The 54814-nt window shown below is 54.1% G+C and overlaps 2 protein-coding genes across 7 annotated transcripts; both read right to left on the reverse strand.

Moving 5' to 3' along the window:
- Positions 1-2760: 2760 nt before the first annotated feature.
- STK40 (serine/threonine kinase 40) lies at positions 2761-41029 on the reverse strand. Of its 5 annotated transcripts, XR_009520442.1 has the most exons (12): positions 40599-40773; positions 22027-22146; positions 20083-20168; positions 19624-19767; positions 17302-17529; positions 16460-16512; positions 10147-10262; positions 7338-7482; positions 7081-7200; positions 6523-6607; positions 4754-5129; positions 2761-4326 (listed from the first exon to the last, which is right to left on the reverse strand). XR_009520442.1 is itself a non-coding variant. In XM_060019439.1 (11 exons), exons 2-11 carry the CDS (start codon positions 22136-22138, stop codon positions 4911-4913), a joined length of 1308 nt encoding a protein of 435 aa, XP_059875422.1. In that variant the 5' UTR covers positions 22139-22146; positions 41010-41029; the 3' UTR covers positions 2761-4910. The 5 variants fall into 5 exon arrangements, 4 of the variants coding, with proteins under 4 accessions (XP_059875422.1, XP_059875405.1, XP_059875413.1 ...); XM_060019439.1 differs by lacking the exon at positions 40599-40773 and adding an exon at positions 41010-41029 and having other exon boundaries at positions 2761-5129; XM_060019422.1 differs by having other exon boundaries at positions 2761-5129.
- Positions 41030-45266: 4237 nt separating this feature from the next.
- LSM10 (LSM10, U7 small nuclear RNA associated) lies at positions 45267-49912 on the reverse strand. Of its 2 annotated transcripts, none has more exons than XM_060019464.1 (2): positions 49749-49912; positions 45267-48180 (listed from the first exon to the last, which is right to left on the reverse strand). In XM_060019464.1, the coding sequence occupies exon 2, from the start codon at positions 48155-48157 to the stop codon at positions 47786-47788; it is 372 nt and encodes a 123-aa protein (XP_059875447.1). In that variant the 5' UTR covers positions 48158-48180; positions 49749-49912; the 3' UTR covers positions 45267-47785. The 2 variants fall into 2 exon arrangements, with proteins under 2 accessions (XP_059875447.1, XP_059875455.1); XM_060019472.1 differs by having other exon boundaries at positions 49624-49764.
- Between the last annotated feature and the right edge of the window lie 4902 nt (positions 49913-54814).

Here is a 54814-nt window from a genome sequence, read left to right on the forward strand (position 1 = left end):
CCCCCGGAAGTGGAAGCACGGAGTCCTAACCACTGGACTGCCAGGGAATTCCCTTCATGATATTTTCTAATTGCTTCTTGTATGCTCCTGAAATGAAATTTATGGCCAATAGACCCACCTCTAATTAAAATTAATATATAATTAAATCGAACAATTATATAATTGAATATAGATAATATAATTTTAAAATGTACATATCTTTCTGTCCTGTAATATAAAAGAAATACAGGGCAATGCTGTGTGTTTGTGAAGTCATTAATTGTCAGGAAGGTGACAGCGACAAGTGCAGACCGATGCTGGGATATATTATGTCAGCGTCTGAAACTGTGAACTCTTGGTAAAGTTCTGAACAAAACAAAGTACAAATTTCCTTCGCTTTACACAGTAGTTGCCTTCCCAGAAAATTCAGTGTACGTTATGTGTATACACAAGTGTATACACAAGTCCTCTGTGTTTATGTATAAGATGGAGTTAGAGTCTTGGCTCTGGTAATTATAAACACGTTTTTCACTCATGTCGAGCAGGATGTAGAATCTGTCCTCCTTCTGGGGTTGTCTGGAGCCTTGGCCCGCGCCCCCAAATGCCAGCAGCACCCCCCGACCTCTGTCATTGTGACGACCAGCCCCCAATTCCCCCCCACCCCACCCCACCATGGACACACAGAAAATCCTCCTGCCCTCGTGGAGCTCAACATGCGAGTAGGGGAGACGGATATAATCGATAATCACACATGCCTTATAGTGTCAGGCTGTGATCAGCACAATGAAGGGAAATAAAGCAGGGGAAGGGGCTAGGGAAGACCCAGTGGACGTGGCCAGGGACAGCCTCTCCGAGGAGGTGAGATTTTGAGCCGAGGGAAGTGAGCCATGCACATATCTGGGGGAAGAGCCTCCCAGAAGGAAAAGCTAATGCAAAGGCTTTGAGGTAGAAGCTGCTTGGCTCCTTTGGGGTCAGCAAGGAGGCTGCGTGGCTGGGGACAGTGAGGGAGGGGAGGGCTGGGAAGTCAGACGGGGCCTGGTGGAGAGTGCCTTCTAAGCCACACACAGGCCTCTGGCTGTTACACTGTGTGTACAGAAGCCATGCGGCGGGGGGTGTTAAGCAGGAGAGGGACAACATTGGACTTTTAAAAGGCTCGCTCTGGCTGACCTGTGGCCCCTGGGCTGCTGCAGGGGAAGAGTGGGAGCAGGGAGAAGAGGGGGCTCAGACAGGGTGGTCGCAGGAGCTGTGAGGAGTGGTCAGGTTTTGCCTGGCTGGCCAGCAGGCTCAACAGAGGGTTGGACATGGGGTACGAGAGGGAAAGAGGCAAGAAGTCAAGGCTAACCTGGCTTTGGAGGTTGCACAGCTCAGCCTCCGAGCCTCTGTCTCCTCATTTCCTTTCCCACGTGAGACAGCGCCACAGCTCCAGGCTGGCTTCTCTCTGAAGCTGTTCTGCCTGAGGACACTGGGGACAAGGCGGTGGCTAACACTGGTGGAAACATCTCGGTTCTTGTTTGACTCCTCAGGACCAAAGGAGGCTGTTGATCACACCCGCCTTTCTGGTACTTTCCCCTTGCTTTGCTTCCAGGGCTCACAAGAAAAACTGGTAAAGGGCAATCTGAGAAGTTTAGATCAATGAAGCAACAGTTCTGGCGCGACAGCTGCGCATCCAGCCAGTTCTAGGTGCTGAGGACACAATGAGCAAAACAAAGTCCCTGGCCGCACGCGACTTGCTGTCTTGGCTGTTGCTCAAGTTAAGCCCGACACGTAGGTGCCCAGGTGATACCTGTGTGCAGAACAGAGGCTGATCGGGTCGGGGGCACAAGAGGGAGGCCGAGATGGAGATGAGGCCCAGGGGGCGTGGCTGGTGGAGCAGAGTGTGGCCCGGGTGGGCTGGGAGTGGGGCAGTGCCACAGATAAGGTAACAGGCAACATTTGTACAGGCTCGGGAGTGGCCAGGAAGATAGGGGCCACCTGGCTGCTGGGGTAGCTGTGGGAACAGGGAGGGATGGTGGCCCCGGGGCCCGCCCTGAAGAATTTGCAAAGAATCAGGGCCTTCCCACACCTTGGGGAGGCGCCACCCCCTCGTGCTGTGTGGACACCTGCCAGGGAAGGGGGTTCTCTGGCACGGATCTCTGCTCCTTCCGTGACCTGGGCCTGTGTGGGTTCCAGCACAAAAGTGGGTCTGCCTGTGTGCCGTGGTGTGCTGCGGACAGGGCCAGCCCACCTCTAGCTTCACTGCTCCAGTGCTCAATCTGCAAAGTCTAAATTTAGGCGAAGGAAGGAAGGAAAGAAGGAAGGAAGGAAGCCCCCTTGGTTTCCTCTGGAGAGGAGGGCGGTGCAGGAAAGGGCCTGGGCTGGCGCTTCTTACCCCAGCTGCCCTGGATGGGCACGTGGGCACACGGGCAGTCTGTCTGGCTAGGGTTCCCCCATCCCAGATGGCTGTTTGGAGGGGAGAGAGGATCCATACCCTGATAGTGGCAGCTGCTCTGGGACGCCTCCTTCCTGCGCAAGTCTGCAGGTCTGGGCTGAGCCAAGCAAGCGAGGAGTTCCCCCTTGGGCACTTGGCGGGAGGCTGGACCAATGGGGCCGGGAGACTGCTGGGAGGTTCCGGCCCCCTCCCCCATTCAAGACAGTGACGGCTGCCAGGGTGAGGGAGCGCCCGTCCAGGGCAGCTGGTGGCAGAGCCAAGAGCTACAGGAATCCTGCGTGGCCTGGCTGGGTGGGAGAGATGGAGACGCGGCGAGGAGGGTAAGAGACGACACAGGCCACGCTGGCTCCAGATCAGGAAGTTTTATTGCTGACATGCAGGAAGAGTCCCCATGTAGTACAAAAATATGACTTTATACAAACTTTTTTGTGACTTTTCCCGTTTTGCTTTTTTACAATAGGACTTCTCTCAGCGTGTGACCCCCAGTGAGGGCAGACCCAAACTCCTCTCATTTGCTTTGCCAGAAATTAACCAGACACGTGGGCTGACCTTGGAAGGGACCAGTCTGTCTGACAGGCTTTGCAGACCTGGAGGATATTGCTTTGAAAAGGAGAAAGACCACCAGGCAAGCAGGCCCGGAGGGTCTGGGCAGGCTGCCGGACAAGGGGCTCGGGTGAGGCCCTCACGGGAGGACAGTCACAGGGGCTGGGAGCCCTGGGCCGGACTGCATTTCTACTCCTTCAGGAGACTTCTTTTTGAAATAAATATAGAAAAGAGGGCATCCCGCCCCCCGCCCCCGCCCCTCCCCACCCCAGCACGAGACCCTGGCTCTCAGCAGCTGGACGGCTGAGGCAGGCTGAGCCGGTGCTCAGGGGAGTAAGTGCTGGGCTCAGGCGGGCTCCCACGGACCCACTGAGGCAGAGGCACGAAGCGCCCACGTGCTGGGATGGGGGCATAGGGAGGAAGGGGCGTGGGCGGCCCTGCTACTGCTGGCAAGAGGTGGCCCCATTTTTTCCAGATGGGGAAACTGAGGCACAAGGAGGTTTGGGACCTTGCCCAAGCCACTCACAGTGAGTCAGCTTTTGGGGAGGGGGCAGCTCACACCCTGGGAAACAAGGTCACACAGGCCTCTGTCACCTCCCCACTGGGGAGAAGGCAGGCAGGAAGGGCCCGAGGGCCCAGGGCTGCCTGAAGGGGAACGCTCAGCTGCTCTGAGGGGTCTGGGGAGGGCAGGCCAGGGGAAGGTCTTTGCTTGGCACTGGGCAGGGCCAAGTCCAGTGTGGGAGAGCAGGAAGGAGGGCATTCTGGTGAGAACAGCGTTTCTGGCAAGACGGGCATCCACTTCAAAATCTCGGCTCAAAAAGGGCAGCAGGGCTGTTCTCAAGCCAGGCTGGGCCCCCCAGTCCCTACGATTCTCCCCACGAGCCCTGCAGCCCCCAGGAAGGACCCTGGCGCCCCTGGTGGTCTGCTGGGAGAGACACCACCTCTATTACGAGGCAGGGGCGGGAGAGGAGATGCCCCCACGGTTCTCTGAACACAGAGGAGTGAGGGGAGCGAGACGGCGTGCAAACAGGGCCGCCTGTTCACAGCTGGACCAGAGCACCCCTCACCAGCCCCCCACCAGGCACCCTTCCCATCCATGTCGGCATCACCTCAGTACCACGGTGAGGGGTGGAAGAGGAAACCAGGGCTGATGCGGGTGTACAGCACCTCAGAGAAGCTGAGATGGGAGAGAAAGAACCAAGTGTAGAAAGGCCTCCGCATCACCAGAAACAAGGAGGGACTGGTGGGCTGGAGGTGGAAGGGGACCGGCCAGAAGGGGCTTCTGAGCCTGGGGGCGAGGAGGGGGCCCATCGGGGGCTGTGGACTCCCTGCTGTCCAGCCAGGCTGGGGGCAGGGAGTGGCATGGGCCGAGCCACCTAGAGATGGGAGAGAAGTTGGTTTCAGTACAAAAATAAATACATTTGAATTCTGCTTAAGATGAGGTGACAGTTTTCCAAAACTTGGACCGAGGGGCCTGGGGTCAGAAGGGGAGGGAGGAAAACAGACTGCGAGGGGCCTGGGAGGGCGGTGGGGAGCGGGCATTCATGTTGGGAGCCAGCAGCGAGCTGCACTTTCAGCTTATGTGGACTGTGGGGGGCAGCTGCCCCCGGGGGTCAGTGGGTCGGTCGGGCCCCGGGCGGGCAGGCTCCCTCCTCCTCCCTCTCACTCAGTCCAGAGACAGCATGGTTAAAGAGACAGAGGTAGATTAAAACGTCATGATTAAAAGCAGATTAGTTATCTAGGCTTCTCAGATTAAAAAACCAACCAATCAAGCAATCATTCCAAAAGGTAGCTTCGTGGTACCTCTGCTGACCCCATGTGTGACCTGGGCTGTCCCTGCCCCGTCCCCGGTGCGGTCCAGGAGAGAGTTCAGCACTACGGGGCCCAGCCGGGCAGCCAGGCTGTCGGCTGGGGGCCGGGAAGAGGTGGTGGGTGGTGCCGGTGCCCCTGCCCGAGGCTGCTATTTCCGCAGGTAGCGCTGCGCCAGGATGGCTGCGTCCAAGGGGTTCACGGGCTGCGCGTCGTGGCCCAGCCGTCGCACGGGCGGCACGCTGCCCAGCTGCCGCCTGGGCCCCCAGCTGCGGGCCTCGTGCACGGAGCTCTTCTCCTCGGCCAGCAGCAGCTGCTGCCGCATGTAGTTCTCAAACTCGTACTGGGAGCACTCCTCTGTCACCTTCGCCTGCGCAGCAGAGAGAGACCCACAGAGCCCGGCAGAGAGAGAGAGCGAGCGAGAGAGGCGGAAATGCAAGAGGGAAGAGCGGGGCAGTGTCAGCTGGCCGCCTCAAGGGCCTCCCTCCCTAGGCACCACACCCTTGGGCCGGATCTAGTGGCCCAGAGTGTGGGTCCCGGGAGCCCTCCAGCCAACCTGGACCTCGCCTTGCTGGCCACCCTGGGCGTCACTCAGACCTGTGATCTCCCGTAACTCACTGACCTTGGAAGAGGTCCCTCAGAAGGCTTAGTGTCCCACCCACCTCCGTGAAATGGGGCAGCAGTCTCCCCTCACAGAGGCTCTCGAGGGACCGGGGCAGGTATAGTGTTAAGAGAGCGGCCTGGGGCTGGGGTGCTAGCACCTGGGCAGCCCTGTTTCTCCGTCTTGTCCCAGGCTGAGCCCCCTGGGACAGCCCAGGCACAGTCACAAACTGAAGTGGGCGGTGCCTGTGCTCATCATCAGGGGGAGAGCAGGGCTGTGGACTCAGACTTGGGTTCAAGGCTCAGCCACTGCTTCCAAGCTGTGCGACTTGGGGACAATTACCTCTCTGAACCCGTTTCCTCTTTAGTGAAATGAGATAAGAACACAGGACACATAGGCCTGTAGTGTGGATTGAATGAGGCGTACTGGGGGGGCACTCACTACATGCTAGTGATGATTATTTTTAGCTGCTGAACAGCCGTGGGAGGGGGTGGGAGCTGGGGGGCAGGGCCTGGAACTCTCTCTTCGAGGGCCAAGAGGCTCTGCTGTAGTCCCAGGCTGGCTCCATCCGGTCCTTCCTGCCCAGTGCTTGCTGTGGGACTCCAGGGTGGCCCAGAGAGGGAGGGTCCTTACAGTTGCCCTCCCCAGGCTCGGCCAAGCCCTGCCCTCCAGGACGCACCCTAAGATCACCCGCTAGCTGCTGCCTTGCGCCCTGGTCTCCGCCCTGACCCCGGGCCCAGCACTTTCTCCAGTGCAGGCAACAGGGGAGGAGAGAAAACTGGGAGAAAATGAATCATCTGAAAAACTAAAAGCAGGAAGGGCAAGAGAGAACGCTGTGAGTCAGATGGGCAGACCAGTGTGACCGTTTAAAGGGCCGGCATATGGCAGACCCAGGGCCTGGGCAGGAAGAGGAAACCGAGGGAGGGCCAGGCTGAGCTGCCGTGAGGCCTCCCCACCGTGGGGCCTCCTCCTCGACCGCCTCACAGCCCTTCTCTCAGGCCACGGAACTGCCAGCTGAGCCAGACCCAAGGCAGGCCCCAGGCAGCTCAGGCTGAGGACTTAGGCCTGTCTTTCCCAGCTCCAAGGGCTGGGGAGAGGCCAAGGAGGCCCTGGCTGGGAAAGGGGCCGAGGGGGCCCTGCAGCCCTGCCCTCCCCAACTCACCTCCTGGGAGCTGTCTGCGTTGCTCATTTGGTCATCGATGTCAGGAACCACCTGCAAAGGCCCGCTCAGAGAGGACAGGGACTGCCTGCAGGGGAGGCAGGTAAGTCAGGCTGGCTCCAGGTATATAGATACATATATATATATACACACACACACACACACACACACACACACACACACATATTGGCCACGAGGCTTGTGGGATATTAGTTCCCTGACGAGGGCTTGAACCCAGGCCCTTGGCAGTGAAAGCGCAGAGTCCTAACCACTGGACTGCCTGGGAATTCCCTCACCCAATAAATGGGGGACAATTTCCACCTCGCAGGCTGTGGTGAGAACTCAGTGAGATAACACCCATCCCATAGTTGGCATGGACTGGCACGCAGGAGATGCTCAACGCTGAGTTCTGCCTGCACCCTCCCAACCCTGCCTATCAGGAGAATCTGGAGATCTGACTCTGACTGGAGGAGAAACGGGCCCAACCTCAGGCTACTTTTCTGGGGGGGCAGGACAGTTCCTACAGGTGGGCAGAACCCGGCCTTGCCCCTGCCCACTCACCAAGACGCAATGATGGCACTGAGGGCCTCCAGGACATCGGCAGCAGCCAGGCGCTGCTGGGGGTCGAGGACCAGCAGTTTCCGGATGAGACACACGGTGTTCTCAGAAACCCGTCCGTCCCTGATGCAGGAGAGAAAGAGGGAGAGGCTCAGGCGGGGTGGGCTGGTGCTGGGTCTTGGACCCAGGACTCTAAGCCTCACTGTGTTGTTTCCAGCCCTCAAGCCTGAAGGGCTGGACTCCAGGGAGGGAGGACTCACTCGGGGATGGTGTACTCGGCGGCCTTGATCTTGCGGAAGAGCTCCTGCGGGATGCTGTCGTAGAAGGGGAACTGGCCGTAGAGCATGGTGAAGAGCACCACGCCCAGGGCCCACATGTCGCTCGGCTTGCCCCGGTACGGCCGGCCTGCAGGGCACACGGACACACGCACACTCAGCCCAGGGCTGGTGGAGAACGGCCCTGGCACTCCCTCGGCTAACTGGCTTCGCGCCTGAAGTCCCACCCACAGGACCCCTCCGCCTTGGCACCCTCACTTCCAGTCAACCCCCGCCCCATGCGTCCTCCCAGAGCAAAGCTGCACGGGCCCAGTCCTTGAGCTTCCGCCATGCTCGTTCCTCCTCCGCTCCTCAGGCTGGTTCCCGCTCGTGCTCTGGAGACCCAGCTCCACAGGGGGATGCCCCGCCTTGGCGTGACCCCTGAGGGGAAGGGGTCACACCTGGCCTTGTGCAGCCCACCCTCCTGGGCACATTTCACGCCTCCTCCTCACAGCACCAGCCCTGCTCTACTGACTGCCAGCTCTCGGGCGCTGGTCCGGCCTCTGCGGCAGACGAGCTCTCCCAGGAGCTCTAACTCTCCCAGGAGCTTTCCCTGAGCTTTGACTTTTGAGGGAACAGTGAACTTCAAGCTTTCCTTTTGGTAATGACGATGCCAGCTACGGTTTATTGAGCCAGACACTGGGTTATGGCCTTATTTAATCCCACAGGGACCTAGTGAAGTAGGGGCTATTATCATCCCGATTTTATAGATCAGAAAATAGAGGCCCAGAGAGGTCAGTGCCTCTCCCGAGGTCACACAGGTATTAACAGACTATGAACTGTGAGGGCAAGGCCATGGCTGCCGTTTCACAGCTCCATGCCCGGTGCTGAGGCCTGAGCTTGGCACACAGTCAATGAAAGGCAGACCTGGGATCAAAACCCGCTTGAGCCCCCCCACGTCATCCTCTTAACAATGTAGGGAGGCAGGACTGTTTTCAGCTTTTAACCCACAAGGAGACTGAGGCTCAGAGAGGGGCGGTGAGGGCCAAAGTCACACAGCTGGGTATTAACAAGGCCAGTCCCAGAGCCCGGGTCTCTGGTCTCCCAGTCCAGGTCTCTTTCTGATGCAGGGGGTTCCTCTGTTTCATCCTTCAAGACTGGCATGAGTCTGGACGAGCCAGAGAGAGAGGCCGAGGGCAGCAGGTGGGAGCGACTGCACGTGGAGGCCACCCCAGCCTGGTACTGCTGAGGAGGCCTGACCAGAGGCAGCCCATCCACCCCCAGGCCTGCATACAGTCACAGACCGCACCTCTGACACAGCTCTGGCTCTGTCAACTACAGGGATGCTTTCGGGACTCTCAGGGAGGGTATCCAGGCTGGGCTGGGCTGGTGGGGGAGGGGTGCTCAGGGAGTTGGGATGCACCCCTGGCACCCAGATCCTTCTAGCGGAGGCCACAGGGACTCCACCCAAAATCCCCAGGCCTGGAGAGTGGCACCACTGCCCTCTGCAGAGGTAGCCCTGGGAGAGGCCTGATGCTCCAGCAGAACCCTCAGCTGGGAGAAGGCCTCCAAGGAGATCGCAAATGCTCGTGGCAAGTTAGAGCAGCCTGCTCCACAGGAAGACACGTGACAACTCGGGAAGAGGCTGCTTCTGCCCCTGTGAAGAGGGAGGCACACGTGTGAGTGCTGGGGTAATGGGCCCTGTAGACAACCCTGAAACCTTCGCATCGCAGGGATGGGAGCGGATGAGAGCCCTTGGTCCCTGGAGGGATCGGGACAGAGAGACGGACCCCAATGTGGCAGAGGACAAGCAAGAAAGGAAAGAAAGCCTACGGTGAGACAGAAGCGTGGGCTCGGGCCGGAGGCAGCCCTGGGATCGAGCCTCCTGCTTTTCTGGTTACTGTCAGCTGTGACTTTGAACAAGGGGTCTGATCTCTCTGAGCCTCAATTTTCCCATCTGTAAAAATTGTCCCTCACAGGGCAGCTCTGTGGTTTTATACAGATGATGCCTGTCACACGCTCAGTACAGCACCCAGCACTAACAGCTCATCAGAAGGTGAGAGCTGCATAATTGACTTATTTGTGCATTACCTGTCTCAGCCCCACTAGAAAGTCAGCTCACCATCCATGGAGGCAGGATGTTTGTCTGACTGTTCACTGCTGTATCCAAAGTGTCTAGAACAGAGCCCCGTACGTGGCAGGCCCTCGGCAAATACCAGCAGAATGAATGAAGGAATGAACAAACGAAGGGAGTGATATCTTTGAAATGCAAGTCTCATCACGGTAGCCTCAGTGAAGACCTTTTCAGCGGCGTCCTCTCGCGCTTGAATTAAAGGATGGCGTTTCTCGACAGGGCCTCCATTAGGCCTTGCGCGGCTGGACCCCCACCCACCTCTCTGGCCTCCCCTGAACTCTCTGAGCGGCAGCCTCAGGGGCCTTCTGTGGTTCCTCAGCGTGTGGCGCCACCGTCGCCCAGTCACACCCCTCGTGGGCTCCTATCTATTCTCACCACCTCAGCTCGGACGCCGCTTCCCTGGGGAGGGGCTTCAAGCGCCCATTCTTCATGCTCACAAAAATCACGTTTCTTTCCTTCCGAGCACTAATCTCAGAGAGTAACGAGTGTAATGATTACCATCTTCTTCCTCCACGGGACCCCACATTTTGTACCTGGAGGGACAGTACTGGTTTGGGCCACCACTGAAGCCCCAGCACCTAGCCCGGGGCACACCCATAGATAGTTTGTTGACTGAATGAACGGCTGCAGAGCCCGGCTGTGTGAGGCCCCGGGGCCTGCTGCCTGGCGGCCTGCACATACCGCTGAGCACGTCTGGACTGATGTAGGCGGGGCTCCCCCTCTGGTCCTTCAGCAGGTCCCCCTCGCTCACGAGATGCTTCCCGAGGCAGAAGTTGGTAATGGTTATCCGATGAGTTCTGGGGGCGGGGGGCAGAGAGTGAACAAACCTCGGTGTCTGTACCCACGGGCGCCCCAGCTGTCCCCACCTCTCTTCCAAGGAGCAGAGGAATCACACCCACGTCCTTTTCTTCTCCATTGGCCCTCCCGGCCTCCCCACAGCCACGTGGGGAGTGCCACTGGGGGTGCTGACACAGGCCAGTCACCCTTAGTTGCCACCTGCTGAGCTGTCCCCACAGGGATCTGAGTCACTCTGACCAGGGGGCCCCAGGGTGCTCCCCTGACCCTGCGCCCTGGCTGAGTCTTGGGGCTACAGCTTAGGGCTTGGAAGAACTGCAGAGATTTCCTCAATCTCCACACACATAGTATCTACCAGTAGACTGGAAGGACCTGGAGACCAAGTCTGGTTCCCTCATTTACACAGGAGGAAGAGGAAGCCCAGCAGAGTCTTGGAGGCCTTCCTTGAGTGCCTCCCTTCAGTCCCCCAGTGCTGATGCCTTTGGTCATCACTTTTATTACTATCGCAGCAGCACCAACAGTACTAAAAACTAATGCTGGGTCTTCCCTGGTGGCGCAGTGGTTAAGAATCCACCTGCCAATGCAGGGGACACGGGTTCGAGCCCTGGTCTGGGAAGATCCCACATGCCGTGCGGCAACTAAGCCCGTGCACCACAACTACTGAGCCTGAACTCTAGAGCCCGCGAACCACAGCTATGGAGCCTGCGCCCAACTACTGAGCCTGCGCTCTAGAGCCCGCGAGCCACCACTACTGAAGCCCGCGTGCTTAGAGCCCATGCTCCGCACCAAGAGAAGCCACTGCAGTGAGAAGCCCGTGCACCACAGTGAAGAGGAGTCCCCACTCGCCGCAACTAGAGAAAGCCTACGTGCAGCAACGAAGACCCAATGAAGCCGAAAAAATAAATAAAATAAAAATAAATTAAAAAAAAAAAAGGAAAAGGAAAGAAAGTTTAAAAACACCCCGAGGGGCTTCCCTGGTGGCGCAGTGGTTGAGAGTCCGCCTGCCGATGCAGGGGACACGGGTTCGTGCCACGGTCCGGGAAGATCCCACATGCCACGGAGTGGCTGGGCCTGCGCATCCGGAGCCTGTGCTCCGCAACGAGAGAGGCCACGGTAGTGAGAGGCCCGCGTACCGCAAAAAAAAAAAACAAAACCCGAAAAACCTAATGCTTAGTAAGTGCAGACCCTGGCTTCAGTGCCCGACGGGGACTGTTTTCATTCACCCCTCACAACGGCCTACAAGGGAGACTTTCTCATGGCCCACTTCACAGATGATGCAATTAGGACACAGAGAAGTGGACAGACTTGCCCAGGGTCACGCAGCTAGTGAGGAGTGGAGCAGGATCCCACCCAGGTCTGTCTGACCTTGGACTCCGCACTCTGAGTGACACCAGTGGGGTGCCCACTGGGTCCCGGGACAATGCCCAGCACCTGGCTTTCCCTTCCGTTCCACCCAAGCTGACTCCCCCCTTGTCTTGTACAGCAGACTCTGCACTGGCTAGAAAACCACAGACCCCCCATCTGAGAGAGCCGTGGTGAGAGCAGCTTTGGGCTCCAGTCCTTTCTAGGAGGCTCACAATGAGAACAAAAACCGGCCCAGAGAGGACGCCGTATGCCACCCCTGGGGACGTGGGGTGAGGGTGCAGAGCCTCCTCGGCCTGTGCTGGGGGGCACAGGGAGGAAGGGCCCCTCTGCCGTGTCAGCCGGCTGGCTGGGCGGAGAAGCCTGGGAGGACGGCAGGAAGGGAAGCGCCACGAGGGGCCTCGGACGGCCTCTCCGTAGAAGGGCCTCCAGGGGGAGAAGAGGTTGGCTCAGAGGCACAGGTGTGTGCGGCTGCGCTCACGAGGCGCCGAGAGCCCTTCAGCTTTCTTGGGGAATTCTGCGGGCAAGGGCTTGGTGCAAAACAAAGGCCAGTCTGTCCCCGGCGTTCCAAATGGAAACGCTGGCCCTTGCCTTCCGTACAGGCCTGCCCTGGCAGATGCCACGGAAACCTGCCTGGTGGCCCCCAGGGCAGTTAGAGTCTGAGAGGGCAGGCGAAGGGTCTCGGGCAAGGATCACGTCAAGAAGTGGGCTGCTCCCACTCAGAACCGCCCATGTCGCTGAATACGGCCTGCTCAGGCCTCCTGTCCACGAGGGCCCCACAGAGCAGACGCACTGCATTTTCTCGCCTGGTCAGAGCTGGCCACGGCAGCTGGAGGCCTGAGACGCTGGGAGGAGGACCGCTCAGGGGAGAGTCTGGTGGGCTTGGGAGTCAGATCCCCGGGTTCTAGTCCTGGCTCTGTCACTTCCTGGCTGTGTGTGTGATCTTGGTCATGTTATTTAATCTCTGTTAAACCTCAATTTCCTCATCTGTAAAACGGAAAACATTAGCACCTAACTCCCAGGGCTGTGTTAGGATTTAACAAGATAAGAAGATAATCCCAGGGAAAGCACTGAATCCAGGGCTTGGCAAGCAGTGACTGATTACTACGGGCCAGCTCGGATTATATCTCCTCCTCAGACGGTGGGCACAGCTGCTGGGGGTTACCAGTGGACACCCCAGGGAAGACAGCGTGCTGAGGTCGCGGGTGAGAGGAGCCACCCTGTGACGACAGGCCCTGGAGCACACGTGCCCGCGCGCTGGCCTTCCACTCCACTCTGCCAGCAGGACCTGCCAGCCCTCTGCCCGTGGGGCTCGAGTAAAGCTCGGCCGAGACTCTGCAGGGTGGGCGGCAGGACCGGGTTGGAGCCTCTCCCACAGGAAACCGCACGGTCAGCTGCCAGCCCTCCCGAAGCCTGGCGATGCTCCCTGCCCACCACCATTGCCCCAGTCGGCGCGGTGCACAGATCCCCGGGAGTCCAGACCCCCCAAGCTGGTCCTGGCAGGAGGGGCAAGGGCAGCAGGGGTGCAAGGAGAGAGCTCCGCGTCAGGAGGGCCCGCTCAGTGAGTCACTCTTCAGCTACGGCCCTCTGGGCTACCACAGTGTGTCTGCTTTTCTAGGAACTGGGCATGCAACGTGCCCAGGCGGAAAGAAAGGAGGACGGAGAAAGAGCCCACAGCCAACCTCAAAAGGGGATTTCAGATGGCAACCCTTGCTCTTTATCCACAGCAGGGGGACTTGCTGTAGCAGCTGCCTTGCAAACCCTTCTCCCTGTTTCCCTCCCTGGGAGCGCTCTGTCCTGCTGGGAGCCTCCAGCTCATCTGCTGCCTCTCCAGCTGGACTCAGGGCCTGGCCTGATGGGCAGGAAGGGGCTGGAGCTCCTCCAGGTCCACCCTTGACTTCGCAAGGATGAAAGCGAGGCCCCAGAGGGGAGGGGTGCGTGCGTGGACACATGGGAGCAGGCACTGGGTGGCCAGCGTGGGTCCCTGCAGCACACCCGGCGCCTTCCTAGCACCCGTGACTCAAGTGAGAGGCGGCCAGAACCTCTGTCTGCCCGAGACAGACAGGGGATGATATGGTTAAAGGATGTGCAGCCAAGACCCAGGGTCTGAATGAGGTGTGGGTGCTCTGCGATCCCAGGGAAACACACCCATGCGTGCACACGCATGCACACAGACACAGACACACACACGCACGGACACTCACGGAAGAGCTGCTATAGCTACACTGGCGTTACTCAAGAGACGTGTCATCCTCGGACTACATTCCCAGAATCTAGGGGGGCCTGGGGAAGTGGGAGCCAGAAGCTAAGCCGCCACAGAGACAAGGAGGCCTGGGGTGCTGGCCTGGGTAGCAGCACAGGAGCCCCTGATGGTGCATGCCCACAAGCACCCTCGGGATGCTCGCTCAGGGCCAGTGAACGGCTGCATGGAAGCCCGGAGACCATGGGCTCTGCAGCCAGACGGACTTTGTGAACCGTGAGCCTGCAGCCCAGAGTGGGATGGTGACTGGCCCAACATCCCACGGAAGGCCAGGACCTGAGTCTCCCGACATGAAGACAATACGCTCTCAGGGCCAGGATGGTCTGCACTTTCCGACACCTCCTCTCCTTGTGCAGTTCAGAGCTGGGGCCGGGGTGCCTCGGGACCTGGCCACTGGCATCCTCGTCGGCCACTCACCACACAGCAGGCCTCATCTCCCGAGGGAGCGAGCAGACAGGCCCTGCAGGCCCGGCTGGCTAGCACAGGGTGCGCTTATGAGGGGCAGTCTCTGCAGGAAGGCATAATCATCTCTGCTTTCACAGATGAGGACACGGAAGCTCAGAGGAGTGCTTGGTACCACGGCAGCTTCTCAACACATGAATGGCTTAATCAACAGGTGAATAATCAGAGGAACGAGTGCTCACGGTCTCAAGGGTAATTAAGAGGCAGTGCTGTGCTGTGAGCCAGGTCTGACCCCCAGGGCCCACTCTTCCCTGGCTTTCTTAACTCTCTCTCGGCTGGTCAAGGGTTCAAGCAGCCCTGGAACTCCTGTTTCTTTCCCTCCTCCCCATGTAGCACGACAGGACCAGGTTTTAACCACTTCACTTTTCTCAAGCAGGCAAATCTTTTTTTTTTTTTCTTTTTTTTTTGCGGTACGTGGGCCTCTCACCACTGCAGCCCCTCCCGCCGCAGAGCACAGGCTCCGGACGCGCAGGCCCAGTGGCCACGGCTCACGGGCCCAGCGGCTCCGCGGCACGTGGGATCCTCCTGGACCGGGGCACGAACCCACGCCCCCCGCATCGGTAGGTGAACTCCCAACCACTGCGCCACCAGGGAAGCCCCAAGCAGGCAAATCTTTACTCATCCTTCACGAACTGACTGAGATGGCCAGAGTCTCTGCCCCCTCCGTCCTCTGCACATTGGCCCTCATACAGTGATAGCTGCCCTCCAGTCGCCCCCAGGTGGCAAGCTCTGGGAGACTGTCTGCAGCATCTTCCCAGTGGCATCTTGGGCTGGCACTGCAGGGTCGGGTGCCCCATGCCCCTCCCCAGAGCTCCTTCTCAGGGATGGTGGGCCCAGGCCCCTCCAGGGCGGCAACCGCATTATGGAACAAATCCCCACCACACCACTCCTGCCACGAGGCGTGTGCTGCCTGCCATTTGCAAGCCCTCCGACCCACTTTCACACCGGGAGGTGAGAGAGGTGAGGGTGAGAGGCCCAGGGACAGCGGGTGGGAGGTGTGCCCTCCCCGGCCCTGCATTGCTAGGATCTTGGTGACACACAGGGTGGGCTCTCCTCCCATCGGTCCTGGGACCCTGCATGGTTGGTGTCCCTCTACCACTGCCCCAGATCACTCAGAAGGGGCCCAGACCCTCTGCCTGAGTGGGGTGACAGCCTGAGGCAGGAGCCTCATGTGATCTCCCTCTGCCACTGGCTCACCGAGGATGCTGGGGTGAGCTGCCCAGATCCCCTCCAATATCGAGGTGCTCTCTCCCTGCTGCTGGGAATGTTGGCTTCTGACCACTCACAGCTGTGTCCTTTTCCAGGAAGTCCTCTCAGCCAAAGGAAGCTGCCTTGCCCAAAGCTATGCCCCCGGGAGCAGCCTGCATTCAGTGGCTGGTCACAGTCGGGATACAGGGCCACACGGACTTGATTTGGGGCATCTGAAGGGCCACCTGGCTTTCCAGGCTGAGGCCCCGTCGTGACTGCCCAGAGTTTAGCTTCTCCCTCAGCCCAATCCTGCCCCCTTCTCCCTGAGAACGCGCCTCAGTAAACTTCCTGCACGCACATCTCAGAGTCCATTTCCTGGGAACCTGACCCACAACAAAGCCTGTTTTGCTCATCTGCCATTCTGTCACCTATTGGTCTATTTTTTTTTTTTTTTTTTGCTGTACGCGGGCCTCTCACTGTTGTGGCCTCTCCCGTTGCGGAGCACAGGCTCCAGACGCGCAGGCTCAGCGGCCATGGCTCACGGGCCCAGCCGCCCCGCGGCATGTGGGATCTTCCCGGACCGGGGCACGAACCCGTGTCCCCTGCATCGGCAGGCGGACTCTCAACCACTGCACCACCAGGGAAGCCCTATTGGTCTATTTTTTACAGTCATTTACTGTGCACCCACTGGGTATGACAAATGAATGGACCAGGGGGACTGCTGAAGTCCTTCCCAGAGCTCCCTTTCTGTGGCCTTTAAGGCTCCCCTTCTTAGCAATCACCATATTAAGAGAGAAGCAAGCACCCCGTCCCCTGGCCCCATGAGTCAGAATCCCCATGGGGACGCTGCAGGGCTCTGGGCAGCTGCAGCACGTAGCCTGTCCCAACCCCGAGGTTACATCATGAAAGAAGAAAAGCGAAGCTTACCTCTTATTGAGCACCATGTTCCCAAGCTTCAGGTCTCTGTGCACAATGTTTTTCTGGAAAACAACAGGCACATGGTCTGCACTGTGAAGATGAGAGCCAGGGTCGGCCCAGCCTGTAAGAGGTGGGCTCTCCAGGTGTTGGGGAAGACATGTCTCTAGGGCTTGGGCCTTGACTTGCAAGCCACAGACAGATCCGGACCACTTAGGGCCTCGTTAACCACGCGGACGAACTGGGTAACGTGCGAGCCCAGGCAGTCTCTGCCCCACACAGGGTGTTTACCCCAGCTCTTTCTCCCCTTAGGGCAGCAGCCAATGGAGAAAACCACTCCTCTCTCTGCCTCTACCAAACATCCCACCAAAAAACGAAGAACCAAAAAAGCAACCAAAAAATCCCAAGCACCTGCCTAGATCTGGGGTCAGAGATGAATTCTCATGGTTCTGATGACCAAGTACTGCAGGCTCGGCCCACAGAAGCTGTGTGTCTGGAGGAGGCCCAGGCTCTCCTAACCTGTGCCTCGGGGTTCCCGACACCCCCAGCGCTAGGAAGAGCTCAGAGACAGGCTGTGGCTGCACCCAGTGGGTAGCTCCCACTTAGCCTCTCGACTGCTGGGGCATTTCTGCGCGGGGCTCTGCTGGGCTGCCCGCACCTCCCCAGGGCTGTGGGCTGAGGTCTGCAGCACCGTGTCCTCAGGTGTGCGTGTCATCCGGCCACTTTCCTTCTGGATGTTCCCAGCTGCAAAGCACACCTGGGTGAGGGTGGGACAGAGCTGCTTCCGCTGAGCAGCAGCAAGAAGGGCGGCTTTCCATGGAGAGAAGGTGGGAGCCGCAGGGGCGGAGCCTCACCTGGTGCAGGGCCTCCACCACGCGCACCACGTCGTAGAAGATGACCACGGTCTCCCGCTCGCTGAGCCTCTTCTCCTTGATGACGTAGTGCTGCAGGTTGATCAGGTCAGCGGTCTTGTCGCTGAAGTCGTGTGCGCAGAGGCAGTCGAGGACGAGGCAGATGCGCTTCTTCATTTTCTTAACCATTCGGCTGGATTCTGCGTCCTCAACGATTTCACAGGTGCGGTCCTGGGAGGAAGGGGGCAGACCAGGGCTTGGCTGGGGGCCCGCCAGGGCCAGGGCCAGGGGCTTGGGGTTCTCTTCTGGAGCCTGGAACAAGACTGCATGTGTGAGAGCGGCGGAGGCCTGAGATCTGGGGAGCATGGCCCATGGGCCGCTCAGCACTGCCCTGCTTCCCCCGTGCCAGGCCCAGCCAGTGGCTCAGGTTGAAGCAGCTCAGGTTCAGACTTCATGCTCTGATCCTACTGCAAAGCGTGTGGATCAGGGCTGGGCACTGAAAGCAAAGGGCCCCCTGAGCTCAGTGTGCAGGCAGCACGCTCAGGGCTCTGGGGCCTCCTCCCCTCCTGGCACTCCCAGGGATTCTGGCAATGACCGATGTAAACTTCCTTCCAGTGTCCAAGATGGGGGAAGCTAAGTGTTGTGCGCGTCCAAGACAACTGCTGCGTCCCGTGCACGCAGGACTTCTGGGCAGCTGTGTAACGGTGGTTAAGAGCACGGCTCTGGCCCCTGACGGCTGAGTTCAGGCCCTGGCTCCACCTTGTCCTAGCTGCGGGACCTGGGGCGGCTCACCTAAGCCCTCCAACCCGGGTTCCTTGTGTGTGAAAGGGAGCCAGCAACCCCTACCTCACCGGTTGCTGAGAGAAAAGACAACCATGCCAATGCTTAGTAAGCACCTGGACTCGGTATCGGTAAGCCAGGGCTCGGTAAGTGGGCACCACTACCAACCCCAAGGTTGGCAGTTCCGGACCCATTTTCCTTGCTGAAAAGGTATTTCGAGTAAGAGAAAACACAGGTGCAACATGAGGACTTTGATCCTCCCAGCTTGAGGGGGCCCTTGGTGCCAGCCCCAGCAGACTGGGGGACTCCTGGGGACTGAACGCCACATTTCTCCTCAAGAGCAGGGTCAGACCTCTCATCCTCTCTTCCCCAGAGGCCCAGCACAGTGTCTGGCACACAGAGGACTCTAGAAACACCTCTAATCGCTCCGGTTCTCTTATCCAAAATGATATACACTAGGGCCAAGCTCTGGAAGCTACCAGAGATGAAATACTAAGAAATCATAATCACCCCAGATTTGATTTCATGTTTAAGGGACACTCTAAATTTCAGAGGTGCCTCTCATTGCACATCTAAGAATAAAGACCTCGGTGGGATCTGTGTGTGGGGCTGGGAGGCATTTTCCCCTTATTTTCCCTCAAGAAACCAAGCTGACAAGGAGTTCTTATTGCCTGATATAACAACGGTGATGAGCACGTGTGTCCCGGGACAGCTCGGTGCTTTATACCCTCTCATTCATCTTCCCACCACCATACATGGTAGGCACGGTTATCATTGCTCTCATTTTGCACATGAGGAATCTGAGGCTTAGGAATTGACTTGTTCGAGGTCACACCACCTGAATCCAGGACTGCCCGCTCCAAAACCTGTGTGCCCTCCCTGACACCAGGCTGCCCTCTAGCGTACCAGGTCCATCCAAGCATGAGTGGGCCTGGCCAGCGCATCTGGCTGAGGGCGGTGCAGAAGCTCCACGGGGGCCTCAGCAGGAACCCTCCCCCACCCTCCAGCATTCTGAACCTGGTTCTTCATTTCTGGAGACGCAATTTCAGTTCTGTCCCGGGCATGGCTCTTTTCAGAGTACCAGTCGCCAATCAGCACCTTTCCTAACGGACCTGGAACATCTGAGTATGGGGTTCAGGGACCCTTGCCAGAGAAGCTGAAATGCCTGGGCAGGCAGAAGGACTGGTACCAAAGGCAACTGTGGAGATCCGCAGTGCCCCGGCGCCCATCCTTCCTCATTGCCCTCCCTTCCACCCTGGCCTGGCTGATTCCTGACAACACAGCTAGAAAGAGCCCGTGTCTTTAAATAACTTCATACTTTCCTCTTTTCTTGGAAAAGCGGCTCTTCAGAGAAAGCCTGCAAGCTGCAAACCGGGTGCATTCCCGCTAGGCTGCCACCATCAGAGCAGGAGCTCGCTGGCCCAGCCAGACCTCCAGGCCACCCGCCAGGAAGTCCCGCTGCTCCGCATGCAGGAAGACTGGGGGGTCCTGTGATGTGGCCCCAGCAGTGCCAGCCGGGGTGGGGACGGGAGAGCTGCCACTCACCTGGAAGAGCCCGTGGTGGTGAACCACCCCATCCTGCGTGTGGAGGAGGGAGAGCAGGGAGTACTCGGTGTGCAACAGCATCTTGCCTTGCCTCTCCTCTTGGCTTTCTATTCCTTGGTCGCCCCTCTCCTCAAGTGTAAGGATCTTTAGGAAGGCACACACACAAAAACAAAACCCCACAACCCTTACTTTTCCAAGCAGACTGACTAGAACAGGAGGAGCAGGGTTTCACATCCTCCCACGCAACCCTGGCACACGCACACCCACACGTGCGTGGACGAAGTGAAACGGTCTTTCCCAATGTGACAGCAAAATGACATAAGCACAGACAGAGCTCCCCGGGAAGAAGTGCACTGCTCTTGTTCACAAGTGGTGCAGAAGAAGGTGGGAGGAGGGAGAAGCCGGGCTGGTAGAATGTCCCGGGGGCCCCCAGCCCCTCACGCCTGGTGCCTCACTTACCTTCAGCTGATAGAAGTCATCCGTGCCATCTTTCCTCGCCAAACACTGCACGATGCTTGGCACTGGTGAGTTGCCCAGACGGGGACCTATGGCACAGACAGCCGCTGGCTTACTTCTCAGTAGCCTTGTCTACCATGGCACCGTGGGGCGCCGTGCCACCACGTGGGCTTTTGGCTGGATCTTCTCTCCTGGAGGGCACCGAACTCAGGGTCTCCCCTCCAAAACTGGAGCAGTGTGTGTGCATCTGCCTGAGTACACCTGGCTTTTCCAGGCACACTTCTCAAGAGGGGCTCTCAACACGGGGCGCATGCTGGAATCTCCGAGGAGTATGTGTTAAAGCAGAGATCCCAGCTGCACCCTGGGCCCTCTGAATCAGCAACTCCAGGGTGAGGAGCCAGGAAACTGTCCCTTTAACAGGTTCCCCTGGCGGTCTGATACAGCCACGTATCAGCTTTGGGGAACTTCTGTACTCTTAGAGATGCACGCGGCTTGATGTCCTGTGACAGCACCCAGAGCTTTCAGAGCATAAATCAGGTAATGTCACGGTGTCAATGCACTAAAAACCCTTAACAGCACTCCACTGCTTTTCATGTGCAATCAAAATTCCTCTTTTTGGCCTCCAAGGTCTTGCATGATTTGGTTCCTGTCCAGCTTTCAACTGATCACGTTTCCTCACCCCTCCTCACCATACTCCAGCTATGCTGGACTCTTCATTCCTGAGATGTTAAGCCCTTCCCTGCTTCTGGGCCTTTGCACCTGCTGTTCCTTCTGTCTGGAATGCTTTTCCCCTGCTTTTCACATGGCTGCTCCTTCTTATCCTTGGCTATCAGAGCAACTGTCACTTCCTCATACAGAACCTTCCTTGTCTACACTCTCTCTAGACCCTTCTTCCTCTCACACCATCTTGTTTACTTCCTTCAAGGCCCTTACCCCTCCCCCCCACCCCCATGATGATCTCGTATGTTGTTTACTCTCGGTTTCTTTTTCTAACTAGAATGTTAAGTTCTGTGAGGGCAGGAACTTGTCTTTTTTTTTTTTTTAACTTAATGGTCTTTATTTTTAGCTTTAGAGTGTGTTTCTCTGTGTCTCCAACCAACTGTCCTGCCCAATGCCCAATTCTTTTTTTTGGCCGCACCCTGCAGCATGCAGGGTTTTAGTAGTTCCTCAACCAGGGATCAAACCCGCGCCCCCTGAAGTGGAAGCGTGGAGCCCCAACCACTGGACCGCCACGAAACTCCCCAGGAACTTGTCTGTCTTAATCACTGCTGCGTCCCTGACAAATAGCACAGGCCCAGCAGGTAGCAGGCTCCATGAACTGTTTGCTGAGTGACTGGAACTGGAACTATCCTGTACTCGTAAGTCCAAGATGCTGTCCCAAAGCAAAAGTCACACCCAGTCTCTGGCTGCTAGGAGAGCTGGGGTCCTCAGAGCCCAAATCACCTGCAACCCTACACATGCAGTCTAGACTTGCTGGGCTTCGAACTTCATGCAGAAAGGCCCCGCTGCTCCTCCAGACCACTGGGAACACCCAGTTCTACAGGATTTCGGGGCCAAATCTGTAAGAAGTTTGCAGCTGTACCAAGCACTTTGTGAACTTAGCTGTGCCCTCCAAGAATGGTCCAAGAAGTGCCCTGGACGATGTACCCTGGGTTCTACGGCAGCTTGTCTGCTTCCTGTGGGTGATGTCCTGGGGCCACACATAGGATTCTCTGGGGGAAGAGGCAGTCTATCTCTCAGCTGACATTAATCTAAGGCTGGCGCGGCTACAACAGAAACAACTCTTGGTGCAGAGCGACCTTCCCCTCTCATCAACAGACTCCATTTAAAGTGGCCGAGGGTTGGTCAGGCTCCCACGCTGGGGTGTTCGAGGCGCTGCACCCTGCGTGTCTGCAGGTCACACTGTGCTGCCCCGGCACCCCACTCACCCGGCCGTCAGAGGCTTACCCAGGATGAACGGTCCAGCTCTCTTTGCATTATTTCCAGAAATCCCACTTCCTAGAGCCTTCGCCCTGGCCGACGTTTCCCCAGCTCCTCTGTCTGATGCTCTCCGCTTCATTCTCAGCTCTAGACGAGACAGAAAAGAGCCTTCTCACTGAGCAAGTCAGCGAGTTTCCTTACGCTAACCCAGCCTGCGAGTCTGACTTGAGGACGCATCACACAGCTGCCGCTGCCACCTCCTCCCCCTCCCAGAGGAGCGTGGAAGGTTCTCGATAACAAAGGACCACGGCTCCTTTACTGGGGATTAATTAGGGGCTCAAGCGGGATGCACTGGCTACAGAGGTGGGCAGCTGGCCCACCTCAAAGGGACCAGTCAAATGCAGACAGAAGGACACAGAGTTTTGTGCAGGTGCCAACTGGGGTCCCCTGAGACAGACAGCTGGCCCTGGAGCGACTGTTCCCAAAGTGAGGCCTTCTCCCCAAATACCCCTTTCCCCTAAAAGGGAAGGGGACACAGGAGCCAGATTCTAGAAGACGTTAACCTCTAGACCTGGATTTAAACAAAACAAAAAGGAGTTGCTCCTTTCAGCTCTCTACAGTTCACACCTCGGGAAGGCAGTGTGCTGGAGGTGGGGCGAGGAAAGACACGTACACAGAGGAGCTCCACACACGGAGGGCAGAGGGTCATAGGGATGCCCGGGGAAGGCCAGCTGCCCAATCCCAAGGCCTCTGGCCCACAGTGGGTGCAGGGGCTCAGGGAAAACTTCCCTGAGGAGGTGATACTGGAGTGGGCCAGGCAACAGGCAAGGTCATTCCAGGCAGAGGGGCCTGGGTGAGCAAACGTATGTAGTAAGAAACGGCATGTAAGCAACTAACTCCAAGTAGTCTGTGTCGCTGGAGTGTACAGGGAGTGGTGATAGGTGACCCACAGAGGGGAGCAAAGGCCAGATCTAGGGGACCTGATGGCCACGTCAGGAGTGTAGACTTTACCCTTGCACAGGGGGCTTGGGAAACACTGAACCCTAAGCTTCTATATTTTTTTCTTTTTATAAAAGTAATTGGCATTTCCTGCAGAAACATTAGAAAATACAGACATGCAAAAGTAAGCAAATAAGGTACCCATAATCTTAATATTCAAGCAGACTTTCCTGTGTGTGTGTGTGTGTGTGTGTGTGTGTGTGTGTGTGTGTGTGTGCTTAGTTCTCGTTGTTACAAAAATTCAGACCACGCTATGATACCATTTCCAAGCCTCCTTTCCTCCCACCTAAAATATATTATGAGGGTGAATTTTATGGTATGTGAAACATATCTCAATAAAGCCGTAAAAAAACAAAACAAAAAAACATTATTAATGTCCTTGCACGGCAATATTCTTTTGTAGCAAGAATTTGTAGCGTCACTTGAAATAGCTACAGTCTCCTTGGTAAGAAGATAGCATGATTTATCAGACCACACCCCTATTCATGGACATCGAGATTCTTCCCACTTTTTATATTTTTTATTAGCAGTTATGCACACACATCTTGGCACACTTGCCTCTCTCCCTCAGGATAAACTCCAAGAAATGGAACTACAGGGTCAAATGGGGCACACATTTTTAAAGGTGTGTGACATACACTGCCAGGTTGCTCTCAGGAAGGCTGTGCCAATTTATATATTGATACCATCAGCAGTGTGAGAGAGTAAGTCCCAGAACCTGCACCAGGAATGAGTATTTTTAAAAGCTGCTGATTTGATGAGTAATAAAAAGTATATCATTGGTTAATTTCATAATTCCTTAATTATTCATGAAGTTGGACTTGTTTTACATGCTTACTAGCTATATGTATTATTTCTTTTATGAATTTCCAGTTCACATTCTTTTTCTATTTTTTTTACTGCTTTGTGTGTATTAGTCTTAGTGATTTTTTAGGAGCTCTTTATATATTAAGGCTATAACTGACAGAGGATGTAGCTTTTCTTAATCTTTTAACTTTTTTTTTAATTAAAAACGACTAAATGTCTATGTAGTCAAATAGTCTTCTTTTCCTTTAGTTTGTTTTTGCTCTTATGCCTAGAAGGTGTCCCTACTATGATAACAGGTGTGTATTCGCTAGTTAGCTTATAACTTCATATGCTGCCATTCTGGCCCTTATTCTAAACCCCAGGAGACTGACTCCATGCAGTGAACTCGAAAGTAGGAGAGATGGCCTGATGCCCTTCTAGTCCAATCTACCAGGTTTGACTCCCATCAAGCCCTAATTTGTCTTCAGAGCTGTGCCACCGAGGAGCAGACCCATGATTTCATCCTGAGAGTAACTAGGATCAGGTACCTCTGTAGGCCCTGACAGTCCCCAGACAGAGCAGAAGCCATGGTTAGGCTCAGCTGTGACTTCTGCCAAAGAGGCTCATGCCGGAAGTAGATTCAGTCATTCACACAAAAGCAGGGAAGAACACAACTGTTTCTAGAAAAATCCTAAAAAGCTCAGCAGTAATGTGTCTAGAACAGTGTTTCCACTCTTTGCCTGGCTAACTTCTACGCATCCTTCTCAATGTGAATGTCACTTCCTCAGAGAAGCCTTCTTGACATTCCCAACACCAATGGGTCATAGTCTCACTCGGTATCCTGTAATTTTCATTCACAGCACTTTCCATATTTTGTGATTATGTATTTATTTGTGTGCTTATATGCTTAATGTCCTTTCCCCACTAGTAGACTAAAAATCCCTCAGAACTAGAAAAAAAGAAAAAAAATTACATAAAACCATTACCCCCAGTGCCTGGCCCAGCAGATACTCTATGAATGGCTGGACGCCTTCCCTCCAGTTGCTGATGGTTCCTATTGGGTCAGCAGCCCTGTGCTGCAGCTGCCCTGCCCTGGTAGATGGGTTGATTTCATTACCATTCTGGTGCTGTTCTCTGCCTTCCCTGGAGCGCTAAGACTCCTCTCTCTTCCCAGTTCCTAGGAGAGCACCACGTGGTGTCACCGTACCTGTGTAGACGCTGCCTAGGTGCCCACGCACAGGCATGGTCTAGACAGCAGTTTGCCGGGAGCAGCTGCAGCACAGACAGTGAGGGGGCTCAGCCTGACCCCACCCACCCCACTAAGGATTCAACTCAAGCAAATGGCATGGGAGTTGCTCCAAAATGTAGGCAGACAGAAGGATGAGAGCAGATGGGCAGGGAGAGGGAAAAGATGCTGGCAGGTGAAGTGGCAGCAAGGCTGTTTCCCTTCCTGAACATCCCTTCACGCCGCCAGAGCTGGTGAAGGCGATGCAAGCAGTGTGAGGAGGCAGTTCTGGGCAACTGGAAGTTGCTGCGGGCTCGCGGGTGGGATGAGCAAAGACAAGCCCCTCCTGTCCCCCCAAATCATCCTGATGTGTCCCCCTCCAGAGACACACCTTCAAATGGCCCATAGATGCTCCCACGGGGACTGCTCTGAGGGATCCTGGCTTCCCAGTGAGATCTGTGATGTGGAAGCTCTGGCTACCCTGGTTTCAGAAGGGCTTGGGGCCAGGCCCCTCCAGAGATGCTGGTCCTCAGGCTGGGGTGAAGGGCCCTGGCCCAGCCTGGCTAAGGGGAAGCCATCTGCCTGGTGTCTCCTGGGCCCACAGCTCAGCTTGCCAGGAACTCAGCAAGCCTGGTTTACAAGTCTCTGGAAATTTAAATCTGGCTACTATTCCACGTGCTGTCCTCCCAAGTCAACGCCAGTTTCTTTAGAACCTGGATTCAACAGGAGGCTCAGTGAGGCAACAGTGGGTGTGAGGGGTGAGGCCAGGAGGGAGGCATCCCCGCCCGCAGGCTGCGCTCCTCCACCCTGCAAGCAGGAGATTCCCTTTGCTTGGCCCAACCTGGGGAGCAAGTCGTGGGCCTCTGCTCTGTGTCTGCCATCACAGCATGCCCAGAGGAGAGGATGCTGGCCCTACCCTGTCAGTTTGCTGTTAAGGTCATCCTGCCCCAAAGCGGCTGGGCGATGTGAGCCCAGCTCTCCCAGAAGGAAACGAAGGCGGGGCCATCAGCACCACATAAGGTTCTAAGGCCCATCGTGCCCAGTCCGGTGCTGTAGTGTGACAGGGTACAGGACAGTTGGGCAGGGCAGAGCTAGGCAGGGCACCCTATAGCAGGGTATGGTTCAACACGGTAGACATATCACCAACCCCCAAAGGAGGTGGGCTGCAAAGAGAGAGGGTACTGAGGCATTCCCGGCTCAGTCTGAAAGCCTGGCTGTAGCCTGACTGAAGGCTCAGTCTGAAGCCTGGTCAAGGCAAGGAGGGGCCCACTACTCGCACCCAGAAGCATGCCCACAGGCCTCCACACAGGAGGAGATGTGCGGGCCCAGGCGGCAGACACTCACAAGCGCAGAGCCAGCGTGAGCCCCCAGCCCCCAAACACGAGGGGCAGCATGGGGCCTGCACACACGCGCAGAGAGTTCTGCACTCATTCTCGCTGTAGGCTTCCTGCTGCAACCTCGGGGTTCCTGGAGAGATGGGTGACCTTGCAAAGCGAACAAGTGCAGGCAGAGTGCAAGGGCGGTCCCCGCAAGGAGCAAGCAGCAGACCCTGGCCCGGTGCGCTACGTCTGTGTATGTGTGTGATGACACCACAGCTGGTAGCCACGATTTGTCAGCAGCTTCCAATGCCTGCTAGGAGCCTAAGGACTTGTCCACACTGCAGGGTCAGGCTGAGCTGATGGTGTCAGGATTCAAGCTGTCCCTGTCAGCAGTCCCTATCCCCACCCCCATGTTTCCTGGCTCTGTGAAAACAAAACAAGTAAAAAGGTCCTGAGCTGTGTAGGCCTCTGTCTTCTGGACTTTATCTCTGGTAGTGTCTACCGAAGGCAGGGACCTCGCCCCTCTGTCCAGCCCACCCGGCACGCGGAAATGAGCACAGATGCTCCCACCCATCCCTGGCCTCAGTCCTATCTGCCACACAGGAGTTAAGGGTCTGTGTGGCCAGACCCGCACCAGGCCCCAGGAGGGAGGTAGAAAGGGGTCTCTGTCCATAGGACACTCAGGCAGCAGAACGATGTGGTCAGAACAATGCGTCTCGGTCTTTCCCATGCCACAGTACAGACAGAAACATCTGTACAGCACTTGGGGGTGAAAGGCCTGGGGACACCAGCTGTCCTCTGCTTAGCCCAGTCACTCTTGGGCTAAAGGGATCACCATCTTGACCTGCATAACCCATACTGGCTGGGAAGCTCGGAGTCAGAGCAAGGGCTCTGGAGTAAGCCAAACCTGGTTGCAAGCCCAGCACCATGCCATCACTTAACAATGATGAGATCTCAGATGAGATACTTATTCTGTACCTACACAACCCAGAGTACAGCATCCACCTTACAAGGCTGGTCTAAGGATTAAGTGAGATAACCCATGCGAAAGAGCTAGCAAGAGTACCTACTGGCATATCATAGGCCACAATGTGATAAACTGTGCTTTTATTAGCCTAAACACAGTAGCTTTGAATTTTTCTTCCTGCCCAAGGAGAAAGGGATAGTTAGGCACTGACTCGGGGTGGGGGGCAGAAGGAGGACGGTAACCAGACTAAAGGCTTAAGAGATCTTGAACCTGCCATCTGTCTGCTGGCCTGAGACTACAGGCGGGGTGGGGGTGGGGGTGGGTGGCCTGATGGCCAGCCTGAGTAACATGTTCAACTGGGCGTGGGGAGGACAGGAGGCCTGGGGGTTGGCTGAGCTGCTGAGGAGGAAGAGGGGTGCTGGGCAGTACCAGGTATAATTCTGTAGTGGAGGGCAGAGTACAGTTGTTTTGCGGGTCAAGGGGAGGGCCTGTTCTTTCAGGCAGAGGCACGCAGCATCTCATCCTCTTGTTCTGTTCACTGGTTTATGGGGGAGCAGAGGCTGGAGCACCAGCTGGCAACTATCAACTCAAGGCGCAGTAAGGGACGGTCCAGGATGATGGGGCCAGACCAAAAGGGTCCTTCATCATGATCAAGTTGGGGGGCAGCGAGGAGTCTGCAACTAAGACCTAGTGCCTCTAGTCCAGGATCTCTTGCAGAGGATTGTGGGAGGGGGACAGAGCACACATACCGGGCTGTAAAACTTCTACTATCAAAGGATACAACTCTGGGTATGTGCATTTGTCAAAATGACTGAACTGTTAAAGGACCTGTGAAATTCACCATGTGTAAATATACCTCAATTAAAAAAAAAAACAAGCTGCAACCTTAACCAAATAATCAAAGTTATATCACTAATAACAGAACAAACTGACATCATGTCACTCCTGATATGATGCAACCTCAGTTAAGTTATTTATTTGTTTTTTGCCAAAAATGCATAACCTCAATCTGATCATGAGACAAACTAAAATTGAGGGACATTCAACAGAACAGGCCTGTATGCTTCAAAAACATCAATGTCAGATAGTTAAAGAAAGGCTGAAGAACTAGTCTCACTTAATGGAGATTGAAGACGGGACGAGTAAATGAAATGGGTGATCCTGGGAGGAAGAAGTTATACAGAACATGCCTGGACAATTGGCAGAATCTGAATATGGACTGTATATTAGATAATACGATCTTAAATTTCCTGAATTTGAAAACTGCATTGTGGTTATACAGAAGAATGTCCTTGTTCTTAGGTGACAGATGCTAAAGTGCTTAGAGGTGAAGGGTCATGATGTTTGCAATTTACTCTCAGGTGCCCGGAGACAGAAGAGAAAGTGCAACCTGCTGGAACCACTCCCAAGACCCTGGAGGAATCTGTTGTCCGGATTTACAGGTTCATAGGGATTTCTTGTGGGTACACAGCTCACAGTGGCAAAATCTGGAATCTCATACTTGTTGGGCGGAGCCAGCCTGGCGCGAACAGGAGTTCAGTTTTGAACGCCCCCCTTTCTCCAGGCCGAACACTGCGCTAAAGGAATGCGGGGAAAAAGAAATGAGGTCTTTGTGCAATCTCCAGGTCTGCCACCTGGTGGCGTCTTTCTATAGCGCGTCTTCTTCACAGGGTTTCTCTCTGCACGCGCTGCAAGATGGTGGGGCACTGCTCTTCACCAGGCTGGTCAGGAAGGATGCAGGAGCAACTCCATCAGAAGACCCCCACCTCAGCTGCCTGTGGAACTGGGGCTGGACAAACATGCCAGCAGGCTACTCTTTCTCCTCTGCTCGGGGACCTGGGCCTGCAGTACCTCCATCTGTCTCTGCTGTGGGGGTCCTCCACTGCTTCCTGTGGTCTTTAAGAAGAAACCCAAACTCCTCAGTGAGCCTGGCCAGACCCAGGCTACCTATCCAGCTTCACTGCCCTTATATGCCCCATAAATCCAGCCACACCAAACGACTCACAGTTCCCTGAGTGCGCCATAAACACGCTTGCCCTGACCTCCTCTCCCTGGTTGGCTGGTCCTTCTCCCTCGGTCCTCACTGGTGTCACCTTCTGCAGCAGGTCCTTTTCTCCTCCGGCTCCCAGAGCACATTCTGTCCACTCCTACCGTGCCGTAGCCATTGTCTGACTCCCCTGTCCCCACCACTCTCCAGGCTGAGCAACCCCAGTTCATCTCTGCTTCCCTGCACCCACCCAGTGCCTGGCAAACTGCTGAATGAGAAAACAGAGAGTGTAGAACTGTCTGTTCTGCACCCAGAAGGCACTAAAGCCCACATTGGGGCAGGGGACACAGAGGACCCATCGAGAAGCCAGGCGCTGGATCGGGACCCAGAAGAAAGTACGGATGGTCCACCAGCCTGTGACAGGAGCCAGACTCCAAGACCAGAGAGACAGGGGGTCACAGCTGTAGGTAACTGGGCTGCAGTGGTGCTGGGAATAGTCTGTCCAGGAAAAGTCCCAGGTCAGAAATGCCTGGATGCCCGGGGCGGGGCGGTTCTGGGCTGATAGCCAGGGGTTGTGCTTAGACAGTGTTGGCTGCGGGAGGGCAACCTCCCCGAGGAATGAAACCCATTCGCAGCATGCCTGCAGCCTCGGACCAACCCCTCACTCACTGGCGAGGGGACAGACCAGCCCCCTTTCTGCTGAGTCCAGCAAAAAAATCTGCTTTCCTGCAGCAAAGTGTGGGAGTGTGTGAGTGACAGCCTGGCCTGCCCCTCACACCAGGGACAGGTCCTCTGGGCCATTCTAGGTTTGTAGTGTGAAGGTCCTTCTGCTGGTCAGAAAAATTCCTGCCACTCGTTTCCCTCAGACCTTCTGGCCCAGCTATGCATTTAGCTGACTACACCTGGAAAGAAACAGCGGGACTGGGGGCGTGAGATCTCAACACACGATGCAGCCAAGACGATCTGTGGTGCCGCAGAGGCTGGGTTACTGAGACCCCCTCCCACCAGACCACAAGGCAGTGTACCCCACCCCTCCCTGACGCAAGCACTCGGGGAGCCACCCTCACTGCACCTCAATACTCACATGTATGTGCTGCCACTAGTGGCTCAGCTTCCCTACAGGCTTGCTCTTCATCCACAAAGTCAACCCGGGGAACCAAGAGAAATTCGCAGCCCATGGAACCAGGCGTTTCAAACCATGGACCAGCTACCCAAATGCCAGTTGGGAGCGCAAGATGGATTCTGGGGTCAGGTAGGCCTGGGTTCAAACTTCAGCTTCCATCACTCACTAGCTTTACGACCCAGAACTGGTCACCTACCCTCTGTGAGAGTCGTTTACTCTCCATGGGCCTCAGTTTCATCATCTGTAAAAGAGGGGTGTCTCGAGGTCTCTGCTGGATGAAAGGCGAGCGTTCCCCACTCCTTGCTGAGGTAACCTCCCTGGTGACAAGTCTCTCCAGGTGTATACCTTTTAAACTAGCATTTGATGGACACCTACTGCTTGCCAGGAACCGTTCATTCTTAGTGTTTCCTAGATTTTCTTTAATTCTCACAACTTTATAAAGTAAAGATTTCCCCCTTTTTTTGGTCTGCTGACAAGCCAAAGCCTAGAGGCCCTGGCCCAGCTGACTGGGCCAGAGGAGGCTGCCTGTGGCCTGTTCTCTTCTACTCCTGCTGGCTGGCTAGAAGGCGGCTCTGTTTAAGGGCTTTTCCTTTGAGTTTGAATGACAGCCATCCCTGAAGCAGGCATGGACCCTCTCCCTGGGAGCCTGAAGGCCGCAAGCAATCTCCCTAGGAACCCACTGGAAGCCATGTGCTTCCGTGCTCAGGATGGATGCTGGGGGGATGGGGAGGTGGATTCGTAAACCCTCAGCTTTAGCCAGGACTCCCTGATGACAAAGATTCATGCATGTGCTGTCATCTCCACTGTTCCAAAACAGAGTGATGATTTTGTTCATTTTAAAATGCAGGATATGTATAGCTCCAATCTGTCAGGAATACATACCATCACATCCTTCTCTAAACGCTTGCCTTGGGGGTGACAGGTGAACTGGCTGCTACTAACCGGAGCTCCTCTCTTGCCCGGGATGAACCTCACCCCCGGAAGGCTGCTGTGCTGGGTGTGTGGGAGAGTACCTGCAGCGCCAGAGAGGAAGTGACTCAGCCCAGTGGGAAGTGGGAGGGGCGGCCAGACTGAGGGCCCAGTGGCCAGCCTGCTCCCCCTCAGCACATCCGCACCAGACCCATCTAGAGCTCGGAGGTCCAACTCTAGTCTCCTCCAGAAGGCAAGATTCACACACAAGGAGATTACATAATCAGTGATGTCCCTCTTCACCCCCTGCCCTGAGCAAGCCCCACTGGGCTCCTCCGTGGCCTCCATGAAGGCTGAGGGGAGAGACGGGGAGGGGAGTGGCCCTGAAGACCCCGGGCTGGGAGGATGTATCCCGGAGTGATCCTGGGAGAATTGGCTCCAGGGCTGTGCACACAGAGGTGGACCTGGAGGCCCCTCTGGGGAAAAGATAAACAGAGTAAGAAACCAGTCCCTGGGACGGGGTAAAGGGCTTCAGCAGCAGCTTTTCTGAGAGCCCGCAGAGAGAATCCAGGGCAGCATCGCCAGCCCTGCCACTAGCTCACCCCTCCCAAGGGCCTCCGGAAGCAGCTGATGTGACAACAAATAACCCGTCACTGTGTGTGGGTGTTGGAAGAGGAAGGGACAGACTTAATAGCTCTTTCTCAGGCTGTGCTGCCCTGGTGTCTCCTATTTAGAGAAGTAGCCAGGGGAAGCGGCCAATACCCTGGCTGGGAGACCTTCCCGGTGGTCCCTCAGCTCTGTGGGGGGGGCCTCCTGCCATGTGCAATGATGGGAGACTGAGTCACTGACAGCCCTCCCCTGTCGTGCCAGCCTGCCCTGCAACAAAGGGGACCCCTTCTCAGCTCAAACCATCAGTTATTGCTCTGTTATTGCTTTGCTCAGTGGGAACAAGGCCCGCCACAGGTCCCTCGTGGAATTCAGGTTCTTTTTGTTTTTAACATTTCCTTATTTATTTGGCTGCACCGGGTCTTAGTTGCGGCACTCGGGATCTTTTTTTTTTTTTTTAAGTTGTGGTATGCGAGAACTTTAGTTGCGGCTTGTGGGATCTAGTTCCCTGACCAGGGATCGAAGCTGGGCCCCCTGCACTGGGAGCATGGAGCGTTAGCCACTGGACCACCAGGGAAGTCCCGAATTCAGGTTCTTGACACCCAAGATGGCCCAAGTCAGGCAAGGAGAAAGCAGCAAGTGACTAAAGAAGGGCTGGCTGAGCCTGAGAGCACCTTCGTGTCCTACACATGTGTCTCTCTGCTCCACGGGGTCCTCACCCAGAGGAGAGGGACAGTGTTGTACCTGCCCAGGGTTCCCTGAGGACTGCGGGGAGCCAGCGTGTGGGAGGCACTAGGTAAATGTTACGTTTCCTTCCTTCCGCCTCAGATTTCCAGAGCGACAGAGGGGAAAGCCTGGGCCAGGGCCAGGTTCATGTGATTCTCCTTCTTTATATGGTTTTTAACAGCCAAAGTCACTACAATCATCCCGTGAGAAAGGTAATTTGGATTGGGGCCAGCAAACTACCCTTCTTTAACTGCCTCTATCAAAAATGAAATTCAATTAAATTTCACAGCCTTGTGAGTGAACAATACAGTTCACTTTCTGCACTTTTACTGAATGCTGCGGGCTGTGGCTGCTTGGTGGGCAAGATTACAGAGGCAGACAGCAGGCTTTGCCACCTGAGTGGCCCTCAGTGGGCCGTTCAGACAAGTGGACCCACACGAGGGCCTCACCTGCTCTGAGGTGCTGAGGCCAGCCACGAGCCACCCCTGGGTGGGTGAGAGCATGCTTGCCTGTGTCTCTCCAGAGGGTGAGCTCCTGGGGGCAGGGCCTGGGGCCTTGATCGCTTCAGAATCCCCTGCCCAGGCCCCACAGGTGTGCAGAAGACAAGGGGAAACCACAGCCAGCAAAGCAGAAGAAAATGCCTTTGCCCCGGGCCCAGCACATCCAGTTCTGGGGATTTATCCTCCAGGTTCACTCACACAAGTTCACCAAGATGAATGTGCTCAACAAGGGTCCCTGGAGAGCCCTGGGTAGCAGGAAAAAACACAAAGACAAAACCACAAATATCAAAACGCACACACATCTCCCCCCGACAGGAAACAATCTAAATGTCCGCCAAGAGAGGACTGGTTCACTCCATCATGGTACGTCCAGACGGGGGACTACTACGCAGCCTTGAAGACTAGGCCCACACCTGCTGGTAGATGAAGGTGTCTAGGATACGTTACATTAAAAAAAGCAAACTGCAGGGGACTTCCCTGGTGGCGCAGTAGTTAAGAAACCGGCTGCCAATGCAGGGGACACGGGTTCGAGCCCTGGTCTGGGAAGATCCCACAAGCCGCAGAGCAACTGAGCCTGTGCACCACAACTACTGAGCCTGTGCTCTAGGGCCCGCAAGCCAAAACCACCACTGAGCCCACGTGCTACAACTACTAAAGCCCGCGCTCCTAGAGCCCGTGCTCCACAAGAGAAGCCACCACAATGAGAAGCCCATGCACTGCAATGAAGAGTAGCCCCCACTCGCTACAACTAGAGAAAGCCTGCGCGCAGCAATGAAGACCCAACGCAGCCATAAATAAATAAATAAATTTATGAAAAAGCAAAAGCAAACTGCAGTACTATTTGTATAAGATGATCCCATTTGGGTAAAAAAAAAAAAAAAAGATGATTATACACATCTTGAATATGCATAGGAAATTTCTAGAAGAAACTTAACAGTGGATACCTCCAGGTAATAGAACTAGGGGCCCAAAGGAGATGGAGAGTTTTATTTTATATTCTTCTATATTGTTTACCTGTTTCATTGTAGGCTACTATAATAATTTTGAAAAATCTAAAAAAGTTTCTGAGCCCATTAGAATTATTAAGAGTGGTAATGGAATCAGGGGAGGCTGGTCTTAGGGAAGGCACACTTGAGGGAGTATGGCATGTGAATGCCCCGAACGTGTGGGCCTGCATGTTGATGCAAGGCTGCATCAGGAGAGTGGGGGACAGAAGGGACAAACCGCCACTCCAGGTACACTGAAACTCTCTCAGGTAACTTGTAAACTTGCCTGTAAGGAACTTCCTGTTCACCACCCGGTTTCTATAAAGGCTGGGAAGACCATCAAACTGTTCAAACTGGAGACCTGGAAGCTGGTTCATAACACCTCTTCCGGGACACTCAGGCCCACCAGCAAAGAGCTCACCTAGGCCTCACCGGAGCCAGCCCCTGGGTCCTGACTGCGGGCCAGGCACCAGGCCGAACCTGCCACAGACAATAACACCTTGTGTTTAATCCTCATTACTACTTTGGAGGAAACTGGGTTTGGAGATAGGAAGTGATTTCTTCAAGGTCACTCAGCTAGCAAGTGGCAGAACTGGCTTCTGAAGCCAGGTCCGATCTGAGCCTTAAGTGCTGGGCGACATGGCTGAAGGTCTCCTTACCTACTACTCACGGGGCAGGAGGGGAAGGACTTGTCTCCAGGCAGTGGCAGTTTCCATTCTTCTAGGAAAAAAGAAGGGACTGCTTCAGCTTTGTCAAGGTCCCTTCCAGCTCTACGGCTTTATTCCATGTGGCCTGGGCTTCCTGGGGCCAGAGCCTGGCCAGGATGGGGGAATGGGATGGCATGGGCTCTAGGGTCACGCGAGTGTGGGCTGGAAATCCGGCTCTGCCCTTGCTGGCTGAGGGTTCCTTAACCCCTCAGTGTCCGACGGTTCTCTGTAAAACAGAGTCAAGCCCTCCTTCCTTAGATTGTGAGAAGGCCTCAATACATATAGCAGAGTACTTAGCAAAGGACATGGAAGGTGGTGGGGATCCTTCTTTTGCGGCTGGTTTCCTTCCTGTTCCTTCAGGAGGGACCACCTTGGGAGCGGAATTGGAGGAGAACACAGCCATGGAAGTCACACAAACGTGGTAATGCCAGGGGCTCTATGTCTACTACAAAAAGGGGCAGGATTCCTGCTCTTCCAAAGGTGGCAATGCCAGCAGTGGGGCTCCAAAAGTCCCACAGGATTTTGGGCTATGCCAGTCCCAAGGTCTCCCAGGAGGCTTAACCAAGCCTCTCCCCAGAGGCACCTGCTATCCCCTGATCACACCCCAAACCAGCTCTGCCCTAAACCCAAAGACAGGCGCCAGGCACACCAGTCCTGCTCTTGCCGGTTCCCTCTGCCATGTCCAGGCTACTTTCTCTTCCGTCTGGACCCTTGGGTCACAGACTCCCTAAAGCCACAAGATCCTTGGTCTCTTTTGCCAAGGAGGTGATGGTCTGTAAACAGATGTAGAGGGGACAGCTTCATCCTAAATGACAAGGGCCCTTCTCAGTTTCTCTGGTGCTTTCCAACAACTAGAGTTTCTTTGAAACCATCAGACCTGTAGATTGCTGGCCTGTGTAAGCTCTAGGGAACCCCAACTCACACCAAGACAGACTGCCAAGAGCCAGAAAAGGGTGACCGCCACTGGGGTCCTCAGTGCCCCTTGGGAAGAGGGATGTCAACCCAAAAGTGTATCTTTGCTTGCTGAGGGAAAATCAGGCTTCTCCAGTTCATTAAAAGGGGGCCAAGAAATTACTTTAAAAATAATGAACATGAAGGATACTCTTTGAAGCAGCAACTCCTCTTGGAATTTATCCTGCAGATACCTGAGGTGGGAAAAACCACACATACGCAGATAGTCACTTCAGCTTTGTTTGGAGAGCAAAAGGCCGAAAATAACCTAAGTTCATCAGCAGAGAGTCTGTCGAATAAATTACACAAACAATGACACAATATTGCCAGAAATGACCCAGACGTGCATGAGACAAAGTGGAAACATCTCTAAGACAGTAAGTAGATCAAAGCAAGCAACACCATCCTTTCCCTTCTCGGATATTGATTACAGATCCCGAGAGGAGATGCGGGGCTGCTATGGGCCCGGGGCCACCTTCAAGGCCACAGTCTCACCTGAGCAGGTGGAGGAGGAAGAAATGCCCTTGTCTCAGGCCACTTTCTCTTCTACCTTCTTTACACCACACATGCAGGGACAAATCCTGCAAAAATCTCCCCAATTCCAAAGGGCCTGTTTGAAGTCCCATCTACCAGCACATCCCTCTCTGCAGCCCAGTCTGATTCAGGCCTAGCTCTGCACTCCCGTAGAGCTCACGGGGATAAGGGCAGAAAGGCAGCTCCCTCTCACTTCCCTGATGGTTCTGAGTGAGTCCCAGGTGGCCTGGGGCAGACATCTCTCCTTCTGGAGAAGAGGGACTGAGTTGGCTGACCCAGCCTCTGGAGTAAATCCAACCTCAAGGTCTCTTTCTAGATAAGATCTCCCCAGGAGCACTGGGAACGGCCATGTCTCCCCTGAGGGCATGCTGCTGTCCAGGACCCATCACTTGCGGAATCAGTGTGGACGGCACCCGACTGAAGGGCTGCCCTTTAGGGCCATCTGAGGGCTGCGGAAGCCACAGAAGTTTTGCAGACTCAGCCACTTGAGTTTCTGAAATACTGAAGAAGTTCACCTTCCTGGGCAAATCTGGGCAGGGGGAAGATGAAGGAAGGGAAGCTGCCCTTTTCCCAGGCGCTGACGCAGGCAAAACCAGAGAGAAGCCTGGCCCGAAGCTGGACAGAGTGCCACAGACTTTGCAACTGACCCTCTCCCATGAGAGGGCTTACTGAATGGAGCTGGCGGATTTCACTGGCCATTATCTTCTGCCGTCTCTACATCTGCGCTATCGTTCACTCTGTCAGCCAAATCGGGAAGCTCGAGGTCACCTGCCATCATTGTTCCTCCCTCAATCATCACTGCCAAACACTCCCGGAGTCCAGTTGATTTCCCCCAAAACAGCTCTGATCTATGCCCTTCCTCCGCATCCCAAATGCCTCTACCCTGATCCAGGCCCCCACCAGCCCTTACTTTGATTACTGCAAAAGCCTCCTACAGAGACTCCAGACTTGTTCTATCCCCAGTCCATCCCCCACCGCCAGCCAGAGGGCTCCTGGCAAGATGCAGGTCTAACGGTGTTTCCTCCCTTAAACCAAAGCATCCCATCACCAACAGAATAGGAAGTTCAAGCATCTTAGCACTGATGCTTGCCTCTCCAGCACGTCCTAAAGCCAGGTCCCTTCACGCCCTGCGCCAGAACCTCTTGTGGTTCCTACAGTGTGCACACACACCAGCCTGCGTCCATGCCTGTGCCTTGCTGCTCCCCTGCCTGGAGTGCTTCATGAACCCTCAGAAAGCTCTATTCATGCTTCAAGATTCAATTTTCATCAAGATCCAGCTCAGGTTCTAAGGGCTCTCCAAAGTTCTCCCCAGTCACCTCCCCAACCCCCAGGAGAATCACTCCTTCATCTCACTCCATTACATGCTGCACAGACTCCTATGAGACACTCACCAAACTCTATGCAAATGTCAGTTGGTTAGAAGCCTGCCTGGTCCCTGTTAGACCACAAGCTCCGCCAGGGCAGGGCGTGCCTCGCCATTCTCATTCTGCACCTGGCACCCAGCACATCCTCAGCCACGCTTGGGAGCTCATGTGTGTGGAACAGGGGTTCCGGATTTTAAGTCACCACACACATCAATGTGTGCTTCCTGATGGTACTAATTCAAATAACAGACTAGGGTCACTAACAGGGACACACATGGAACAAACTCGAAATACTTTTTCTCCTAGTATACTTTAAAACATGATTTTTTTTTTTCCCTCAGCAGTCCTACTTCTATTTTAAAAAATGGTTCTTTTAAAGAGCTGAGCTGAATCATCTGCATGGCTCCCATACAGACTCGGTAAATTCCCCACAGATTTCTTTTTTGGAGAGAATACAATAAAATTCTGTGGTCTTGTGATCCCTCAGGACATTTCTGACAGCTCAATGGGACACAGTTTTAGTTGCCATTAACTGCTTCAACTAATTCTTAGAAGTCCTTTCCTGCAGCCTGCAGCAGCAGCTAACATTTACCAAGCATTTCTTACTCAGTGTGCGCTAAACGCCCAACCTGCAACATCTTACTGAATCCTCACAACTGCCCTCAGACGAGAAAGCTGGGAACCGAAGAATAAGTAACCTCTACTGACTGGCAGGGCTGGGATCTGAACTGAGATTCTGTCTGACAGCAGAACCAAATAGGCTCTTAGCCACTACAATCTGCTGCCTTTTCCCAAAAGGCCAAATTAAAAGCCCCAGGGAGCAACTGACCTTACAACTGACCTGAGAGGACAGCCTCACCAGCCCAGCTGCTCGAGTGACCTGCAATCTCAGGAAGAGAGGGGCACATGTGCCAGGCACTTCTGGGGCAAGCAGAGCTGCCCAGGGCAATGCAGGGAGCTTGTCACCTGCCACCAGTTGCATGCAGTGCTGTCTCGGCAAAGATCCCCCACCCCACGCCATCTCTCTTCTCTCAGAGGCCTGCAGTAGCCTCTGAAGAGGTCTCCAGTGCTTTAATCTCTCCTCTCTTCTCCCTTCCCTCCTGCTGAGGCTCCAGAGAGAGCATTCTAAAACACAAGTCTAATCACGACACTCCTCTGCTTAAAACCTCTTCACTTGCTCCCCACTGCCCTTGGTACAAAGTCCCAAATTGTTAATGTGGCAGTCCCCTGTCAACCTGTACTGCTTCACCTGGCACCAGGTTGCCTTTCATACCACCATACTGAACAATGTGAGGTTTCTGGAAAAACTCTGAGTTGACATGTCTAAGTGAAGTACCTTGCCCCTTTGTTCTCACCTGGCTGAGCCTTCCCATCCTTCTAGACACAGCTCCACCATCATCACTGCTTCCAAGCCTCCCCAAAACCTCCCCCCACCCTGCCCAACTCAGGCTGAGCTAGAAGCTTCCTTCCCTGGGCTCCCACAGCCCTCTGTTCCTGCTGTTACTAGTTTTTCAAGACTACGTTTCAACTATTCATTCACAGGTCAGTCTCCCTTAACCAGACTGTGAGCTCCTTGAAATAAGAATAAGAATAGCTAACATTTACTGAACTCTTATTACGTGGCAGACATGGTTCTATGTGTTTTACATGTGTTAACTTTTTAAATCTTCACAACAACTCTATGTTATCACCCCTGTTTTATAGCTGAGAACACTGAGGTACAGAGAGGTTAAACAATGTGCCCAAGGTCACACAGCTACAAAGCTGCAGAGCTAGAATTTGAACTCAGGAATTCTGGCTCCAAAGCCCACTCTTAACCTCTATAATATAGGGTACTTGCCTCTCCAGGCAAGGACATTGCTGCTGTCATGTGGGGGAATGAATGAATGAACGAACGAGGGCTATCTCCACTCTGTCTAGATCTAAGGGACAAACAACTGGCACAGCAGGGCCACCAAGCACTGGCCCAGCTCACAAGCACTGTTTACAAACAGGGGTTCTTTGGGCCTGACGACTACATATCCTGCTCTTCCTTATCTCATGCAAAGCTAAGTCAAGAGGGAAGGCGCCCAGCCCAGAGTGACTACCCTCTTCTTCACTGCTCTCAAAACCAAGCAAAGCCAACCGGTTTCCTCCAGTGACTTAATACAGAGCAAAGTCTATCTTGACAGCGAAGGCGGCTGTCATCTCTTTCTTCCGCCAACAAACGGGGATCAAACCTAGGAAGCGGGGGTGGCTGAGTACTCGGCGTCGGGAATCCCGATGCCCCCATCTACTGGCTGGAAGGTGGTGCCAAGCGGCGTGGGAATGGGAGGGCCTGAGAGGGCACAGCAGGTGAAACAGTGACCATAGCAGCAGGCTCTCTCCTTGGAAAAGGCCGGCCAAACGTAGCACCGGCAAGCAGAGAGCTCTGACCCGCACCTGAACACCTCCCGGGATTCGAAAATTCCCCAGCAGCGATGGTGCCCGTGCCAACGGGTGAGGGCTCCTGGAGGAAGCCCGGGCTGGTCCTATCTGGGGACTCGTTTCAACTTTCATGTCACTCTCGGGATCAGGAGGGCAGCGTGGAGAGGCAGAGGGTGTCTCTTGGGAAAAACCTGGCTGGTTCAAATCCGGCGCCTTCACTGACTGGCCGAGTGACTCCTGGCAAGGCTGGCAGTGCCACCTCCCAGGGCTGCGGCGGGACCGAGACTCCCCGCAGCCACCGGGTACCCGGCGCGCAGGAGCCCCCGCCCCCGCCGCCCGAGAAGGGCAGACCACAGCGGAGGACGGCACAGTCGCTGTTGCCATTTCTGTCGCAGCCGGACGGCCTCAGGCTGTCACCCCGGTCCCCGCGCTACAGCCGCTGAGGCCCACCCCACCAACCCGCACCCCCGGCCCGGCTCCCCGCTCCCGGACCCCTGCCCTCACCTTCCCCCGGTGCTCAGCGCTGCTCGCCCATAGTCCGTAGCCCGGAGCCGGGGCTGCTCAGCGCTCCGTCCCGGGGGGCCGGGGCCGGTCCAGGGGCGTGGGAGCCGCTCACCGTCGCCTCCCGGTGCAGCCGCCCGAGCCTCCGCCGCCGCTGCCGCCGCCTCCCTCCATGGCTGCGGCGCCGCCACCTGACAACGGAAGTGACGCACCGCCCCCTCCTCCCGGACGAGCTGCATCCCCGCCCCTTGCTCGTATCTACAGCCCACGGCGCAGGGATTGGGAGCCATCTTGACAATGGGCGGAAGCCTTCAGGCAAGAGGCCAGAATCCGATTGAGGATTGGTTCAGGGTAGGGTCCGAGCCGATATCTGGGAAACTATTGGACAAAGAGAACTTAAGGGGCGGTACTTACTGCTTAGCTATTTCTGCGGTGAGGTGGGGCCGGAGGCACCGCCCCCGCCCCTACTCCACTGAGCCTCGCGTGCCCTACCCTCGCCCTCCCGGGTCTGGAGATGTCTGCAGCAGTTGAAAGGTCGGCCAGTTGTAGTATATTTCTCAGAAAAGTGGCTCTTCCTTGACCCCCATTTCTCTCTTTCTGGAGCTTTGTGCGGCGAGCGCTGCCGTGAGGCTCAATCAATGATAGGAATTCCTGTCATAGCCCTCACAATTCATTTCCCTCTGGGGCCCTCGCTTTTGTAGAAACCACGCTTCAGTCTGAAGATCCCTAGAGTCTCGACCAGGGAGGTTAACAGTGAAGAGTTCCTGTTAGCGATTCCAGCCACCTAACCTCAGCCCCTCCTGCTGCGGTTTCGGTCCCTTTCTCCTCCTCCTCCAGCAACCACGCCCTCCATGAATCAGCTTCTTGCACCAGCAGATGAGCCCTTTAAAGGGATTGCATCAGGCTGGTGACTCACTGGGGCCCTCTGAGAGCCTGGCTTCCCTCCGCTGGCATGCAGGAGCAGCTAGAAGGGCTCCGTGGTGGCAGCACAGCCACCATGGACCCACTCCTTTGTCTCCCAGGTGTGAGCCAGGGAGCTTGCTGCATATGACTGTCTAACCCCCGGGTGTCTTTCCAGCTGTGTCATTCTGTATCCATGTGGGCACATGTGTCCAAGCCTGTGTGCACACTGCTGGATTTCCTAGGGTGTGTGGCCAGGCACTTACGTGTATGCACGCATTTGTCATCTCCACACAGGCAGTGCCAGGACGTGAGAGTTGCTGTGAGTCTTGCTGCTTCCTCCTGTGTCCATCCCTTTGTCTCTGAATGTCTGGTGCACACTGAGCTGATGGGACTGAATAACAGTAGTAATCGAAACAGCTCCAGTATTATGTCACACACTGTGTCAAGCACTTTAGAGACATCAACGTTAAGGAGTCTGTTCACAGGTGAAGCAGCTAGAGCTCTGAGAGGGGAAGTAAACCGTCCAAAGACACATACAGCTAATAATGGCAGGGCTGTGATTTGAACCAAGTCTGGCAGATTCCAAAAAGGCTGGATTTGAGTACTTGCTGTGTCCCTTACAAGCTGAGTGACTATGTGCAAGTTATCCCCATCTGTCAATGTAGGGATAACACTTTGTGGGATCACTGTGAGGATCCACTGAGTGTGGAAAGGGCTTTTCACGGGACCTGGCGAATAAGAGTGCTCATACGTCTCTCCGTTACCGAGCTTCAGTGCAGCGGGGGACAGAAAGTCAGGCACAAAGAAGTGGGGCCCAGCCCCCCAAGCTCCTGTCTCTGACAAAGTGAAAAGCCTAGGGATTCCGGAAGCCCTGACTGACAGGAATGAGTGTTGGGTTTTCCAGAGCTCTAATTATCAGCTAGGTGAATCACTTAGAGCTGACACCACCATCCCCACCCTCAGGAGGCTCTCAGCCAATTCAAAATACAGAATTTTAACAAAGAGGAGGAGGAGGAAGAGAAAGAGAGGAGTAGGAGAGGTAATGAATAGAAAGGAAAGGTGCCAGCCAGAGGAAATGAAAAACTGTCACCAGGACACCAACAGGAGGAGACCGCTGCATCACACACGTGTGTGTGTGCACATGCGCGCGCGCGCACGCACACACACACACGGTGACATACTCTCCTGCTGGCTCCCCAACTCTGGGCATGCTGGCAGACGGTGCTGCCGTAACAAAGTGACGCCTGTCACAACAGCATGAGATGGTTGCTTGAGGATGTACCAGCAGATCTGCCTATTACAGAAGGAGAGGAGGAGACCTTCAACCCTGGGGAGCTTCCTCAGGCTCCTGGAACCCAGCGAACCCTTCCTACTGGCTGACTTCTGACTTCTCTTTGTGGCCAAGCCCCTAGACCCAAGGTATGGCAAGTTCCGAGTGCCAGGCCCACACCTGGAGGCTGGGTACCACCACTGTGAGCAGAGGCACCGCTTATCTTACCCGGTTGCCAGCATCGGGAGGGCTGGGAGGCAGAATAGTGTAGTGCAGTAGTAAAGATCATGGAGTTTCAGGCATACAGACCTGAGTTCAAATCCCCACCCTCCTCTTCACTGGCTCTTCGACCTTGAGCAAGTCACCTCACCTCTCTGGGCCTGTTTGTTCATCTGTAAAATGGGGCTACTAATATAAACCTCCAGGGTTGTTGTAATGATGAAATGAGATGATTCATTCATTCCACGAAGATTTATGGAGTGCCTGCTATGTGCAGAGCACTGAGCTGGATGCTAGAGATCCAGTGGGACCAAACAGACCACAGTTCTGCCCTCCTGGAGCACGTAGAGCCCCTGGCACAGGGCCTGGCACACAGTGAGATTCAACAAGCAGTCGCTATCTGTGATGACCATCTTGGCATTCTGCCATTACCTTAATCACAGGACCTGGCAGATGCCTCCACCTTCCCCCTGAGGAAAGTGGACCTCAGTTTCCTCAACTGTAAAATGACAGGGTTGGATTGGATCAGTGATTCCCAACCTTCTCACCTTGAAAGCTTCTTTTAGTATTTTCCATCCACATGAGCCTTGTATCCGATAAGATTTTGTCTCCCGTACAACCTGCATCGTCATTTCTTCCTTTTTATTCATTACAGCCTCGCATTACTGCCATAAGAGCTTGTGGTCAGAAGGAGCAAGCCAGTGTGACCACCACGCAGTTGGTATAACTCCAGCCCGAAGCGGAGACCAAGCTAGCTTGGGTAACCTTCACGTACTATGTGCTGTTTCTCTGGGTCCCTCTGGAACACTGATAAGAACTCAAGGGACTCCTGCTGCCCTCAGGGACCCTTCAGTTGGGGATGCCAGACTGGAACTCACTGAACTGGATGCTCTCCTGCAAGTCCCATCCAGCTGAGAGCTGCAGATGTCACATCACTCGTGTGGCCCCCGAGGAGATCTGAACTTCAAGCCATAGGCCACCCAGCTCTCTTCAGAGCCCTGGGAGTCTCCTCCCAGGAGTCTCCTCCCAAATGAGAGAGCATCCTGTACTCTTCTCTCCAAGGCCTGGAGGGGAGGGAGCGGAGGGGGCATGCCATCCCACCTGAGCACTCAGAATTCCGGGGGGCTCAGTCAGCAACTGGGATCCCCACATCGGTGTATGTGCGGGCTTGCACAAAGCCTGCAGCAATGAGCACAAAACCCAAACTCCGACGGGACGATGACATTTTGAAATACGTTTTTCATCTTTTCCTTGGTGTCCCTCCACCCTTCCCTTGCGCAGGTAGTTAGGACACTCTGCATACATTACGCCAGGAAACAAATGATACGACAGAATGCAGAGTTCATTTTTTGCTTCTGAATTCCAAGAGGCTTGCCTTCAGGGAGGAACGGAAAGAATTATCTGTGCAGATCCAAATTTAGAAAACCGTAACAAGGGGGATCTGGGAGACTGAGACTTTAGGGGGTGGTCCCTGAGAATAGAGAAGCTTCTCCTCAGCCTCTGAGTTAGAGGGCATCAGGGCCCGGGAAGCAGGAAGAGTTGTGCTCCTTTTCCTGGTGGAGCACCAAGAAGTAATAAAACCCTCTGAAGAAACAGCTGTGCGCTGCACTGGGGCAAACAGCGGGGCCTAACTAACCCAAGACCCTAGGAATTTCCTGGGCCTGAGTGGCCTGGAAAAAGTAGAGTAAGAATCTGAATACTGAGAGGGGGATGGGTCAGGAAGGAGCAACTCAGCAGCATCCCGAGCAGGCTGAAGACAGAAAACCAGTACAAAACGCGGACATCTCAGGGGATGCTAGTGTGACTGGACCGGACACCATCAGATCAGACTACCCTGCCCAAGCTTTGGCATCTTCAAAGGAAGTGCCCTAGAATTCAACCAATTCTGAGGAAAGTGATGGGGAACTCTGAATTGACTGCAATTAAGTTTCTGCCACTCTGGCTGAGTGAAGCCAAATATGAATTCAGTTGAGTTAGAGAAAATTCAATTTATATTTCTTACACACCTGAAATTGGAACCAGCTATACTCCTTAACCACAAGGCCCTGTATCATTTGCCTCATCCCCTTCCCATTTCTCCTGCCTCCCTCCCCTCTGTCAACAGTCACAAGGGTATTCTGTTATTGCCCCCAACCCCCAAGCTTTCTCACCTCAGGACCTTTGCACAGGCAATTTCCTCTGCCTTCCCTTGGCTGTTTAAATGGTACGCTCCATCTCAGTTTTTTTTTTTTCTTTTTCTTTCTTTTCTTTCTTTCTTTCTCTTTCTTTTTCTTTCTTTCTTTCTTTCTTTCTTTCTTTCTTTCTTTCTTTCTTTCTCTTTTTATTAATTTTTATTAGAGTATAGTTGCTTTACAATGTTATGTTAGTTTCTGCTGTATACCAAAGTCAACCAGCTATATGTATACGTATATCCCCTCTTTTTTGGATTTCCTTCCTATTTAGGTCACCACAGAGCACTGAGTAGAGTTCCCTGTGCTATACAGTAGGTTCTCATTGGTTATCTATTTTATGCATAGTAGTGTATATATGTCAATCCCAATCTCCCAATTCATCCCACCCCCCCTTCTCAGTTTAACTTCTTCAGTCCATACTTTCTGAAATAAAACCGCCTATTTTCTCTCAAAGGGCCCTGTTTATTTCCTTCATGATGCCTATGTTTACTTTTGTTAGTCTCCCCCCTCAGAACATCAGCTCCCTGAGAGCAGGACCTCTGTCTTGATGTTCCCTCAGTAGCTAGCACTGTGACTCAAATTACTTGTGGAATGAATGACCCGTGGCTTGCCATAGCTTGGCGGGCACCGAGCTCCCTCCACCCCTGCACCTGGGCCCCTGCCAGCCTTTCCCAGCAATCCAGGACCAGATGCCAAGACCCATAACCTTGGGGCTTGAACACTTAGCTGTGCTCTACCCCAGGGACTCGTCATGAGTATGTCTCAGTGGACCCTGGTTCCCTCCCTCCCACCTGTCCTGCCAGTGCCTTGCCTCAGAACCATACAGACCCACTGGCACCTGTACACAACGCTTATGGAACATGTCCAGAGCCCCTCTTCCCAGCAACCCGTGCTAGCCCTACCACTTTGCTCTCTGGCCTGGGGGCTCTTCCTTGCTCTGCTCCCGATGTAAAAGCCTCAGACCTAGACCTCTCCTCCATCCTTAGGCCAAACTCCCAGCATGAGACCTCTTCAAGTTTGGGGGCATCTGCAGACACGTGGGAAATGTCTGCAAGGGAGGCTGTGCGCGGACTTCCCTCCGGTTCATCATTTACCGGAAGCAGTGGCTCTCTCCCCACTGGCTTTGAGAACATGGACGTTTCCACAGTGAGGAACCCCTTTCTGTGCCTGCCCTCTGGTTTCTCTTACCAGCAGTCTTCTTCTTGTGCTGCTCCCCTTAACTCTAGCTGTCAAAGGGGCCTGGAAACTCAGAGAAGTGGTTTTCTCCCTGCTAGGACCCAGTGTTCTCTCCGGAAGGCAAAGGGCAGAGTCTAAGTGCCTTCTGGGGCCTCTGGGAAATGAAGTAAATACAATAGGCAGAAGATTCATGGTGGGTGGGTGGGTGTGATAATGCAGATTCTCGGGTTCCAGGTTCTGTTTCAAATCTGGGGAGCCAGGAAGGTGGCTCTTCTAGACACATCTCAGTTGGTTCTGATGAGGTGGTCCAGGGACAACACTTGGACAGACTGGGCTAGAACGTGAATGCAGTGACCGTGGGCTGCCAGCGCCCAAATGAACACTCCTCTCCAATCTCCCTCAGGAAATGATTACCTCCTCTGCTAGATTCTAAGCCCCTCTCCAGAAGGGACCAAAGCTTATTGGACAATGTGTGCTCAGCAGAAGGCCTGGCACATGAAAGCTGCTGTGGACGTTTGTTTGACGAAGACAAACTCTCTGGTTCCAGAGGACAGAGCCACTTCTACCGAGATGGTGGCAGGGCTGGGACGGCTGCAAGGCAGCTACAACGAAGGCTGGGGTTCTAACCCCAAGAACGCCTTCTTCCCTGAAGACCCAATGACTCTCAGAATCGGAGCCTGATTTCTTGCTGTGGGATGAGCTCCCACACTTGAGGGGAGGGCCCAGGATTACTCCAGCCTCTCCACCTCAGGAAAGACCAATGAGACTAACAACCTCTTCAACAGGGAATCGGAACAGAAGAGCCGCTTTCCCCCTGACCAGACTGAAGGCCCCTCCTACGTTCTCAAGCTTTGCTGCATATTCGTATCACCTGGGAAACTTAAAAAAAAATCCCACTGCCCAGGCCACACCTCATACCAAGTAAATCCAAATAGGTGAGGGTGAGATAGGTGATTCCAATGTGCAGTCCTGCTTGCGACCCAGCACCCTACGACACAGGACCAGCAGGGAGCCCAGTGCAGAGGGAAAAGCATGAGGCACAGACCTGTTTGCATCCCACTTAGTTTTGTGAGAAAAAAACCGCAATTACAAGAGAAGTGGGGATGCTCAGGCCGAGCACATTTAACAGTCTTCACTGGGAGAGGGCTGAAAGCTATCTGACACATTCCCTAAACCAGTAAATCAGAGATTCAGATAAATAATGATCCAAAGGGGGCACTGTCATCTACCCCAAGGCCACAGACAGATAACTAGAATTCTGGGTCCCAGGGTGAGTCTGGGAGGTGGGACCCTGTGAAAGGCAGCTGTGACAGGTGATGTCTGTCAGACACCAGCTTCTGGACTGGCCCTCCTCCCTTTCCAGGTTCTGGGCGGGGAGGGAGAGTAGGCTTTGGCTCAGTAGAACTCTGGAGGAACCTGAGTGGGGACCAGGGCTGGCTGAGGGGACAGGCTCACTTATAGCTCTTGGAGGGAAATTCCCGCCGGCCTTTCCCCTTGCCGCCGAAGTTGCGCACCCGATGGATGACCTGCAGCTGCTGCTCAATGGTCGCGGTGATGTTCACATCATCGGGGATGTGGACGTAACGGACATTGCGGCCTGTCACAAAGAGGTCATCCAGCTCGACCTGATGCCCCCAACGGTCCGTGTAGGTGACCTGGGCCAGGCGGATGTTCATGAAAGCATCGACGTTGTCTATGCGTCCGCGGGCCATGCTCTCATCCCGCAGGTCCACGGTGGTGACCTGGCCCTGGAGGCCCTGCAGCAGGATGATCAGGCTGTTCTCGGAGATGGTCCGCTCCTTCACTGAGTGGCTCACTGCCATCCTTCCACACTGCGCTGCTCGCTCTGGGAGGGGCACACAGAGGGGAGCTGTGGCAGGCTAGCGGGTGCAGGTGCTAACTCACCTCCACCAGGTGTTAGCACGAAATCCCCAGCCCAGACATTCCCAAGTCTGCCCACCTCCCCCATTTCTGTGTCTATGGAGCACCCTTAGGTGCTTCAGGTACACACCTCATAGAATCCTCGCAACACCTTGCAAGCCAAGGATCACTTACACTCACTTTATAAATGAGGAAAATATGGCCGGGAGAGGTTAAGTCACTTGCCCAAGGTCACACAGGTGATAAGCGGAGGTGCTGGGATTTAAACCCATCTCTGCCTGACTCTAAACCCCACACCAGTGGTTCTGAACCCTCACTGTATGTTAGAATCATCCGCTGAGTTTTTACCTGGCTGCCACACCCCAGAGGTTCTGATTCATTTGGTCAGGGGTGGGTCCCAGGTATCCTATTTTTTAAAAGCTCCCCAGGTAATTCTAATGTGCATCTGAGTTTGAGAACCACTGCTCTCAAGTGTAGTTTACACCCTTGCTACCCAGGCACTTGTTAGAAATACAGAGTCTCCAGGCTTTCCCCAGACCTACTTAGAGAATCTGCATTTTAACGTGACCCCAGGTGAACCACCAGTTCTCAAACAATCGCCTGCATCAGAATCACCTGGAGAACGTGTTAAAACACAGATTGCTGGGCCCACCTTTCAGTTTCTGACTCAGTCGGTCTGAGGTGGGGCCCAAGAATGGGCACTTCTAAAATATTCTCAGTTGATGCTGATGTTACTGGCCTGGGGCGCACTGAGAACGACTGGTCTACAGGATGCTGCCAACATGTAACCAGAAATTTAGATAATTGATTGAAAACAAGAAATGGTAGCATATACAGCACATATGTTTTGAAGGTAGAGAAATGGAGGTTCGACTCCCCACTCCACCCACACTCTGTAAACGTAAGACAGTTACTTAATGTCTCTGAACCTGTTTCCACGTCTATTGAACCATAGGCTAAATGAGGCTAACAAGCTCTCACCACACTGAATGTATTTTCCTTTGCTTTCGATTATGCCCTGATGCTGTATTAATGTAACTTTGTCTTATCTATCCTCCATTTTCAGACCCTGAGTGCAAGTTGGTGGAACTTTCTTTTCTTTCCTTAAGACCTCACGCAGGATACCGAAAGGGCTGTGCAGGGTGGCATTAAGTGTGGCAAGCTACCCATACCACTGACGAGAGGCTAAGAGCTGGGCCGGCCGACTCTAACGACCCCACCCAGGCTTCACCAGGAGGACGTGTCCAAGCAAGGGTTTGGGGCAGCACAGTGACTGCAAAGAGGCAGGTCTGGTCTGCGAGGACGGGCTCGGCCACTTCCTAGGAGGGCGACCTCGAGCAAGCCACTTGGCTTCTTCAAGCCTGTTAGCCAATCCCTAAAAGGGGGATGGTGATCACCCTTTACTCACAGAGCGTGGGAGTGGGCTTGGGTGAGGAGCTACGCTCAGCAATCGGGAGGAAAACGCTGGCCCCGCTCCCGCCGCCTCCGCGGCTCCTGGTTCCCCAGCGTTCCGCCCCTGGCTCCCGGACCCACCGCGCGCGTTCCTTCCGCTGTCCCGCTGCGCGTCGCCGCCGAAACTAGCGAGCGCCTAGCCGGGCTGCTCCTCTCCCGCGGCCGAACTGAGAAGCCATGGCAACCGAGGGGCCGCTCTGCCCTCCCGGAGCATCGAGAGCGCGGCTGCGCGCAGGGCCCGCGACCCCGCGACCCCGCGGTGGGCCCGGAACTACAATCCCCAGAAGGCCTCGCGGGCGCGTGACTCGCGCTCCTGCAGCCGCGGCCTACGTCATTGGATTCTCTCCTATTTTGGAGTCATTCTTCCGTTCAGCGAATCCGGTCGCCCCTCCTCGGCAGTTCCCGAACCCCCGCGAATACCGAAACCAGGGATGCTCAAGTCCCTTTTAGGAAGTGGCGTCGTATAGGAGGGTTCCGCATTCGCGGATACGGAGGGCCAGCTGTATTCATTGAACCTTCACCGTGTGTCGGACACTTTCCCAGGCTCTGGTCGTAGGGGTGACCAAGGAGACAAGCTCCGTGATCTGATGACCCGACCCTTAAATCTACTGGGGCGGGGGGAGGCGGGGGGAGGCGGGGGAGGCGGGGGAGTCGCCTATGAGAAAAAGAAAATTATGATAAAATTTCTTCAGAGAATTAAAACGGGTCAATGTTATAGTGACTGGGTGACTTTTTATTGGACGGTCAGGGGTGTCCTGAGAAGGTGACATTTGACATCTGAGTTGAGATGAATTACATGAAGCCAAGCTTGTGAACGCTAGGAGAAGAGCATTGCAGTTAGAGGGAACAGTTTGTGCAAAGGACCTGGTGCAAATGAGCTTGACAATTTGGAAAAGCGGAAAGGCCAGTAAGACTGGGAAGAGTAGTGTGACAAGAAGTCGGAGAGGAAGGCAACAGCCAGGGTATTTAGGATTTTGCAAGCCAAGGTAAGGCGTTTGGATTTCTGGATTAGGAGTGCAGGCTCTGGAGGCTGTGCCTGGGTTTAAATCTGCCCCTTGTTAACTGTGTGACTTTAGACAAGTTAATTATCCTCTTTGTGCCTCAGGTTTCCTCATCTGGAAACCCGTTACTGGAAGTGCAACGATAGGCCATCAAAGGAGAGTGACAGGATCTAATTTACTTTTTAAAAGGTCATTCTGTATAGCCTTGGAAAAGCTGCTTATCTTTCTGCAGCCTCAATTTCATTAGAAGAAAACAAAACATACCGACTAACTCAGAGAATTGTTTTAAGGTTTGAGTGACCTTCATTAATGTGTGAAAGCACCTGGCACACAGGAGCTCAATACGAGTTAGGTTTGTGTCATTCCTTTATCCTCTCATTCACTGGTTTCCACCTTCCCCAGGAGCCTTCTCTTTTTACCAGTCATCTCCAGTCATCACAGAGACCGCTCCTTATCCTAAAAATTGAAATTGTCTTTCTCCTCCATGCATGCTACTCTTGTTTTCCTACCTTCCACAGTAGAACTTCTCAGGAGAGGCCTCTATATCAGTGGTTCTCCAGTTGCAGTCCCTTTTCCAACCTTACTTCTGTGTGAGACTGGATTTTCTTCATGTACTTCAGCCGAAACAACATAGCACAATGGGCTGAATGCAGAAGCAGATATGAGAATCCGACTGTCTTCTACTGTGATAGACATTAAAGAGATTTGCAAAACTATGAAGCAGTGTCACTCTTCTCACCATATTTTTTCTTTTGGAAAATATAGTTATTTTAAAATAAAAATATGTTAATGGGTCTGTTGTTATTTAAAAGAGAATTAATATTAAAATTTTAATTTCATAGATATGTGATTACCATATATATATACACACACACACACACACACACACACACACACACACACACACACATATATATATCCCCCACATAAACAAACACTTTTGGGGGTTTTCAATAATTTTTTTAAAAATAAATTTATTTATTTATTTTTGGTTGCATTGGGTCTCCGTTGCTGAGTGTGGGCTTTCTCTAGTTGCAGCGAGCGGGGGCTACTCTTCGTTGTGGTGCGTGGGCTTCTCATTGCGGGCTTCTCTTGTTGCAGAGCACGGACTCTAGGCACGCGGGCTTCAGTAGTTGTGGCACGTGGGCTCAGTAGTTGTGGCTCACGGGCTCTAGAGCACAGCCTCAGAAGTTGTGGCACACGGGCCTAGCTGCTCTGCGGCATGTGGGATCTTCCTGGAACAGGGCTCGAACCCGTGTCCCCTGCATTTGCAGGCGGATTCTGAACCACTGCACCACCAGGGAAGTCCCTTCAATAATTTTTAAGAGTACAAAAGTGTCCGGAGACTGAAAGTTTGAGAACTGCTGCTCTATCCTGAAGGCTTTCACCTACTCACTCACCTCACTGTAATCTGGCTTCTTCTCGAGTATTTTGAGTTCTACTCCCATTAACTTCTCTGAAGAAGGTTACTAATGATTTCCTTGTTCTTAAGAGAACCTCTATCTCTTTCTTAGTCCTTACTTCCATGATCCTTCTCAGTGATTGACCATACTGACCATCGTCCTCCTTGGTAATTTTTTTTCCCCTGGGGCTTTGTATCACTTGGTTTCACCCATTTCTCTGATTGTTTCTTCTCCATCTCTCTTTTTTTAACCCCACTTCATTCTGCTCCCTAAACATGTGTGCTTTTTCTGGGGCTGTATTCCTGGCCCAGCTCTCTTCTTGGTCGAGTATCTCTTTGCCACCTACTACTATATGCTGAATTTCTGTCTACATCTCTAGCCCAGAGTGCTCCACAGAAGACCTCCATTTCCCAGCTGTCTGTTGCTTATTCTCACATGTGTCACTGGTACATGGAACTCAGCGTGTCTATAGGACAAGTTCATCAGGTCCTTCCCAAATGAATTGCTACTCTGAATTTTTCTATTTCTGTGGTTGCTACCACCATTTTTCAACTACCCAAGTTGGGCACCTTGAATAAGCTTGACAACTTCTATCATTTCCGGATTCACCCACATCTGTCACAGTCACTGAACTCTGAAGATTCTTTGGAATTTGTCTCCCAGCCTTCACTTGCCTTTTTATTCTGACTGCCACCATTCTAGTTGAGACCCTCTTTTTCTCATTTAATTCATTATAAAAGCCATCTTACTGGTCTTTGTGTCCCATGATCCTTTGCGAACAGATTCAAAGTACAGTTATGATCTTACTTACCTGCTAAGAAAAAAATCAATTCACTAGCAGAATAAAGTTTCCAGTGCTGACATTGATTTGATTCCAACTTACCTTCCAGCTGAATCTCCTTCAGGTTCTCTACCCAAACTCTCCAACCAGTGTTTCTTAAAGTGTAGTCTGGGAATCAGTTGCCTTAAAGTTATCTGGAATGCTTGTTAAACCCAACCCGACACCTACAGACTCAGGAGTGGAGCTCGGGGATCTGCACATCTAACAGTGTACACTACAATTGGAGACCTGCTGCCCTCCTTTCTAGTCAGACTCAGCAACCCCCAGACAAGCCCTGCACTCTTGTCTCTGCCTTTGCTATCCTGCTCCATCTGCCTGGGATCTTCTCCTTTTATCTATAGATGTTAAGTCCAATCCCTCCTTCAAAGGCTGGCTCCATTGCTGTACCTTTCTGAAGTCTTCCCTGATTACCCCAATTGGGAGTGGCGCTGATATCGTATTGCTTGGTATATGTTTGCTGGTTGCATGCAGTTTCACCATAGTTATTTACGTAAATCTTGTTTCTCCTGCTCATCTCTTGGGTGTTGAGACAGGGAGAAGGTCCTAAGAGGCACAAATGCTTCACCCTACAAACAGCAGTTGCAGGAGGGACTGGTTTTATGAATGTGGTGAGAAGGTGATGGGGATCTGAATGAATTGGTGGCAGTGGGGTGGAAAGAAGGGATGAGTGTTACAGACTCTGAAGAGAGCTAATCAGAATCCTTGGGGGCTGATTAAATCTGGAGCGTGGTTTGCAGAGGGGGAATCAATGATTTAAATTTTAACACTGTGTATCCAGAGAGGTGGTGGTCCATTGATAGGAATAAGAGGGTTGGGGGGTCATGCCTGTGGAGGGTGTCTCAGTTTTTGGCTACTCAGCCACCGAACTCCTTTCCCATTTGGGGAAATCTGACATTCTATGAATTTCAGTGGGAGGTGAGGTTCTGCTTCCCACTCCAGATGATTTAAAGGCCTTGTCAGGTATGGCATGGGCTTGTGACATAAACTCAGGCATTATCAGATTCTAAATCTGGAGCAAGTGACATGAACCAGCAGGAACTGTTTAGGCTCCGTCCTGGTGTCTGCGTCATCCAGTACCTCATTCCTGGGGGTGCTGCTGGTGCTGGAGTGCTTTCCTATGCTGCCTGCCCTTCCTCGGTTCCTGGCCATTTCCCATGGTCCTTCAGTCTTCCTGACAACTGTGAGTTGCCTGAAGGCACTTTCAGTAGATTCCTTCTCTACCTAAGTAGCCAGAATTACTTCCAATTTTTTTTGCAACCTCAAACCCAGACAAGGGTCCACTTGAATTGAGTTCAAGAGCCTTGAATTTCCCTGTTCCCTTTAGATGAGCTCTGTTGCGGTTCTGTATCCCTTTGTCAGAGGATCACAGAATCCTGAGAGTTAGGGCGATTCCTAGGTCACCTGCTCCAACTTACCACCCAGAGTCCAAATTCCCACTCCACCCCCCCACAGATCCCCCTGTAACCACTGCCCGAGACTCCAGTGACCAGCAGCTCACTCCTGTGCCAGCTGTTTTACTCCATTGTTGAGAAGTTTTGGGTAACTTCTACCCATCACTTCTGGTTCTTTTCTATGGAGAACTGTCTTATTTCGTATTATATTTAAGAAGTTTCTTCATGCCTTTCAAAAGTGAAATAAACGTCCTGAATAAATAAAAATGATGTCAGTGTTAGACACTAAGCTTAGGGTGATGGAGCGTCTCAGGGAAAGTGAGTCTGCAGTCAAGGTGAGGTGGGGGATACAGAGATTTGTGAGTTAATAGTACTGGTTGAAAATAATGGCCTCTCTGAAAAAAGGGATGCAAAACAATTTGCAGAAGAGTGCAGACTGAGCACTGCAGGGCACATGAAACATTTGGTCAGCACGGGGCAAGAGCACTGGGGTGAGGGTAAGGGACAGGGT

This window comes from Delphinus delphis, chromosome 1 (assembly GCF_949987515.2).
Source record: "Delphinus delphis chromosome 1, mDelDel1.2, whole genome shotgun sequence".
Classification (NCBI taxonomy): Eukaryota; Metazoa; Chordata; class Mammalia; order Artiodactyla; family Delphinidae; genus Delphinus; species Delphinus delphis.

What these genes read in the sequence shown, in the direction of transcription:
- LSM10 (XM_060019464.1), bottom strand. Translation starts at nt 48,157, where the DNA reads ATGGCAGTGAGCCACTCAGTGAAGGAGCGGACCATCTCCGAGAACAGC.
- STK40 (XM_060019439.1), bottom strand. Translation starts at nt 22,138, where the DNA reads ATGAAGCGGAGAGCATCAGACAGAGGAGCTGGGGAAACGTCGGCCAGG. An exon ending in AGCTGGACCGTTCATCCTGG is followed by an intron (nt 20,169 to 22,026) that starts GTAAGCCTCTGA and finishes TCTGTGCCATAG; the next exon opens with GTCCCCGTCTGGGCAACTCA. An exon ending in ACGCAGACAGCTCCCAGGAG is followed by an intron (nt 5,130 to 6,522) that starts GTGAGTTGGGGA and finishes TCTGCTGCGCAG; the next exon opens with GCGAAGGTGACAGAGGAGTG.